Source organism: Lissotriton helveticus, chromosome 3_1 (genome assembly GCF_964261635.1).
Source record: "Lissotriton helveticus chromosome 3_1, aLisHel1.1, whole genome shotgun sequence".
NCBI lineage: Eukaryota > Metazoa > Chordata > Amphibia > Caudata > Salamandridae > Lissotriton > Lissotriton helveticus.
Genome location: NC_136061.1, coordinates 1,785,121,197 through 1,785,193,285, shown reverse-complemented (window position 1 = coordinate 1,785,193,285; position 72,089 = coordinate 1,785,121,197). Strand labels below are relative to the sequence as shown.

Below are 72,089 nucleotides of genomic sequence, written 5' to 3'. Positions count from 1 at the left end.
TGCGCATAAACGAACTGACTAACCTGTGATCTGACTTTCCTCGTCTCTCCCCTCTCTCACTTTGTAGCTTCTGCCCAAGCCCCTCCGTGCGCCACAGACGAGTTGTTAAATAGCACTTCCACCACCTGTTACTGCGACCCTTCCAAGTACACAGTTCAAGGTAAGCAGAGAATACGCGACTAGCGCCCATGACACCTGCTACTGACACTAGAAGCGAGAAGAGCCTCAGTGGGGCTAATCAGGAGATGGCCACAGAGCCCAGATGGACACCACACATCTACCCTTACATGCAGGGGAATTACAAATATATGCTGGACTGCAGCCTAAAGCGGCTACAGGCTTCTCAATTCCGAATCTTTCTTAATGCAGATTAAAATGGCCGGTGCAGATCTGACATCTTCCAGGAATTTGAGGTGCAAATCTTTGCGAATCCAGAGAAGGAAGCTGGAATCGATCTGAGAAAATCTAGGAGTCTAGCTTGGCAAATCCTTGTGATTATGACCTGAGGTGGCGGCGTGTGTGAGCTTGAAATGCTCCTAGTATTTACGAATCCTTGTGTCTATGGCATAAGGCACAGGCGTGAGTTTGAAATGCTGGAAGTATATCCAAATCCTTGTGAATATATATAGGACACAGGCGTGAGTTTGAGGTGCTGGAAGTATAAGCAAATCGTTGTGACCATAACATAAAGTGGTCGGTGTGAGTTGGATGTGTTTGAGGAATGTACAAATCCTTCTGGTTATGACATAAGGTCGGTGTGAGTTTGGCTTGCACGTAGTATACGCAGTATTAAAGTTGGTGAATCTGAGGTACTTATGGAACTGCGGTGCAAATCTTTGAAAGTACAGAAAAAGCAGCTGCTATGAATTTGAGACGCTCTAAGTATATGCAGTCCAACTCTTTGGCAAACTGGCAGCATGTGTGCATCTGAAATGATCCATATGTAGGTATGGCCTGCTGTTCCTTACAGAGCAGCCAGTGTGAATCTAAGATGCTTTAGGGACATCCGGTGCAAATCTTTGGCAATATGGCAACTGTCGCGGTGCTCGGATCGTCTAGGTATGGGCAGTGGAGAACTTGGGATTGCAGAAAAGACGACAACTGTGAATCTGTGATGCTCTATGTATTTCCAATGTAAACATTATGTGAATGTTGGAACGTGTTACGATGCAGTACATATCCTTGTCAGTAAACTAGCAGGTGTTACAGGAAGTAGATGCTCCAGAGGACTCCAGTGTACAACTGTGTGACTGCGGCGGGTGGTGTGTATCTGAGATGGTCTAGGTAGCTCCAGTGTGAATCATTTTGAATACAGTACCTGTTTTGAATCTGTGATGCTCTAAAATGTTTACTGCAAATTATTGTGTATAGGGTGCAAGGCAGCTGGCGTGACACTGTGATGCTCTGGAGTCTGCAGTGCAAATCTTTATGAATTCTTTGTAAACAGAGTGAATCTGAGATGCTCTATGAATCTATGGTGATGATGATTGTGAATATGGTGCAAGGCGGCCAGTGTGAATACGAGATACTCTCGGTATAGCCAGGGTAAACATGTTTTGTATGGGGCAGCTGGTGTGAATTTGAGAAGCTCTGGAAACTTATGGTGCAGATCATTGTTAAAATAGTAGAAGTTGGTCTGTGTGAATCTGAAACAGTTTCGTCACTAGGGTTGGTATCACCCAGTGCGGGTAACCCATGGTGTCATTCTGAGATATTCTAGCAAATTTTGAATAGATCCTATACTGTACAGGACTAAATAGGAGGGCTCACCACATACCAGAGGCTAGAAAAACGGGGATTTTTCAAGGAGTAGACCCATTCCCTAGCAGCCGCTCTCTGTAGAAATGTTAATTGTACAACCTACACAGATTTCACATGGGAAAGATGGCAGTTCAATCGGCTTATGTCTATAAGGGATGGATTTTCTAGAAGCAAAGGTTTTTTGGGGGAATAACGGACAGCGTTCCACAGGATTGTGAAGTGCAGGCCCTGCATACTCTGTACCCAAGAGTGCCAAAGCCAGACTTCAAATGGACTCCATCTTACCCTTTCAAAGCTTCATTTGTACAAAAGAGCACATACCTAGGTGCAAGGTTCTTGTTAGCCACGGGTGCTGTGGAATGCCCAGGTTGCTTGATTGCAAGATTATATAACCTTGATTCCACCTCATGCTTCTTTCTTCCTTCCCTACATTTCCTGTCTCTTTAGGTCACTCTTGCACGTTCTTACATATCCCTGTTCCTCTCTTTGTCACTGTTTTACCATCTTTCTCTTTTTTGCTTAATGTTTCCTTTTCTATCGTTATCTGTTACTCTGGGCCAAATTTTAGCAATGTAAAATAAATCCCGGTACCCAAAAATGAAGTCAGTACCCACCCCCTGCAACCAGCAGCAGAAATAAAGCACAGCACTCTGCCTTGCCTAAGAGAATACTACAATAATTACCAGGACCTACTGACGAAGTTTTTGTATTGATGTCAAAGGTAACCAAGAACAATTAGTTCTATTTCAATTTGATTTTCTTTGTTGTACATATTTTGATCCTCTGTGCTACTACCTGCAGTGATTAACTAAGATATGTATTTTAAATGTAAGTCTTGGGTTACTCTAGTCCTATGCTGGTTCTGCTTTCCCAGAGTGTTGCGAATTTGCAGAAAATTCTAATGCTGTAAAGATGATTATCAGTAGTGGGAGATATGCATTTTACCACTGGCAATAATACCACTGACCCTGTATAGGGCTCAGAATAGGTCTCAGAAAATTATTCCCATGCTCAACCCTTGGCAGCTTGGCTGCGAGCAGGCAGGTTTAACTTCAAAGGCAGGTATTTAAAGCATTTAAAAACACCAATTCAGTAAATATTTAGGGAACAATACTCAATAAAAATCCAACACCAATTTATAAAAATGGGAAATATTTTTATCCTTTAAATGACACTAAAACAAAATAAATCCACTAAAGGAAACCAGCAATATGATTTTTTAAAGATTAGTCACTTTCTAGTGCTTAGAAACCAACATTGCCACTTTTGGACATTTGGTTGCCTCTGACAGGGACAGATTCAAATTTTAGCAATAGTTCTGGAGGATCTTCCACCAGACTTGTGCAGCTTCCTCCAGCAGGCTTAATTCCAAAAGGCACAATCTTCAGAGTCTAGTGAATGCACACCAAACTCTTCAGCATGGGCCTTTCTGTTTCTCTTAGGTTTCAAAAAGCAGATCTGAGAGGCACTGACCCTCTCAGATGCTTATTCAGTGTTCTCTGGGGTCAAGCAGGAGGGCACTGTCCAATGAGGTGCAGGGCAACACCCTAGAGCATGATCACTTCCTCCAAAGTGTGGCACAATGCTAACCCAGAAACCACTACTCTTCCAAAATTCAATATGTCAGAATTTTCAGCAGAGGTAGAAGAACTGGCTAAGCATACCCCTAGCATGGCTAATATCCCTAGTCTCTCCCCCTTTCATCTGTTCATTTATTTCTTAAACCTAGCATTTGGCTTTGTTCAAAGAGGAGAGATGTAAATAAACTGATATCTTTAGCTGGACTCTCCCTTCCCTTGAAGAGCATTATTTACTACCCCTCTACCTGGCTCTGGCATTCCTGTGCCCAGCAACCTCTCCTCCCCGAGAGTCTTCGTAAACCCAGGGGTCATTTATCACCTCTTCAGAGCAGACAGGATAACCCACTTATCTCTGACCAATCAGGGCAGAGCACAATACAGTGTTGAATTTTGGATGAAAGACAGATAAGTCTTATAACTTCGTGTCTGTATGTTTTAAAAATAATACAACAATACCATATTGGTGTATTTATCATGACCATTCTTCTGAGTCCTTTAATCCTAGTTTTAGGGCTTTTCTTTCTCCAGTTAATAACTAATAACCTCTTCCAGTGTTACCTACGGGCCTGGTATCTGCAATGGAAAAAGGAACTGGGCAATGTCTCCAATACCAGGGCCTTGAAACAGGCCCCTGTTTATATCTACAACCCCCCCCCCCCCCTGGAACGCATTAGAAAGACTTCAGGGGTTCTGAATATATCAAAAGATTGCAGATCCTCATTTCACAGTGATCCTAACACAAAAGCACTTTACAACAATATGGGGAGTGGAATGTGCAATTTCACTAACCCCAGGGCATATAAAAACATTTTTCTAAGGATTCTTTTATAAGTACCTGACCCCCCCACCCCCCACCCCTTGAACACATAGGGGAGACCCTGGGGGTACCTACTTTGCCCAAACATTGTAGTTTATTCATTTTTAAGTGCCCCAAACAGAAAAGTCGAGTTTGGGCACAATTTGCATTCTAAAATCAGTCCTGCAACACTGGGCTGCTTTTATCCGTTGCGTGCTCATGAGCACAGGGCCACCGTGCTGCATGGCGAGCCGAGCTTGTCATGAGCACCGCGGCGCTGCATGCGTGCCCCTTCTCCCCCCAGCACAGCAGGGGAATTAGCCCCGCAGGAGAGGGGTTAAACCGACCTCAGGCTCCAGCAGTGCACACATGCGAGTGCAGAAAAGGCTGCTGGCCTCAAAACTGCCCTGCCCTATTCTATACTAGGGACTTAAAGGTAGTTACAATCCTCCTGCCCTATATGTACTGGGGCCTTATAGGGGAGGTCATGCCAATCACAGGGGTACCCTAACCCATAGTTTTCCTTAGTGTATGTAGGTGTTTTCACTGTATTCTACATGTGTCTTCAGGATAGCAATGGCCCTGGGCCTTGTTAGGCAGAGCCCAGGGTTGGCCAGAGTCAGTTACCACCAGTAACAGTCAGCAAAAAGTTGGGGGGCGCCCAGGGCACAGGATGACTTTGCAACATATAGACAATCATAAAAGGTATAAAGACGTTTTCTATGTGTTGAAACATAACATAGAGGATAAACTGTAGCTAGCAAGAGAGAATAGTTTAAGCAAAAAACGTATCAATTACACATTTTCTGCTCGAACCATTGTCTTCAGAGAAAAAATCATGCAATATTTCAATTTATGCAAAATGGCAAACATTTGCACATTTTGGAGAAAGTGAGAAGAATTCACAAATTAACTGAGATCATGTCGACATAATGAAAATCACAAATGGAGTCAATGTACACAATCTGAATTGATTGCTGTGATGCTGTATTACACTGAATCTCATACCACCAGAACTACCTTCGTACAGGTTGACTTTGTCATTCAACAGCCAATACCAGGGAAGTGTAGGAGCCCTTTCGTGCCTTTACCAGTGATGTACATATTCCAGCATGGCTAGCAAATTTGTTACCGTTGGGCGTAGCTAGCTCTTCCTGGGTGTGGAAAAACGATGGATTTGGGCCCAGATCTTTGGACTGGGGTGAATGTGTGACATTGATCCACATTCTGTCCATCACTGTCGTGTTTGCAATTACAGCTCTTCCTGGGTAGCAGGGCACTTTTACATCCTTTGACATCACAGACTGCATTTCCTGAGGACAAGAACACTCTTTGGAGTTTGAGGAGGCAGCAGAGACACATGGCGTGTGAAGAATTGCGGCCTTGTGACTAGAGGTACAGGACCAGGGAGCTGCTTTATAAGAAATATAAAGATATGCTTAGAATGCCCAATAACACACACCCAAAGAACCAAATCTGAACCCAATACCATAAAACCTCACTTGATTGGGAACATCACCTGTCCTCGGAGCTCATTTTGGATGTGTTGTGATAAAGGAAGAGTTTAGGCCTCACAGAACCTATCCAATACCTCACATAGAGTGAGGTGACAACTGCAGAGTGACTAGTTTCCCCTGGGGTGCTTCTGACCAAAGTGGGGCATAGCGCCACACGCTACACATGATGGGGCTTGGATTTACCATTTTTTATAGCATAGCCAAACACATGTAAAATGTGTCTGGCCCTCCAGGGATATCTTAAGGATCTGGGGGGGCCTGGGACAAACATATTTTGGGGGTCCTTGTGCAGAACAGCTTTTAATTTATGATTCAATTTAGGCCTTTTAATGCCTTCTTCGGCCAGGTTGCTGACACTAGCCAGGCACCCTGGTCCAAATTCAAAATGCGTTTCCATTATTATTCAGGGATAATGTTATGTGCATTCAATATTGTAATAGAGCAGCAGCTCAGTAATATTATTGAAAATATTTTATTCGACCCACTGCCATTTCTCATATGTGAGGTCCTGTTTTGATCTAAATGGAACTTCTTTTATGGGTGTTACATGATTTTGAAAAACAAACAAAATGTCTCTGCAAAATCTCTGTAATAGACTTCCACACATCACCTGTATTAAAAATGAATTAAAGTGAAAGGCTATTTAATACAATCTATGTTTAGGAATCATTCATTGTCATCAGATGAGGACTGTGTGGAGAATTGAACTGTAACTATTAGGGGGCCCTCTTAAAGAGTAGGGCCCTGGCCCTGAGCCCACTTTGCTCATGCCTTAAAACATCTCTGTGGCCCTCAGTTCTTTGTCTCTTGAGTTCTCCTTCTCCAAAAATCTGGAGTAACAGGTTGAATCCCCCTCACATCGGGTCCAAAACCCAATAGGTCTTTGCTGCCCCCTAGGATCCTACGCCTGCGTTTACTGGATAACTTTGCAGCCTGCCTTTAAGGTTCTAGTAAGCCTACAATAAGTTAAATAAACTGATGAAGATATTTACAACTCATGAAAACTCCCCTCAATTGATGCCAAACAATACAGCAGCTGCTTTTAATATACCTGTAGCTTTAACAAGATCCAACGCTGTTTCTCCTCCACAGGACTCCCTGTGTGAGAACGGCTCACATGTGTGATCACAGTGCAGGTGGAATCCTGGTGTGCTCCTTTCAAGTCTTTTAGCTGGGATCATATCCTCGGAAAACGTCGCCAATATACGATTACTCTAGTTCTGAGGTTTTATGTACCAGTCTGATGCCTTTTAGGAGTTGCTCTCGTGTTTTGTTTCAAAGGAATCATGTGAATTGAGCAAGGCCTATCACCTTCTTCTCAGGGAACCTGTTCTTCCCTTGCACAGCTCCGTCTTTGCGTCTCTGCCCACAGAATCTCTCTGGTTCAGATAGGTGTTCGAGGCCCACCTCCACCAGCAGGCTCCGGCCTGCGCCTCATTCCTTGTGGTACAGTGAGAGAGCCCTGCTCTTCTGCTGGTCTGGTCCGCTGTACCAGTCTTTCTGTTTTCATCTGTCTGTGCCTAACTGTCTGTCTGTGCCCAGTTGACTATTTGTGCCCTGTTGTCTGTCTCAGCCTTGCTGACTATTTGTGCCCCATTTTTTTTCTGTCTGGGCCTTGTTGACTATTTGTGCCCCGATTTTCTGTCTGTACCTTATTGACTGTTGGTGCCCTGTTTTTCTGTTTGTGCCTATTTGACTATTTGTGCCCTGTTGTCTGCCTATGCCTTGTTGACAGTTTGTGCCCTGTTTTTCTGTCTGTTTGTTGTTGACTGTTTTGTCCCTCTTTTGTTTGTCTGTGCCATTTTCAGTTCTCTGTTTCCGCAGTTTTTCCTGCTGGCTTTTTTTCATTCCCTTTCCTGCTGCTGCTGCCCCCGTTGTTCCTCCCCTATGTGTTTCCCCACTTCCGCCTCCCAGCTGCTCTCCCACCACCTGCCCCTACTTAACGGCGTCTGCTGTGAACAAGAACTCTGACCTCCTGGTCAGGGAAACTGCTCTCCACTCATGCAGCAATGCCATTGCATCTTTGCCCCCAGCACCTTTCTGGTTCAGGTAGGTGTTTGAGGAACTCCTTGCCAGGGAACCTGCTCTTCCCCTGCGCAGCTCCGTCTTTGCGTATCTGCCTCCAGCACCTCTCTGGTTTAGATAGGTGTTTGAGGCCCTCCTCCACCGCAGGCTCCTGCCTGCACCTCATCCCTGGTGGTCCAGTGGGGGAGCCTTGTTCTTCTGCTGGTCTGCTCTGCCAGCATTTCGGTTTTTATCTGTCTGTGCCTTGTTGTCTGTCTGTGTCTTGTTGACTATTTGTGCCCTGTTGCTGTCTGTGCCTTGTTGACTCTTTGTGCCCCGTTTTTTCTGTCTGTGCCTTGTTGACTATTTGTGCTCTGTTTTTCTGTATGTGCCTTGTTGACTGCTTGTGCTCCATTTTTCTGTCTGTGCCTTGTTGACTATGTGTGCCCTGGTGTCTGTCTGTGCCTTGTTGACTATTTGTGCCCCATTTTTTCTGTCTGTGCTTCGTTTTTCTGTTTGTGCCTTGTTGACTGTTTTGCACCCCTTTTGTCTGTCTGCGCCATTTTCCATTCGCTGTGTCCACTGTTTTTCCCACAGCCCTTTTCTTTATATCCTTTCCTGCAACTGCTGCCCCGTGGCCCCTCATCCCTCCGCGTGTCCCACCTCCTACCTCTCAGCTGCTCTTCCTCCCCTGGCCCCTACTTAATGGTTGCTGCTGAGCGGCCACACTGCTGGTGCGCCAAAGGGGCACCAAAGGCAAGACCGTCTGCTACAATCCTTCCCTGGTCTTCCGACTCCCCGCCTCTAAGATTCAGCAACTCTCCACACACTCAACCCTGGATGCAACAACAACTGGCACTTCTTGACGCCAAGCATCACCCAATGTCCGTTCTCCTGCAGACACTGCTTTTGCACTTTTACCACCTTCGGACCCCGACAGCTACTGCAATCCTCCTCAAAGTACGTTCCCTGCACAGATACACAATAGAAATCTGGGACCTCCTCAACACCTTCTCGCCCAACGTCGCCCTACTCACAGAGACCTGGACCAATGCCAGCTCCGGACCCTACATCGTAACCACCATCCCCAATGGGTACAAGATCCAGAGGAAAGACCGCCCCAACCACCCTGGAGGAGGCCTCCCCATCGTCCACAAAAGCTCTCACCAACTGACAACCTCCATCTCTAACGACTCCTTGCCCCCTATGGAACACATCCACTTCCAGATCCAGGTCAACCCCAGAAAAACTCTAGACGACATGAGAAAGCGTGGAGGAACAGAAAAACCACAGAAGCATGCACTGCTTACAGGACTGCCCCTACAGCACACCATCAACTCATCAGATCTATGAAGAGGAACTTCATCCAGGACAGAATCCTCTCCAACTCCCGCAACTTCAAGGAACTCTTCAACATCATACAAGAATTCACCAGACCCCCAGTGAAACCTTTAACGTCCCTCCCTCCTCGCATTGTTGCAGCAAACGTGGCTCCTTCTTCCACCACAAGACCAGGACTCTCTTTGACAACTTTGATGAACAGCAACAAGGCACCGACCCAACACCTCCCAGCAGCAACTCCACCCAGCCGACCATCCTCGCCTGGACCTCTGTCACCACAGAAGACATCAAAGGCCATGAGCATAATATACTCAAGAGCACCCACTGACTCCTGCCCTCTTTCACTAGGCTACCTTCATCATCGCACTAGAGCTACAACAGTCTATCAACTGCCCCCTCAAAACAGGCATGTTCCCCGATGACTGGAAACGCGCTGAAGTAAAATCCTTCCTCAATATGTCCTCCGCAGACCTAACGGACCTTAAAAAACTACAGGCCCAACTCCCTCATCCCCTTCGCCGCAAAAGTCACAGAGAAGATCGTCAACATCCAGCTAAAAAAAGTCATAGAACCCAACGACATCCTTGACCCAGCCCAATCCGGCTTCCGCAGCAACCACAGCACAGAGACCACCCTCCTAGCTGCCACGGACGACATCCTCACACTCCTCAACCAAGGCCACACTGCAGCCCTTATTCTACTAGATCTCTCAGCAGCCTTCAACACCGTCTCCCAACGCACACTAGCTACCAGACTCCATGACGCTGGCATATAAGGAACTGCCCTGGACTGAATCTGCTCCATCCTCGACAGCAGAACTCAAAGAATCAGACTCCCACCCTTCCTCTTCGAACCCACAGAGATCAGATGCGGAGTACCCCAAGGATCCTCCCTCAGCCCTATGCTCTTCAACATCTACATGATCCCCCTCGCGAACGTCGTCAGAGAACACGGACTCAGCATAGTATCCTACGCGGATGACACCCAGCTCACCCTCTCCCTCACCAAGGAACCTGACATCACCAGGTACAACTTCCAGAAAGGAATGAAGGAAGTCGCAACCTTGATGAGCAGCAGCTGCCTGAAACGCAGCTCGGAGAAAACGGAGGTCCTCATCCTCGGATCCACCTGCTCCGTGTGGTACAACACCTTCTAGGCAACCTCCCCAATCCCACAGAGCACGCCGGCATCATACTCAACTCCTCCCTCACCATGAACCAACAGATCAATGCTGTATCCTCCACATGCTTCAACACCCTCTGCATAGTCCGCAAGGCCTCAAATGGACCCCCCCGAATCCAGGAAGACCGTCACCCACGCACTCATCACCAGCAGGCTGGACTACGGGAATGCCTTCTACAATGGAATCAACAAATCTCTACTCCACAAACTCCAGACCATGCAGAACGCTGCAGCCAGACTCGTCCTCAGCATCCCATGACAAGACCACATTACCCAGCACCTACGAGACCTCCACTTTCTCCCCGTTGAAAAAAGAGTGACCATTAAGCTGCTCACACACACCTACAAAGCCCTCCACAACATCAGACCCCAATACCTTAACAAAAGAATCTCCTTTTACACCCCCAAGAGAATCCACCTCTCCCATGACCTAGCCTTGGCCGAAATTCTCTGCCTCCAAAGACCCAGAACGGGAGGCACATCCTTCTCCTACATAGCCGAAAAGACCTCGGGGCATATGTAGGTAATTTTAATTTTGCGATTCTCAAATTGCGATTTTTAGGGAATCGCAATTAGGGAATCGCAAAATGAAATGTAGGTAGGATTAGCAATTTTTTTGCGAATCCCACTTATTCCCTATTTGCAAATCACAAATTGAGATTTGCAAATAAGGAATACCTTCTCATTCATTCCTAAGGCCCATAGGAATGAATGGGAAGACATTTTCAATTTGCGATTCTCAATTAGAGAATCGCAAATTGAGAATGCAATTTCAGGGTTGTAAGGGTGTCAATAGGACACCCTTTTGCACCCCTGAAATTAACATGTGTGCACATGTGTCCCAAATACATGCCCTGTGACCCACATGGCACTTTGAAAATGCCAAAAAGTGCATTTTTCAAAGAAATCGCAAAATACCACCATCTTGAAGTTGGTGGTATTTTGCGATTCCTTAAGCCAACATTCGCACAACTTGGGTGCTTCCTACATTGCATGTAAGGTATCGCAATTTGCGATTCCTTAAATGCTATAGCAAAATAAGGAATCGCAAATCTGCGAATTTTAGCATTTGCGAGCGCAAATAGGCTTCCTACATATGGCCCCTAGAACAAACTCCCCCTCAGCATCAGATGAAGCCCCACACTGCAAGCATTCAGGAAAAGCCTCAAGACCGGGTTTTTTGGATGACTGGAGCTGCCTGAATCACCCACCCCGCCAGCGCCTTGGGACCCTCACAGATGAGTAGTGTGCTCTATAAATCCCTGACTGATTGATTGAGACACCCACTTTTTCCCTTTGATTTCTCCACATTTCTTATACTTTCATTTCTATTCTTCAGTAGCGGCTCATGGAGGGAGTGCTGTGGGGCGGTGGGCGGGGTGGGGAGGAGAAGGGTGCGAGTAGTAAACTACGGAATACGGCCGAACAGAGGTAAGTAAACAAATAAATAAATAAAACAAATGTCATTCTGCGCGCTGCTTTGCCAAATATGATGCAGCGCGCGCAAGGAAATTCATTGTATTTATTTATTTGTTTACTTACTTACCTCTGTTGGGCCGTATTCAGTAGTTTACTACCCCCCACCCTGCTCCTCCCCCGCCCCACCCCACCGCCCGCAGCACTCCCTCCACGAGCCACTACTGCTATTCTTTTTATTTCTCTTTTTGTTTTTAGCAGTGAAATATATAGGGTCAGATGAGAGAATGGTCACAATAAAAGACATCTTTAAAAAACAATTAATGACAATAATTTTAAAGGGAAAGGCTCAGGGCTAGAACCATGGTGTCTTAAGAACTTGAATAAGGGTGACAACCCTACAGGGCTCTGGGTGCACACTCACATTGGTCTCACGGCCCTAAAGAAACATCTGCGCTGTACCCCTGTTACCTGTTCCACATTTACTCTCAGTGGCCTCACCTGAAGCGACCTTTCTCTATGTCACTGCGAAGAAGAGACTTTGTTAAATTAAAGTCAGATGATCTTCTATAGACGTTCCATGGCAGAAATAAATTAGTTTAGGAAATAGTCCCCAGTGAAGATATCAGAAAAGCAACCCCCCCAACCAGTGTCCGTCCTCCACATTTAGGCGGGGCCTGAAGCATGGGGGTAAGAAGTGTGGGGGACATAGGGGATATACCCCCCCATATTTTGGAGTGGGGGGACAGGAAGGACAAGGGTGGAGGGAGACAAAAAGAATGTCCCTGTCACTTCCATGATTCGCCGGGCCATTAGCGCACAAAAGCCTTCCTATTATGGCCCAGCACTTGACCTGCTGACTTGCCTCCAGTTGTCAGTGACCAATCTGGAGGACACAGAATGAAGGTGAGACAGGAGACCATCTACACCCTGAGCCCTTTGGTTTGTGCTAATTACTGCCGCCTTCCTTCTGCTTGTGGTAGGACAAAGGGAGAGTGGAGTTGAAAACAGTGCTTGTTTGATTGATCCCTGCATCCTGCTGCCCTTGGCAATACCCCCACCTGCTGCTTTGAAGACTAGCCCTGCAGGGCAATGAGAAAGATCTAACGAGGGAAGAGGCCCAGTCAGCTTGACACCTGCAGGCTAAAAAAGGAAGCTCCGTGAAATACAACGTTGTCTAGGATCACACCTTTTGGTGAAACAGGGAAGACAAGATTGGGCCCAGATTTTACATTTTCACTCGCACAATTCAGCTTCTAGAAGTGTTTCTCTTTCTGCCATATAATCTTAGGGGCAGATTTACAAGCCCCTTGCGCCTCTTTTGCGCCGCCATTGCGTCACTTTTGTGACGCAGCGGCGGCGTGAAAAATGCACCATGGTGCGGGGTATTAACAACGTGACGCATCTGGGAGATGTGTCACGTTGTAAAACCCTGCGCGATAAGGAGGCGTTCCTGCGCAGGGGGGGGGACGTTCCTGCGCAGGAGCGCCTCCTAAAAGTGGCTGAGTGAAATCTACAAGATTTCACTCAGTCACTTTTAGGCCAATGCTGCGTCAAAACCCTGCGCCTGCACGAGGGAAGAGGCCCAGTCAGCTTGACACCTGCAGGCTAAAAAAGGAAGCTCTATGAAATACAACGTTGTCTAGGATCACACCTTTTGGCGAAACAGGGAAGACAAGATTGGGCCCAGATTTTACATTTTCACTCGCACAATTCAGCTTCTAGAAGTGTTTCTCTTTCTGCCATATAATCTTAGGGGAAGATTTACAAGCCCCTTGCGCCTCTTTTGCGCTGCCATTGCGTCACTTTTGTGACACAACGGCGGCGCAAAAGATGCACCATGGTGCGGGGTATTAACAACGTGACGCATCTGGGAGATGTGTCACGTTGTAAAACCCTGCGCCATAAGGAGGCGTTCCTGCGCAGGGGGGGGGCGTTCCTGCGCAGGAGCGCCTCCTAAAAGTGGCTGAGTGAAATCTACAAGATTTCACTCAGTCACTTTTAGGCCAATGCTGCGTCAAAACCCTGCGCCTGCTTGAAGCAGGCGTAAGGATTGACGCAGCATTTGAAGGATAGGGCACCCTAGATCCTTGCTGGAGCTGCATCGCACTTGCGACGCAACTCCAGCAATGCGCCAGTTTTACGGCACAGATGCGTGACGCATCTGTGCCGTTTTTGCCTCATGGTGCGCCGCATTGTAAATGCGGCGCATCCATTGTGGCGGAGGCATCGCGCACAACAAGTGGCGCATCCCTGCTGATATGCAGGGATGCGCCACTTATTGTAAATATGCCCCTTAATGTTTTTCATCTAATTAGTGAATGGTTAGATTACAGTGTAGGTTTCAGGGAGAAGCCACTTTTTATTTTGTGTAGTTTTGCAAAGAATTATTATTAATGTTGTTGTTATTGTTACACACTTGAACATATTGAAGTATATTGTGATCTTTTCTGTTTTTAATATTCTTGTTTGACTTGTATTATCATTTGTTTCAATTTTTTTCAAATTTTAGGAGTAGAGACAGGAAAAAAAGTAGACAAATAAAAAATAATACCAGTTACATGTCAGGATACATTGTAATTGCATTTATATAGCACTTACTACCCCTCGCCAGGTGTCAAAGCACTTTTTTCAGTGAGTAGCATGATACTCTGAACTCCAAAAAGAATAGTGGTGAATCACTATAGTCAAATATGAGATTAATTTGAGCAGACGATATGTTAGTCTGCTATTTGGATTGAGAAGGATAGTAGAGGAATAAAGACGAAAAGATTTGCATTTACATAGTGCTTGCTACCCCTGATGAGGTTTTGAAGCCTTTTTCGATGAGTAGCCAGCTACTTTGGAACCAGAAAAGGATTAGTGGTGAATTTGTCTATGGAAATATGAAATTAATTTGAGCTGTGGACATGTTAGTCTGTTATTTGAATTGAGAGGATAGTGGAGGGATGGAGGAGGGAAGGGTTTGCATTTATATAGCTCTTGTTTCCTTGATGAGGTGTTGTAGCACTTCTTGGTGAGTAGCAGGGTACTCTGGAACCCAAAAAGGATTAGTGGTGAATTAGTGTAGGGAGATATGAAATTAATTCGATTTGAGCGGTGGATATTTGTCTGTTATTTTGATTGCAAAAGTAATAGTGGAGGGATAGAAGAAGGAAGGGTGAGAAATTATATATATTTGCTTACTTTTTTGGGGAGTTCATGGAAGTAGGAGGGGGTTTGGGGTGAGTAGAGGGGAGGTGGAGGGGGAAGAGTCAGAGGGAAGGGTTTAGAAATGCTTGTTTTGGAGATCTGAAGAGTAAATGATGTATGAGATGATGCAAGGAGGGATAGAGGAGGTAAGAGTATAGAAAAGGTTATTTGGGGGATCATAGTAGTGGTATGGGATTTGGGTTGAAAGGGAGAGTGGAGGAAGGAGGTATATTTAGAGAGGCATAGGGTGGGAAATAGGGTAGTGCATTGGAAACCTTGGCATGGTGTGTATCATTTGTATAGTCAGGAAGGTTGGAGTTTGAGTATGTTTGTAGTTTGAGACTAAAAATATTATGAGGTGTGGGTGAGAGATTTTGGTGTGCTGGTGTGTGTTATATTTTGTTTTTGAGAAGTTGTGAAAGGAGGTGTTGATAAGTCTGTTTTCTGAGAAGGTTTTGTATTTAATTATTGTTGGTGAATGAAAGTTGTAAGGTAAAGGGGGTGGTGGTGATGTGTTTGTGAATGAAGTATATGAAGTGCAAGAGGGGGTGAGCAAGAGTTAAGAGTGTTTGATTTGATTGCTAAGAGGTAATGTGTGGTGCAGTGGAGTGTAAATAAAAGAAGAAGGGTGGGGTCGATGAAAAGATGGAAGGCTGAGTATAGGTGTGCTAGTGACAAAGAGTGGTCTGTTAGGAGTAATTAGAGCAGGGAGTGTGTGTCTGGATGGGATATAGTTATGTATGGTGTGGATTTGGATTGTATTTGTGATGGGTGGATTAGTTATTGGTATAGTATAGAGTGGTGTGTTGTTAGTAAGTCATGGTTTAAATGTGTGGTAGCTGGGATAGAAGGTTGTATAGGTTTGGTTTACGGGGTTATCCGGTGGGTGTTGAGACATTGAACTTTGTGGAGGGTTAGCTTGTAGTAAATGGGTGGAGTACATTTGTTGTGAGTATGTTAATCTTGTTGTGGATGGGGTAGGGTGGTTGCTGGTGCAAGTCAATTTGGGCTGTATTTCTGTCCCTTGGTCTGACCAGTCTTGAACAGGCTTAAACAGGCTACTGCCCTTGTCCTCTCCCCCTTAGCCTTAATATCTGGTCTAAGACGCCCTGAACACTAAGCTTAAATAGTCCTAGTAATCAGGTGACCCCCTCAGCCAATGGGAACCCTAACCAGTCAAAACACTTGCCCTAAGCCCTAGAATCAAAAGGACACCAGCCACTTACAACCACTCACAGCCCTAGTCCCATTTCAATCATCATGAAACCCTAAGTCCTACGTCCAATAGAAACCCTAGACCAAGCCCTAGTCCCAGCAGCCAATCAGGCATGAAACCCTAAGCCCTAGGTCCAATAGAAACTCTAGCCCCAGCGGTAGCCCCAGCAGCCAATCAGGCACAAAACCCTAAGCCCTATGTCTAATAGAAACCCTAACCCCAACCCTAGTCCCAGCCTTAGTAACAGCAGCCAGTCAGGCACTAATCAGGACCCTAACCCTAAGTCCTACATCCAATAAAAACACTGACCCAGGGATCAATCAGGTCCCTAGACCTATCAGCAAATCAGAACAATAACCCTAAGCCCAATAAAATCAACAGACACAGCCACTAGTCAGGGAACAAATGGACCCTTTAATAGTTTCTTATATAAGGGGCGTGTGCCCTCAAGCACAGATGGCTGAGCAGCGGGCAGGGACCTACTCCTCTATTCAGAATCTCCTTTGAGACAGACAAGCTCAAACTACACTGTGCAGTGCTGCGGGTAAGGGCCTAAACCAGGCCTCTAACTATACTGCCTTTCCCAAACTTGAACAATCAATCAATCAAAACATTTGTAGAACGCGCTACTCACCTAGAGGGTCTCAAGGCGCTAGAGGGGAAGGGAAAGAAGAAGAAGCTACTGATCGAACAGCCAGGTCTTGAGAAGTCTCCTGAAAGTCAGCAGGTCCTGGGTCTGTCGCAAGTGGGTGGAGAGGGTGTTCCATGTCTTGGCGGCGAGGTGGTATAATGATCTGCTGCCGGTGGTTGTTCAGCGGATACGTGGGGCAGTGGCGAGGGCGAGGTCAGCGGAGCGAAGCTGGCGGTTCGGGGTGTAGAAGGTGAGTCGTTCGTTGAGGTATGCTGGTCTGGTGTTTTGTGCACGTAGGGGAGGAGCTTGAAGGTGATCCTCTTTTTTACTGGAAGCCAGTGCAGGTCTCTCAGGTGGGCGGTGATGTGGTTGTGGCGGGGGATTCCGAGGATGAGGCTTGCGGAGGCGTTTTGTATGCGTTTAAGTCTTTTCTGGGGCTTGGCCGTGGTTCCTGCATAGAGGGCGTTGCCACAGTCTAGCCGGCTGCTGACGAGGGCTTGGGTGACCGTCTTTCTGGTTTCGGTGGGGATCCATCTGTAGATCTTGTGGAGCATGCAGAGGGTGTTGAAGCAGGAGGAGGAGATGGCATTGACTTGCTGGGTCATTGAGAGCGATGAGTCCAGGATGAACCCCAGGTTGTGTGCGTGGTTGGTGGGTGTGGGCGCAGCTCCCAGGGTGGTTGACCACCAAGAGTCGTCCCATGCAGAGGGGGTGGAGCCGAGGATGAGGACCTCCATCTTGTCAGTGTTCAGTTTCAGGCAGCTGGTCTTCATCCATTCTGCAACGGCGTTCATACTCCCCAAGCCAAAGAAAGAGTGTTACATGCACTTTCTAAGCACAGTTTAAACTCTTGAGAGCAGATTACTGCAATATCAGAGCAAGGTGATACTCGAGCAAGGCATCAGCAATGTAGGATTCATATCAATGCATCTGCATAAAGCTGCACGCATTTCACAATGTTTCAGAGAAATACAGTGAGTGCAGTCCAAGCCCATAAGAGTGAGTGCAAAAGGCCATAACTAGCAAGATACAGTTTGACCAGCATAGTGGTTAGATTGCATCTTGTATTGTAGTTTGTCATATCTTTGTACTGACAGCACACATATCACAGGAATAGAGTGCTTGCTCTGATGCGTGGGTTTGGCTAGGGAAGGTTGATGGTTCAACATCATCGACTTAAGCAGCATAGAATAAAAAGGTATATAGTGGGCCTAAGATATCTTTGGGTCTCAAAGAAGGGGGTTTAGCTCCACATATATTCAACTTCTTGTGTTGCAGAGAACAAAATCTCTTAGCCAATCTTTTCCCTTGTATAATAACTGATTCATCATGAACAGGAAATCAATTAATATTCTATTTCACACAGCGCCCCTCCTTGTGATATAGGAGTGGCAGGTGTGCACAGGCCAGGGAAATGGGGTATGGAACCTCAGTGTGCTTTGCACGGGGAAATAAGCAGGGCCACTGGAATTATGCTACAGGAAAGGGCCACAGTATGTGTGAGGGTTGGGTAACTTATATGGCAAGAAAAAGCAAATTATGCTGCACAATATGTCACATTTAATAGTATTACTTCATTATTTTCTCGTTTTTAAACTTGGTAACAAGATCTGGACATTAGGTGCACCTCTTTGGTAGCAAGAACTACGACCTCCCGATCAGAGACCTAGCTCGCTGCCCGAGCAGCTCTGCTATTGTGCTGCTGCTCCCTTTACCTTTTTGTTAAAGTAGGAGTTCAAGGCCCTCCTCTACCCGCAGGCTCCTGCCTGCCTTTCATCCCTGGTGGTCCAGTGGGAGAGCCTTGCTCTTTCCTGGTCCGCTGGTGTCTGCCTTCTTGTCTGTGCCCATTCCTATCTGTTTCTTGTCCGTTTTTTTGCTCTGTTATTTGTTATTGTGGCTTTTAAATTCCTGTATTTCTGTATTTGTAGCTGTACTTGTCTCTGTACTTTGTCTGTGTACTTGCATCCTCTGTTTGTGGCCTCTGTGGCCATATTCTTGCCGTCCTTTTCCCGCTGCTGCTGTCCCCGTGGCCCCTCACCCCTGCTGGTTCCTGCTCCCAGCTGTGCTTTCCTGCCCTTCCCTATTTAATTGCAGCTCGGGCGTCTGAGCAAGACCTCTGACCTCCTGGTCAGAGACCTAGCTCCCCGCCATAGCAGCTCTGTTGTCGTGCCGCTGCCACTGCCCCCTTCACCTATCTGTTGAGGTAGGTGTTCGAGGTCCTCCTCCAACTGCAGGCTCCTTCCTGTGCCTCATCCCTGGTGGTGCCGTGAGAAAGCCTTGATTTTCTGTTGGTCCACTAATGGTCCACTGATGTCTGCCTTCTTGTCTGAGCCCATTATTTTCTGTTTCTTGTCTGTCTTTTTGCTCTGTTATTTGTTATTGTGCCTTTTAATTTCCTGTATTTCTGTATTTGTCTCTGTACTTGTCTCTGTACTTTGTCTCTACTTGTGTCCTTTGTTTGTGTTCTCTGTGCCCGTTTTCTCGCTGTCCTTTTCCCGCCGCTGCTACCCCGCGGCCCATCCCACCGCTGGTTCCCACTCCCTCCTCCCAGCTGTGCTTCCCTCCCCCTTCCCTATTTGAAGGCAAGCCCGTCTGTGCCTGTCCGTGACCCGTCCGAAACCCGACCGCAGCCAGGGACCCTGGCCCTACAACCACCCTCCGATGCGTTCCAGCTGCCCATCTCTCACTCAACCTCGGAAGGAACAACAACTGCCAGCTGTCTACGCCAAACTTCACCCATGGCCATTTGTCCTGCCGACACTGACGACAATCCTTCAACATCCTTCGCAACGCCCAGACACCGCACCCATGCCAAACACCAGCACAACTGAGGCCCTGAGATGCATACTCCTCAATGTAAGCTCCCTGCAGAGACATGGTATAGAGATCTGGGACCTCCTCAACACCCTCTCGTCAGATGTCGCCTTCTTCACGGAAACCTGAACCAATGCTACCTCTGCCCCAGACATTGCCACTGCCATCCCAGACGGATACAAGATCCAGAAGAAGGACCGCCCCAACCGCCCAGGAGGAAGACTCACCGTTGCGCACAAGAGAGCTCTTCGACTCTCCACCTCCAGCACAAGCAATTCCCCTTCCACCACCATACACTTCCATTTCCAGGTGCAGACCAGCCCCAAAATGACCCCTGTGGCACCCTCGCCTACAGACCCCCTGAACCTCGAACCGCATTCACCACCACCATCGCCAACCTCTTCGCACCGCAGGTCATCACCTCCATGGACTACATACTCATCAGGGACCTCAACTTCCACCTTGACAACCTCACTGACCCCAACTCCACCACCCTCCTGGACAACCTCGCCAACCTCGGACTGAAAAAGCTCATCCCCACCCCCAAGGCAGGACACACCCTAGACCCCATATTCGCACGATGGAACAACATTCACTTCATCCACAACACCCAACCCCCCTGGACAGACAGACACTGCGTACACTTCTCTGTAAAAAAGGCGACCGCTCACACAGTTAAAACAAGCCCTCCAAGAAAGATCTGGAGCAAGGTCACAGAGGAGCACCTCAACTCTACCCTCAACCCTGATCACCCTCCCGCCTCGACTGACGCCAACACTGCAGCCACCGGTAGATCACCAACTGCGCAGACAACCTTGACCTCCTCCTCTGCAACCCCAACAGACATACTGACACACCTGCAGGCACCTCGAGAAGCAATAGAGGAACAGCAAAACCACCGAAGACCAGACCACCTACAAGAACGCCATGACAGAATACCACAAACTCATCAGATCCACCAAAATAACCTTCATCTGAAACAAAATCATTGCTAACTCCAGCAACTTAAAGGAATTCTTCAGCATCATCCAGGAATTCACCAAAACCCCCAGCGAAGTCACGGATGTCCCAGTCTCCCAGGGTCTCTTCAACAAGCTTAGCTCCTACTTCCATCTGAAAAGCAAATCCCTCTATGACAAGTTCAGCGAACAGACTCCAGAAACCACCCCCTCCTCCAGCAGCGACAGCCGCATGGATCCCCGTCACCACTGAAAATACCGCCACAACCATGAAAAACACCCACTCAGGAGCCCCACAGACCCCTGCCCACCACACACCTTCTACAGAGCCGCTGCCGCCATAGCATTCGAATTACGACGCACCATCAAATCCAGCACTTTTCCCGATGACTGGAAATGCGCCGAAGTCAAGCCCCTCCTCAAGAAATCCTATACAGACCCGATGGACCTGAAAAACTACTGACCCATCTCTCTCCTTCCCTTCACGGCCAAAGTCACAGAGAAGATCCTCAACGCCCAGCTGACCAACTTCATTGAGGAGAATGTCATTCTGGACCCTTCCCAATCCGGATTCCACAGCAACCATAGCACCTACTCGCTTCCACAGATGATATACGCATGCCCCTTGACCAAGGCCACATTGCGGCCCTCATCCTTCTGGACCTCTCTGCAGCATTCAACACCATCCCCCACCGGACTCTGACCACCAGACTCACAATGCCGGCATCCAGGAAACCGCCCTCGATTGGATCCACTCCTTCCTCACAGGCAGAAACCAAATAATCAGACTCCAGACCTTTTTCTCTGAACCCACAGAGATCAATTGAGGAGTCCCCAAAGGATCATCTCTCAGTCCCACGCTCTTCAACATCTACATGGCCCCTCTTGCCGCCATCATCAACATGGACTCGGCATAGTATTCTACGCCAACGACACACAGCTCATCCTCTCCCTTATGAAGGAACTTGACGCCACCAGACTCAGCTTCCAGGAAGGAATGAAAGATGTTGCATCCTGGATGAGCAGCAGCTGTCTGAATCTCACCTCGTAGAAGACAGAAATCCTCATCCTCTGGCCCACCCCCTCAGCCTCGGACATCACCTGGTGGCCGACCGCCCTCAGCAACTCCTCCACCCCCACAGACCATGCCTGAAACCTCGACATCATACTGGACTCCTCCCTCACCATGAACCCCCAGATCAACGCCGTCGCCTTCACCTGCTTCAACACCCTTCGCATCCTTCGCAAGACCTTCAAATGGATTCCCCCCCCCCGAATCTAGAAAAAACGTCACCCATGCACTGATAACTAGCAGACTGGCCTACGAAAATGCACTCTATGTCGGAATCAACAAATCCCTGCTAAGCACACTCCAGAGCCTCCAGAACACCATGGCCAGACTTGTCCTCGACATCCCATGGCATGAACACATCACCCAACACCTGCGAGACCTCCACTGGCCCCCTGTCGGGAAGAGAGTAACCTTCAAGCTGCTCACCCAAGCCTACAAATCCTGCCACAACACCGGACCCAAATACCTCAATGACAGAGTCTCCTTCCACATACCCAACAGAAACCTCAGTTCATGTGAACTTGCCCTCCCCGAAACCCCACGCATCCGTAGAACTAGAGCGTGTGGAAGAGCCTTTTCCTATATCATGGCAAAGACCTGGAACGAACGCCTGATCCACATCAGGCGCTCCACGACCCTGCACACCTTCAGGAAGAACCTCAAGACCTGGTTCTTTGGCTGACTCGAAGCTGCAACCTCCCCCGCGCCGCTAGCGCCTTGAGACCCCCATGAGTGAGTAGCGCACTTCAACATCACCTGATTGATTAGTAACAGTTTAATACCCAACAATAGCACTAAGAAACAGAAAGGGGTCCAGTCCAGCTTTGCACATGGCCTTTTACTGTGCAGCAACACATGTCACTGCATGTTTACGAACTTTTGAACCGCTTGAGCTAGAAACAAATTGTTTTTGTGTTAAAATCTGCAGAATATGTGGCAAATCTATAATTATGCAAAAATTGCACTGTCCGCACAATCGCATAATTCGAGTAACCCTGGTTATAAGGCTGTCCCTGCCCCCCAGAAATGTATTGTCTCCTACGACCCTGACTTGTAACTTCCCTATTAGAATGCAGTGCCCCCCACATAGCAGTGAAAGAATGAGGTGCTGTAACGGGTTGACAGTGCCAACATGTGCGCATGCCTGGTACCACTACAGGAGTGAGAAGGCTACTCCGAGAAACAAAGTGCCTCATTGTGCTGATTTGGGTAGTTCTGTTAAATTCTCTGCTGTATAATATTTTTAAGGATCCCCAATCCAAATGTGCTCTTTCTGATGTTTCCATCCCATATCTTACTTTACAGCGAAACCACCGGACCCCAGCCTGCAGTGCCTGTCAGGCTCCATGAAACTGAGCGTGAGCAGATGCCAGCTTGAGAAGAGCAAGTTTGATTCGGCCAATCTGCACCTTCTGAAGCCGAGCTGCACAGGTGTACGAGAGGTTAACGGTACTGCTCTGGTGGTTGTCACCACCACCACCTCCTCAACAGCCTGTGGCAATATCCTGTCGTTTTCGGTGAGAACATGTACATCGGCTTCCGCACATATTAAAATAATGGGCGACAGAGAAAGGCACAGGCAGAAATTAACAACCTGGGGAACCAGTATCCCCACTCTCCAGTGGCCTTGCAAGGCTTCCATGGGCCATAATTCAAGAAGGGAGAAAGGGTACCGTCTCTGCCCCCACCCACGGATGTGAGACCATAATTGGGTTGCAGCAGGCCGTTAGGCCCCTGGCCCTCGGTGCCACTGTACCTGCTGTTCTATTGATAGCTACATTCTGCCACCATCCGGGCAAACACTCTTTCATGCCTTAGACGAGGCCCTGGCTGTAAAAATTCAACTTCTGGGTTTTTGTAAAATTATTTCCATTTAAAATGCTGTCATTTGATTGGAAAAAAACACTGGCTCATTTGCCCTATATGGACATTGGTGGGGCGGGGGGATGGATGAGGAAGACTCGACAGATGACAACGAGGGGAAATGAATCATTTATTTAATGTGCCCCCATCTCAAGTGTTTGGACTTGTTAGTCAATGTCTAGAAGCCCAGTTGATGCAAACTTGTAACATCCCATGCTTAGAAGGAGCCTTATCATCCTCGAATTCCAGCCCCCACTTTTCGTTCTTGCTCCCGACCCCATTCAGGCTCAAGTTACTCTGCCTCAGCTGATCAGAACTTGCTCTACCCCGTCCACACATCAGGGTTAGTGCTGCACAAAGGGCCCGTGCCTGCCCACCTTACAGCCCACACGCCCCTCCCTCTTCCTTCTCCCGGCCTCCCGCGCGCGCTCTCCGATCTTCTCGTGACCGACCCAGAAAGAGGGCAAAGTCACCACCTGTTGGAGATTTACTGCTCACTGTTATTGTCTCTTTTTCCCTTTGCAGGCAGACGGCTCCAGCGTGGTTTACTCCAATAATCTGACCATCCCGGGGATGGTGTCTCCGAGCGGAGTTATTGCAAGACAGAACTACGTTTATAACTTTTCCTGCTCATACCCCATCAAGAATATCCCAGCCTCCCTACTAACGGCAATACATCCTATTGTGGGGTGAGTGCCTCTTCAGACAGTCACACAGGCAGCGTGATAAGGTGTGTGCTCTTCCTAAGCTCTGTCACACAATTAGGCTCAATCATGGCCCCTGGCCACCTAAACACGATCACTGAAAATCATTTGTTTCCGTGATTTCCTTGGTCTGTTGCTCTTGTTGACTTCAGAAGCGCCCCTTGCGTCAGTGCTTGTGGTCGCTGTTACTGAGTGCTTCACTGAGAGAAGTCCTCTCGGTGACAGCCTCTGGCCACCGATGCTGAGGATAACGTGTTCAGTGAGTACCTTGTCCTCATTCACACCCGGGGTCTCAGTAATGGCCCTGAACTCAGTGCTAGGAGTTTTGGCCGATGTTTTAGCCCTAGTCAGTGACACCTCTTTCTCTATGGTAGCCGCTGACCTCAATGACATTGTTGGTCTCAGTGACAGCCCGGGTCTCAGTGACAGCCATGGCCTCACCCAGCGGCAGCTGCTGTTTTCAGTGATCACTAATACTTTAAATGACAGTGACGCCCCCGGCCCAGTGATAGTTTCGGTGTTAGCCCTGGTCTCAGTGACAGCCGCTGCTCTCACTGATTGCCTTGGTGCTCACAGGCAGCAGAGTTTGTAAGTCATATCCACAGGCGGTGTCAGGGCTGTAGCTAATGGTATACTAGGGTGTCTTTTGTGCCTCAGAACAGCCCCCCTACATCTCTCTTTCACGCAGAGGCCCCCTCGGGTCCCAGACTCTGCCACGGTAACAGGCCCGATTTCCTTTTCCTTTTCAGTTCCGCTTCAATCCCCCTGCCCGGCGGGGTTGGCTCCGTGTCTGTGCTCATCTATGCGTTCACAGACGCCAGCTTCACCACTGCTTACACCGAGTCTTCAACGCTGAAAGTCCAGGATCTTCTCTACCTCACCGTGATTGCACCCGAACTCAACGCTGATGACTTCTCATTGAGGGTGGATCGCTTGTTCGTCACTGGGACCAGCAGTGCCACCGATTTACCGCAATTCGACCTTATCACTTCCGGGTGAGTACCAGACAAGCCACAGAGGCCTGTCCATTGTGAAATGTAGACCTCTCAAGGTTGGGAACTGATCTTGAGTCCCAGGATACAGCGCAGGCCAGCATCTCAGTAGCTCACTCCCTGCAGACACTAAGGGCTATTTTTGCAAGTCAGAGATTTTAAGTGGAACCACATACATTTTGAGAATAATTGTTTAATTGTGACAGCCCAGGGTGACATTTACAGCCAAAGTGGGGCGGGGGTGGGGGGGGGGTGGGTGTCTTTGAAGTTAGGCACTAGACTTCTGATGTCTGAAGAGTTATCTAAGGGCTCAGGTTCTAACAATGCAACAAACGTTTGTCTTTTTTCTTTATTTAAAAATATTAACACTAATAATAATATCAGAAGTTAAACTGCACAAGGGAATCCGATTCTTGTTCCTCCAACCTAAAATGATGACTGCTGTTGCATTGTTTGCTTTAAATAAATAATTTGGCTCACTGGTAAACAGGGACATCTTAAAGATTTTAGGGGCCCTGGGCCAAACATATGTTGGTGGCCCTTGTTCGGAACAGCTTACATTTATGATCCAATTTCAGATGTTGCATGCTCTCTTTGGCCTGGTCCCTGACACTGCGCAGGCGTAATGGTTCAAATTTTAAATATTTACACCTAGTATTTAAGGATACTCATGTGAGATTTCAATATTGTAATATAGCAGCAGTCAACTAATATTATTGCAAATAATCTCTTCAACCCATTGCCATTTCTTATATGTAAGGTCCTAATCTAAAAGGAACTTTTTAACGATGTTGCTTGGTGTTGAAAAACAAACACAACATTTCTCTGCAAAATGTATGTAATAGACTGCCACACACCACCGGTATGAAAAATAAATTGAAGGAAAATGGTATTAAGAAAAATCTCTGTTGAAAAATCATTCAAGGTCATCAGGGCAGGACTGTGTGGAGAACAGAGCCATATCTACCAGGGGACCCTCTGAAAAGCTAAGGCCCTGGGCCAGAGCCCACTTAGCCAATGCCTTAAAACGCCTCTGCTGGTAAAACTAAGTCGAGAAACACAATGCACTTGGATTGTGCTGTCGGCAATGTTATTGTGTCGATGAGTTCTCAGTGGTCCTTTTTAAGAATATTTGGGGGGGGGGTGACTTGGCTCCAGATTTAATATGAGGGCTGTAAGGATTTTCTACAAGTTTAGCTTATTTAGGTTGGTAAAAGCTCAGAACCATGAGTACATTCCTGAACTGATGGTGGGTGCTATAGTGCTACACAGTGAGTCAGGGGGTTCCCCAGTTTGACTCAGGGAAGTTCGGGCCTGTGCTCAGGGCCACATCAGATGGAGGCTAGCTTGGACCAGGTCTGAGAAGTCTGACCTTGGAAGGTGTTGTTGAATGCTGAGTGTGCTCACCAGGCATGTCACCACTCAGCTCAGCCTCTCTTGCTGGGTTTGTTCTTATGGGGTAGAGAACGTTCTAGCCAGGGAGTCGCAGATGTCCCAGGAATGTGAATACTTACCATTACCCAAACAAAACCCCATGACACAACAATGCAACCAGACCCTTTCCTATTTCTTTGGGATAGGGGTCGTAAGATCCCTGAGCGAATATATTATAATTTCACACACAATAAAAAAAAACAAATTATAACCTTTTTTACACAGTAACCACATTATTTACATTTCAACTTACACGTGTGACCTAGCCTTAACAGAGGTTAAAGTTCATAGGAATCACCTAACCATAACTAGTCTGTTCCTCTGAAACCAACAAAAATATTCCATAACCGCTCCGAGAAAGACCAAGAATGGCTCTGCTCCTTCTTCCACCCCTTCTGGAGCCCTCCTTATGGGATGAGCCCACTTTCCCTCTCCTATCCCTACAGGGAGGTCACTAACCTCTAAAAATTCTTGTGCAGGCTCTTAGGATACCTATGGTAGGCACCCCCTGCACCCAGGCTTGCAGTCCTCTAAGGGACAGTGCTAGGTTGTGCCCAAAAGCGCCCGCAAGGGAGGTTGATAGATAAAGGACCGCATGTCAGTGAACCCCCCGGGCCCTTGCCTCTTCCTTCCGACCTGATGACAGCACACTTTGAGGGTCCATGGATGCAGATGTTAAATTTGGTAAAACAGGATGCCGTAAAGGGCCCGAAGTGTCCCCCCAATCTTAACCTCACCTGCCACAGGCCAGCATAGTTCACCGTCTATCTGCCCCCCCAACAAACAATACACAATGACCCAGCCAGGCAAGCACATTTTACAAAAACCTTGCAGTACCTTCCATAGACAGATGCACTCCATCCTGTAGTAGAAAATCTTCCCCTTGTATGCACCCATGAGGTATGACTAACAACCGATCCGTCCTGAAAACGTACCCACTTTCCACTTCAACCTTTTTACAGACTCATTTATGGCTCTTACTGACTTACCATCTCTCAACCTCGGGACAATGAACCCTGCAATTGTGACCTTTGGGAATTTCTACGCCAGCCAACATATTCCCAAAACAATCAATTCAAACAAGTCTCTCCGACCTAGCATTGTCAAATCATTGCCTACAATATGTACGATTATCACCCCTGGAAGCATAAGCCTCTGAGGCAACATTCTGTCCAATGCAGTTCTCCAGTGGGCCAAGCGCAGGCCCCCTGACCACAGAAAGTCAGCTGAGATCCTTCCTTCCTTGCAGGTGATGCGTAGTCACATGCTAAATAAAAACTCTTTGAGCCTCACATAGGAATGGCCCAAAACCAGCAAGTCTGTAACGTCTCTTGGTCCAACGTAGACCGGAGGCAAGAAAGGATCCAGCGTCTGGATCCCCCTAACCTCTCCACCACCTGCATTGATAGGAGAATAAGGTAAGGCATTAAAACAAACAGATGGTACTCACATGTTCAATCTCACATAGCACTTGTAGCAATCAGACTTCCTCCGGCCTAACCTTTGAAACCGTCTATCCTACCAACCCCATACTTGTGGCAGTTGTTGCTGCAGCAGTATGAAATGAATGGGGACCATATTCTGGAGAATCCAAACCTGCAGCCCCCATCGCCCCCTTGAGCAACCCGGTGAATTGGAACCAACAGAGGGCCTCCTGCTCCTTGTACCCGGTGAGCCAAAAAAGATTACAGATTCCCCAGCTGACAACAGTAGCTCTCCAGGGCTCAGTTTAGCAGTAGGTGATCCCACCTACCAACTTGGTCTGTCTTAGAATGGGTAATGGTGATCACTAGGGAGCCATTTGGCCACTGTATGTCCACATGCTTTAGGTCACCCTTTAAATCTTTTTCATTCTTTGCCACCAAATAGCTCACCCTTAATGCCCTATAAAATGCCAGAGAGAATGCCACCCTAAAAAGGCTAACTTCATCTGATGATCTACACACCACATCCAGAGAGGCCATGATCTTTGCCCTCATCAGCCAGGTTAGCTTGAAACCAGTGGCAAAGTGAGCAAGGGACCCATGTCTGGGCATACCCTGCCAACTTAGGGTGAACAAAGCAAACACAAGGAGATGATGGACGGAACGCTGAAACTTTTCAGACACTCACCCCCTGTCACAGATCTGGGTTGAATACATCATCATTCTTTAGCTCACTTCGCCACCTCAGTTCCGACCCAGCTATATGCAAATCAGTCTTGACCCTGTGCCTCATGGGAACAGTCCAGCCCGAACTGCCAAGCCAGGTCTTCCCTGAACCGGACACAAGCATCCTGGGACCGGTTTCTGGGTAACACCCTTCATCAGCCAGGCTAGCTTGAATCCAGTGTCAAAGTGAGCAAGGGACCCACGTCTGGGCATACCCTGCTAACTTAGGGTGAACAAAGCAAACATGAGGAGATAATGGACGGAGCGCTGAAACTTTTCAGACACTCACCCCTAGCCACAGATCTGGATTGAATCCATCATCGTTCTTTAGTTAACCGGGTGCGCCCTCTTGGCACCCTTCTTTGTTCCCCCAAGCATGCTTGTAAAAGTTCACAAATGCTAAGCTCTGCATGCTAATCTGCATACAAATGGAGCAATCAGCTCCTGTAAAACAAAAATGCTTCCAAAAAGCACTTCTACACCTCAATACCAATCCCCCATCTGTGGCTTATCTCTGGATAGGAATCAAAAGTATGTGGGGGGGGATAATTCCTCTACCCCCAAAAGGCAACACAGAAAATGAATACTCGTCTTAACAGAATCCTTGAATGGCCACTATTCAACACAAAAACAAACCCAGAGACGCGATCACAGCCGCAGCCCTCTTATGCTCCTTGAACACACAAAAACTAACCACAGGCCATAGACGCAATCATCGCAGTGACCCTCTTTACCTGTGTGGCCCCCTCATGCCTTCCAGAGCCGCCCCCGAGAGTCCTAAAACTCCCGGGCCAGGCGAGTAAAACTCAAGTCCACGCGGCTCCCGGTAAGGCAATGCGAGGGAAGGGGGCCCACAGCCTGCTGCTAACAGCACATGGGTTCCACTTCCTGGGGTGATGAAGGATTCCAGAAAAAAGGCGACCGCACCTTGTCACGAGCAGGATACAAGAGACCTGCTGAGCGGCCACTTAAATAGGTGCAGGATCAACACCACCCACCCTGGAAGCATTACGGAAGCACTTTAGACTCTTTAGAGCTTACGGGGCAGCGGGGGTTCAGACCAATCTGCACTATTCCCAACCAGAAGGACAGGAAAGCCACACCATATTGATGGCTCTCCCTAGGTGGGGAGAGTCTCAGTTAGTCTCAGCTTCCTCTCACCCCTTCCCTTCTAGGGCTTCCACACAGGCATGACACCTGCAACAGGGAAGGAGGACTTGGTAGGGATCTTTAGGGGTTGAATCTAAATCCAGGGAGGTGGGCAGCCCGCTGTTTGATAGTCATGATGCACCCAAAAGGATCCGCACAGGTCTTTGTCGGTTCAGCTCTTCAAGGCGCTGGAGTGTTGCTGTGACCTGTACACTATTCAGAGTCATTGGCAGCTGGAACTGAGCTTACCACCAATCAGAGAGGTGCATCTTTACTGTATGAAAATGCAGCCATTCATGATGGGACAGGAGTTCCACTACCCAGCAATGATGCTGCGTGCAGCAAACCTACACCGCTCCAAGGATGCAGTGTAAGGGCTGATACCTAGGAGATAACAAGAGGGGGTGCTTTCCAGGACACTGCTGCGGTGGGAAACCTTTGGTATCTCCATCCCACAGACAGACCCGGGAAACAAATAAACTACTACTATTACTACTTCTGCTATTACAACTATGACTATGACTACTACTAAAAAAAAATGATAACAGCAATTGAAATACTATATTAAACAGATAAGCAACTCTTTGAGTGTAGGGAAGACAGGAGCTGCAACAGTGCGCATCACTTCCTGCCTTTTCCATACAGGAATGAGGGTATGTGAGGCAATAGTCCACCCCCTTTTCCCAGCTCATTTGCTGACAAAAGATGTTTTACTGCAGCAAATGGAGTCTTATTCAGATTTCCTCCATGGCAAGCTGCAACCTGTCACTGGGAGTTAGAAGCAGCAGCTTCTTAAATATGCTTTTCATCTTCTTTTGGGAGCCATGGATACTTCTGCAGTGACAGCTGCAGTGTGAGTGGTAGGTAGTTCCTCCGCTTAATGCTCCTGCAGTGACACCCTCTGTGTCAGTCCCTCCTCTTACTGGTCCCTCCTCTTCCTGGAATACAATGTGAGAGGGCAGTGACAGGTGCAGTGAGACTGAATCCTCCATCCTTTGTCTCCCTCAGACATCTGCAGTGTGAGCAGAAGACCCCGATCTTGATGCTTTTGCAGTGATAGCTGCAGAATGAGTAGCAGCTGGGTTGCAGGGCATCATTTATGGTTCCTGGGGGTTCCCAAAAGATTTGTCCTGCAGGCTCCCTTAGCAACCTGTGCTGTCAACTCGCAAAGCCAATTAGGTGTTGCATTGGCAGCAACCTTTTTGACTTTGCCAATGCTTTTTTGCGAGTGGGTAGGTCTGGTGTTAGCCAAGCTCTTTTGAATATTAAAATAAATGCATAATATACTTATTGGCAGGGCCACTGGAATTCTGTTATTCTGTGCGTTTTTCACACCATTGAGGATTTTACGCATTTGACGCATGATCCATCACTTGCTGCATAATCTGCAGGTTTGAACAAAAACCTTTCCCAGCCAAATGGGACAAAGTTACTAAAAATGCAGCAACATATGTTGCCGGACAGTAGAAGACCCTTCACAAAGGTTGGCTTGCCACATTTAAGCTGCTAATTGAAGTGTTTGGGTGTTACACCATACTAAGGGAGTGAAACCTTTCCCTATATAATGAATGCAGATAACATAATAATGAAATAGTACAATCACAAAATATGCCTTTTTTTTTGCCACACAATTAGCTTTTTTTGCCTCATAAAAATATACCCCATCCTGCAGCATAATACGGTCCATCCCTGACACATCATTTCAGAAGCCCTACTTGTAGGAGCTTTCAGTCAGCACTCTATCTTCATTCATTGATTTTTTATTCTATCTATCTATCTATCTATCTATCTATCTATCTATCTATCTATCTATCTATCTATCTATCTATCTATCTATCTATCTATCTATCTATCTATCTATCTATCTATCTATCTATCTATCTATCTATCTATCTATCTATCTATCTATCTATCTATCTAGCTATCTATCTATCTATCTATATATCTATCTATATATATATTTATACATACATGCGCTCCATTTCTGTTAACTATAATGAGAATAGATAGAAAGATAGATAGATAGATAGAGAGATAGATAGATAGATAGATAGATAGATAGATAGATAGATAGATAGATAGATAGATAGATAGATAGATAGATAGATAGAAAGATAGATAGATAGATAGATAGATTTGCAGCTTCACTCTCCTTGCCCCAGGAACACGCACAGTCTGGTGCATTACAGATGTACTCAAGCTCAAGTGGAAAATTAGTTTTTCATCCAGTGTGATAATTACTGCCACAGAAACTATTACTCGTACCTCTAAGTAACTTTAGGCCGCAAGTTTTTGTTTCTTAACATTAGTATAACTATAACTGCTGAATTTTATGGTTTTGTGAGGGTAAAATCGGAACCTAACTATAATGTCCCTGTAACCTTTGTTTTTTAATTTTCGGCCGGACTCGCGGATCCACTGCGACTTCCACCGAAAAGAAAAATATATATATGCTTTTTTTGGCACTGGGGGTCAGGGTGTTTCTACCCTGTCCCCCTTTTTTTTGTTGGTTTAAACGTTTTTTCTTGTGACTCTGTTGGCAGCCAATCATATAGGGTTTGTGGATCCACCATGGCCACAGTTGTATATCTGAGAAATCTTTCAATTTCTATGGAACTACTGAACAGATTTACACCATTTGACAAAAATAGTGCTTTCTAGACCAAGAGCCACGTTTCTGCATAATTTGGTGTCATTCCGTTCATCAGTTTAGGCTGTAGCCACGTCAAAAGTTAACATAGAGAGAAAACGTTTTGGGATCCTCTCTTTTTCTTGACCCCTAATTGACAGATCACTCCGAAATATTCAAGTCAGCAGCTGACGCGACTGACCCATTAGTTTCGGAAATTTCAGGAAGATTCATCAATCGGTGCCAAAGTTATTTGCAAATCAATAAACGTTTTTCTAAAGAAACTAGCTCCTAACTATAGCTGGCGACCGTCAGTAAGTAGTAAATCAATTGTAAAAGGTAAATATATATATATATTCACTTGGTTTCACCAGAAAGTGTAATGCACAGGACAGCTGACATGAGCAAATGATTTATTATTGCCCGAAGTATGAGAACTGTTCTTCAAATATCAGCACTCACCTGCCCTATGGCATTCAGTGAAATAAGGGATTCACTGAATGCCATACTTGCAAGGCCTGCAAAATTGGAAGAAATCTGAAGAATCTGAGAGATCCATTTGGAAAAAACGTTATCATCAAAGATAACATCACCTGCGAAACCTCGTATGTGGTATATATGCTCCAATGTTGCTGTGGAAAAACATATATTGGCAGCACAACATGCCCTTTAAAAAAGCGAATCCTAGAACACACACGGGCAATACAAAATGGAGACTTTTCATATGCAATGGCCAAACATATTGTCGGTCACGCAAATAAAACTTGGACAGACATTCAATACTCAGGATGAGCCACAATACCACAACATGAACGAGGAGGCAACAGAAAACTCAAACTGAGAAGACTGGAATCCAAACTGATAATGAGATTCAAAACGAAACAACCAGCAGGACTGAATGGGGACGCAGAACTATATGTCCACTTATATTGAGAGAGGAGTATTGTCACAGTGAAATCAAAATGTTCTGAATCCAATTGAATACGTAAAAAAGACTTTGAATAACTAACGTAACAGTTTAAGTATGAAATCGAAGAAAGAAGTATTGTATGCAAGAATTACCGACTTAGTTGTAAGAAAAATGAATCATATGATTGGTTAAACATCAATGCATTACAGGCAGCTTATTGGCAGTGACAAGGGCACTCAGCCCTAGAATCACTTACACACTATACACATTAACTCAGATTTACTGCAAAACGTACAGTCACCAAACATAAATAAATAGGGCTCATTGTGTAGCCATATCAGTATAGTGACACACTGCCAAGCCTAATACCTGAATCACATATTACATCAAGCGCTGCATAAGGGACAACACATATACTAAGAACACGCAAGTGACAAATAAAGTTACAACAGAAGGGCACTTAGCCCCTAACAACCAAGCACCGCTCCTTAATTTAAGTGCGGTAACAATTCGCGATGCCTCAGAAAATCGGAGATCACTATGTACATAAACAGTGTTCTTAAATAATAGATTGACTGGCTTACACTTTGCACAAAGTTAAGCGCTGCGAAAAGAGTTTTATACAGCCGCGCTTACCAACAGCAGGCATTATTTTATATATATATATTTATATATATATATATATAACATAACCTTGCCAAATTGTTACTGAATAAAGTTACAAACTAAGCATTGTATAAACCACATATCCTAGAATGCATTGCAATTGTTAAATAATATAAATATGGAAAGCAAAAAGGGACAAACTGTATGACATTGCCGTGAGAAGGAACTATACGTTCGAAACGCGTAGGGCATCACAGTTGTGAAATAAATTAATGTGAATTACCAAGCGGAGTGCCAAGAGTAACTTTTTTCATGTGATATATATATTTATCTATATATATATATATATATTACATTTTTGGTGTTGTTATGGCACACACTTCAGTGGTGGAAAAGCCCATATTTTAGAGGGAACAAGGAAGAAGTGAAAAAATGTCATGGCTGCCTGTGAAAAATGGAATTAATCATCAGAATAGCAACCCCTCAAAGCACTCTGAAGAGCATTAATATTGTGAGGGCTACTGGGATTATGCCCAATAGAAGACAGACGTTTGTGGCACAGTTATTAAATATGCAGCTATAATGTAAATTATGGAGCACTTTCTGTGGCAGTATTTTCATTTATATGAAATAAAAACACTTTTGAGAGAAATCTGCCGACTTTGCAAATTATGTGGGAAATGCAGCAAATCTATTATTATTCAATATTCGCTTGTGATGTGACCAGGACCCCACAATGGAAATTTTAAACTATATTATCTATATTCAGCAAACCTGTTGCATTGCTATATGTATGTATCTATCTATCTATCTATCTATCTATCTATCTATCTATCTATCTATCTATCTATCTATCTATCTATCTATCTATCTATCTATCTTTTAAATTTGCAAGTTGTGTGGAAGTCAAATGTGAACAACACTGCAGTAGGCAAATAGGTAAAAACGGGTGATTGAAGGCGTCAGCAGCAATGTATAATATATATATAAATAAATTAAAAAAATTAAGGTCTTGACTCATGCCGGCAGAACGCACTAACCTTGCTGCTTCTGCTATGATGACCACAGTGTGAGTGGGCCCAGGCACGCAACGCCCAAAAGGTCTTCAGCCCCGCCCATCATGTGTCTCAGCCCGGGCTGCTGCAACTCGAGCTGCTGTGGGCTCAGCTGGGCAGTGTCTGGAGTCTTATCTCTGGCACGCCCGAGTTTTTCACAAGTCTTTGAAAGACAATTTTGCATATTTACATACTTTTTAAACTGGATATCGAGGATTCGTTTTTTTCTGGTTCCAGTACCACTTGGGCCCCACTTTGCTTATTCCTTACATTTGTATTTTACAATTACTGCTGTAGTTTAACAGTGCATTTCATGAAAAGGAATATAAAGTAGGGTTGCCAAAAAAAAATGCCAGCCATGTGTGGTTTAAACAGCCTGCAAAGAACTCGTCTTGACACTAAATTTTGTTATAAATAAAAAAGTATATATTCAATTGTAATATGACTTTTCTGTCTTTGTTCCCTTTAACCATCAGCCATGGATCATTCAGGCAGCCCCAGAACACAATTAAAAGTGCTTTCTAAATATATATTTGCTGTTCGAAGTATGCACAGATAAGTGCTGAAAATACAGCTTTAGGTTACTGCTTATTTTTGTACCGTCTGGCACAACGAAATAATGAGCTTGCAACCCTAATCATACCACTGGAAGTTTGTTGAAGGATCAGTACATTATTTATTTTCTCCACCCTAGATCCATGATTAGTGCTATAATAGCAATAGTTTCACTTGTATCTAAAACCCTACACCACCGTCAATAATAAGCGGAGTTACTTCAAGTGTCTGGGAATGCACCCAGCCTTCTGACAACTCACTCCTCATTCTCCTCCTTTACTTTTACGCTCACCCTGCACTCACTGCGATCACAATGCACTCACACTGATCACCATGCACTCATACCATTCACACGCTCACCATGCACTCACAGTGATCACTCTGTACTCACAAGAGGCTTGCGCTGTTCACCCTTTACCTCACCCTGCAGTCACACAAGCACGCTACTCACCCTACACTCATATGATACTTCACTCACCTGTCCCCCTCACTGCTCAATCTGGAATCTCATTCAAACAAGCCCATCACTAACCATGCATTCATTCGTCCTACTCTGCACTTACATCCGCACCCAAATTTATATGGTCACCTCACTCACCCTTCAGTCACCCCTCTTACCCTACTTTCACACTGTTGCATCGCTCACTCTGCACTCACATGGGAACTCCTGCCACCCATACAGTGCAGAGGGTTAATGTGGCTGCTACAAAGAACGTGTACGGTGCAAATATGTGACGTTACAATGCATGCGATACATCACATGCCATTACAATGCGTTTGTTACAATGACCACGTTGTTACATTGCATACCATTACAACGCAAGTCGTTATAACGACTTGTAGGGGTTGCTGGATGCTGGAATAGTATAATATACTATTCAAACTCCAGTTTGTGCAACATTAGGGAAGGTGTTGGATTCTAAATCCAACCCCTTCTGCCCCCCACAGCAAATCGATTTATCACATGCGATGTAAACAATATCTCCCGTACCATGCAGATCACAGAACTAAGTGTAAGTAAACTATGAGTAGCGCTACTAAAAAATGAAATGTTTGTCAGAATGGTGCTATAGAAAGATGATGTGCCTAGTTGGTGAGCGGTGGGGGAGAGTGTGCCAAAAAAGACTACCCAGCCCTGGATTTTAGTGTTAGCCCACGGACCACATCCCCCCGAAGTTCGAGTCTAGTTGAGCCCCTGGGTGGGCCCCACCACAGCTCCCCCGGAAACAGCTTAGGCGTCTGCCTGTTACTGCTTCAGCAGTGACAGCCACTTCCCTCACTTCTCCAGCACTGCATCCCATGCTGTGACTCAGTCTCTGCATCACTCGAGGCAGCTGCAGTGCCTCCCCTTCATACCTGTAGTGTTTGGTGCTGCGCTGCTGATGTAGTAATTGAAAGTCTGGCAGGGCTGCAGCATCCAGAGGCAGTGCAGTGCTCTGGATATCTGGTATAAGTTATACCAGATATCCAGAGCACTGCACTGCCTCTGGAAGCTAAGGAGACCAGGGTCAGTGCAGCGCCCTGGGACTGCTGCCGAATGTGAGGGAGCGGGTCACCAGTGCTTGGGGACAGCACTGAGGGTCAGGAGCTGGACGCCAGGGTCAGTGTAGCGCCCTGAGATGCTGCCAGATGTGTGGAAGCGGGGCACCAGTGTTTGGTTCTGATACTGAGGGTCAGGAACTGGACGCCAGGGTCAGTGCAGAGTCTGAGCACTTACAATCTGAAGGTGGGACATCAGGTGCAGTGCCTTAGAAAGGATACTGGAAGACTGGCCACTAGAAACAGTGCAGCACCAGGAGGCGGATTGATACTTGTATGGAGTTAACACAACACAAATGAACACACTGCCTGGGAGAGGGTTGTGGGTGTCAGGATGGAAACCTAACATTGTCCTTTCCACCTCCCTCGGCAGGTGCCCTGATTCACAAAACGGCGACTTAGCAACCATTGTCAAGAACGGCGACACCACTGAGGCTCAATTCACGGTTCAAGTCTTCAAGATCGCGACCTCAGACGTTCTTTACTTTCATGCCAGCGTGGAGATCTGTGAGGGGAAATGCACACCGGTAAGAATCCTGACTCTAGCGCTGCGCTGCCTTTCAGGGCGCTAACACATGGGTTCAACACAATGTCCCTCGCAGGACAACTTGTTGCCCTGGGCCATTTCAACGAAGCTGTAACCTGTGAGCTGGAGTTTACCCTAAGATTCCCTCAACAGGTACATTAGACTCGCCACAGTTATTTTATGGGTAACACATTTAAAACCAGGAGACAAGGGTTTACATTCATGCAGTATGGTACAATCACCGCCCCTTGCCTAAGACAACGCTTCCTGAGCCCAGTGTCTGAGCTACCTACTAGCATCCCACTCAAACTAGACGGACATTTTTTACTTTTCTAGGCCACCTTATGCTGTGATGATAGAATGGGCTTGCTGGTATTATTATTCTTTCAAAACTATGATGAACTGTTAAATGCAATACCGATTTACTAAATAGACAGGCAGCAGCGCCCTCTAGGCAACTGGCATAAATATGTGCCAGTGTTTACTTGTATGTATCAGCACAGAGAGAGAGTGCGTGCGTGCGAAGCTGTTACCTTGAGTGTACATTGTGCTTTCTAATCAGAATTTGTGAAGACATTTAATTGTTTGAATAGCTTCTTTTAGCCCAGTTCTATCGATGGTTTAGTATAAACTTGAGTCCTGGGACACATAGTGCCCACACCGCCAGTGCTCGTTACACAACACAATATGCCTTACCACTTACATACCAAGGAAACTCATGAGACATGTTTATGGGAAAGCAGTGGTGCAGGTTTTATTTCGTACAACAAGTAGCTATTAAGGTGGGTCATCTTACAGGCGATCCAATACGGCAGCCCCTCGCTGACCCGCATGCCTAACGAGCCATCTTGCAAGGCGAGTCGATGCTCTGACGGTGCAGTAACTTATCACATTATTTCTTTCACTCCCGCCCCCCCTGTCAGGGCGGAGCGATGAGGCACACCCCCGGTCGGTTCAGGCCCCCCGACCGCCCGAAGGACTAACGGGGCACCGACGCTGTTTCCTGGAACCCCCTCGGCTCCAGGTTCTTGGCTCATGCACCCCTACTGTGCCAGGCAGAGGTATTTGACTGTATCCTTCTGCCGCAGAGGTACCCCTACTGTCCATCTGCTTCCAGATCGCCCTGTGCTCCGCCACAGCTCTGGAGGAGGCCCCCGTCGATGACAGAGCCCCCCCACCCTCTGCTCACTGGCACCCTGCCGCTGCCAGGGTTTCCTGCAAGTCTAGGAGAAAGACATCCATACCAAGCCCAGCCAAGTGAACCCCGTCGCTTTCATAATATCCCTCAGTCCTTTCCTGTATCAGCGCATGCCTAATGGACCCCAGGCCCCTCTTTTCCATGAATTTTTGCATGGCCCTGTTGACCCTCTTCCTGCCTTGCTCTATGGCAACTGCTGATCGCGCTCCCTTCCAGGCCCTACGTGGGACAATCTCCGACCATATTAGTTCAGTGGCACCCAATTTGTTCGTTATAGCGGTTATGTCCCTCTGCATGGCATCTACTAAAGCTCTCCTCCCCATCGTCACTAGGTCATTCCCTCCCAGGTGGATGATGAGGATGTTGGGAGGCCCACCCTGCGCTGCTAAACATTGGTCAAGCCTGCGCCTCAGCTGGCCCCATCTCATTCCCGGGAAACCCAGCCACAAAATTTGTGTCCTTGCCAAGGCCAAATCCCATTTCTTGTATGACGCCCACTGTTCCAGCCTGGTAACATACGAATGGCCCATCACCCACACGCAACAGTCAGCTGCAAGAAAAGACACCGTTGGCATTAATCTTTTATTTATAACTGAACACTGCACAACAAGCAAAACTTAACTTAAACTGTACCACACACAATATCTACTTCGATAAAATGTGGCTTCGCAGAACTACGTCACACTACAACAATGAATCTTCTGAGAGCCCTGGCTTGCTGCACACTGGCTCGTTTCCCACATTATGCCATGGGCATGGCCTTTGCGGCCAGACATATTCATGGGCGGACATATCGCTGATAGCACGAGGACGACCACCTCCCCACTCTCTTGACACCTTCCTCGCCCATCCCAGCCCTATATGCCGCAGTAGCTGCCCCTATTCTAAAGGAATGGCTTGAAAATTTTCGACCTCCCTCTGTCTCTGACAAGCCTGCCTTGGCCATCACCTTTGCCATCACTCGCTCAAATTGGAATTGGGTTAATGGCGTGCCGTCAGCGTGAAGGCGCCCGCTAGCAGGGGCCTGATTTTCAGGTACTCCCTAACCAAGGTGACTGGGCAGTATCTAGGGTCCTCGAATGCACGCAATGTTATGGCCACCCCTTTGCCAGCCTGATCAGTTTTGGATTTGCGTAGCCACAGAACCAATGAATCCCTGGCACAAACGTCTATCATGTCTAGCGCTCTCCCTGACCTATCTGATTTGGATTTCGCCACCAGCTTGCTGGCCCGAAAGGCTCCAAAGAACGCCAAACAGAAGGCTGTCGCAAAGAGCTGCGCCTCAAAAGCTGAATTCGTGATAGACGGCACTGTGTCCACCATGCGCTGCAGGGCTGGAAACTCTATTCCTGCTCTTTTGTCTGGGAACCTGACTTCGTCCCGGGCCCACCCCTTGAGTGCCGCCGTGATCCTGAACTCTCCAGTTGAGTCCTGCTCGCCATTTAAACGTGTCTCGTGTTTGAGCGCTGCCAGGTGGCTGCACACCCAAGAGTGGGACTTGCCCGTTTCCCTAGCCCAAACTACAAAAACCTCCGCTTGTTCCCTTGAACTCGAAGTTGCTGCTCCCAGGGACTGTATCACTGCTCGGAAAGTGGTCAGTTGTGCCGCATATCTTCTCCTGGTTGACTGGGCCAGGGAACGTTGGCCCATCCTCTTCAACCGTTCCCCCACCGAAGTAGTCGCCATAGTGCTGCCGGGAACGGTGTCATCTCCTCCCCCGCCTGCGGCCATGCCTCCCGGAATCGTGACAGCTGAAAGTGAGAGAGAGCGTCAGCTGCCACATTCTTGACACCTTCGACATGTCTAGCCCTGAACTCAATGTTGTTACGCAGCCCAGCCCTGACCAGTTCTCTCAGCAGACTTAAAACTAAGGGGCAGTTAGCACTCAAACCATTGATTGCCTGGACCACAGCTAAGTTGTCAGACCAAAACACCACCTTCTTGTTGCCCAGTCCTTCTGGCCATAAATGCAGTGCCACCACAATGGGAAACAGCTCCAGGACCGTGATATTTGCCGTCACACCTTTCTTGCGCCACGCATCCGGCCACTTCATTGCACACCACTTCTCTCTAAAGATCACCCCGAAACCTACTCTACCGGAAGCATCAGAAAAGAGACATAGGCCTTGGCTGCTTTCCCAGGGGGCCCTCCATATCACTGTACCATTAAAATTCTTCAGGAACTCGTCCCACATGCACAGGTCTGATCTCAATCCCGGTCCCAGGCGTACTAGGTGATGCTTCTTCTTCACACTAGCCGTAGCCTTAGCCAACCTGCGGGAAAACACTTTACCAGCTGGAATGACCCTTGCAGCGAAGTTCAATTTACCCAACAGGCTCTGAACTACTTCCAGGGTTGCGCTGCCCTTTCCAATGATTGCACTAATGTCCCGTCGCAGTTAGAGCAGCCCAGGAAACAGACGTGGCAGGAAAGGCCGAGCAGCGTGGCTGGGCCTACTATAAACCCCCCGGGAACGCCCCCCCAACCCGCGCTCTCTACCCATAGGCTGATAGCGGGGGGGGGGTGGCTCTTGTGGGTTGGCGCGCACAGTTCCACTCTCGCGCCGTGTGGGACTAGGACGCTGGCTCGCCCATGCTCCCCTCTGTGTCGCGCGGCCAGCGACAAAGACATACTAGAACGCGTTACTGAGCTGCAGATTTGTTAGTATTAGTGAGCTATACATTTGAGGACTAGTTTACTTGTGCCAAGTGAAGACTATCACTTATTGTTCGTTCTGCAGTACAGAACAGGTGTTCAGGTGAGAGCGCTGCACACCTCTTCCTACTGCTATATCAAAGTAGGCAGCTGTGCAGGACAAAGGTGCCTCATAAAAGCTCAGTGAAAGATTCATTACTTGAAGACTGACGCATGATGTAAGCCATGGTAGAGGCAGCTTGTCCGAGCTCTGAGGGTGTCTTTCTTACTGCTGTAATATCAGAACCTGTTCAAATCTGGATACAGGTGTGATGCCAGAGATCTGAGAGCGGGTCATCATACAGGCCAAGATGGAGGTGCACTGTATGAGCGGTCTGGATGTCTCAGTACGGGTACAGAAGGACATGGTGCAGAGCAGAATAGAGGTGCACTGTACGAGCAGTCTGGATGTCTCAGTACGGGTACAGAAGGATATGATGCAGGGCAGGGTATGGTGCACGGTCAGAGCTGTCAGGATGTCTTAGTACAGGTTCTGAAGGACATGGTGCAAGTCAGGATAGAGGTGCACTGTATGAGCGGTCTGGATATCTCAGTACGGGTACAGAAGGACTTGGTGCAGGGCGGGATAGATGTGCACCGTCAGAGCTGCCAGGATGTCTCAGTACTGGTACAGAAGGACATGGTACAAGTCAGGATAGAGGTTCACTGTACGAGCGGTCTGGATGCCTCAGTACGGGTTCAGAAGGACATGATGCAGGGCGGGATAGATGTGCACCGTCAGAGCTGTCAGGATGTCTTAGTACGGGTAAAGAATAAAATGGTGCAGTGCAGGATACGGTGCACTGTCAGAGCTGTTTGGATGTCTCAGTATAGGTTCTGAAGGACATGGTGCGGGTCAGGATAGAGGTGCACTGTACGAGCGGTGTGGATGCCTCAGTGCGGGTACAGAAGGACATGGTGCGGGTCAGGATAGAGGTGCACTGCACGAGCGGTCTGGATGCCTCAGTGCGGGTACAGAAGGACATGGTGCAGGTCAGGATAGGGTGCATCGTCAGAGCGGTCTAAATGCCTCAGTACAGGTACTGAAGGACATGGGGTAGAGCAGTATAGTGATGTACCGTTAGGTTGCCTACCTCGAGAGGAGCACATGGTACAGAGAAGTGTAAACAAGCACTGCCTGAGTGTCCACAATGTCTCAGTACGGGATAGCGCTTTGTTGTGCAGGTGATGATAGACATGCATCATCAGAGGCCCGTGGGTGCCTCCTTAATGAAACAGAACCTCTTGGCCAAACTAGATGTAATTTATCAGTGTTCTCAGGATATTTGCCTTGAGCTGACAGAGCATGGCAGGACTGGAGTACACAGCCAGAGCTCCCAGACTGATAGAGTGCACGGTCACGGTGCAGCTGCGAACTGAAGGGAAGGACAGAGAGGGAGCTCTAAATGCGGAACCATTGAGGTATTAGCGTGTTCTGTGAATGGCGTTGAGTGGATTTAATTATGCTGCTCGTATTTACAAGAAACCTAGCTTGTATTGCCCTTCTATCAGTGTCGGCTCCTCCCCTGAGGCGGAGGAGCATCACAGCACCGCTCTTAGAAGTAGAAATAAAGGAACAATAAAATAATTAAAAATGGACGCTATTATCATTTTTTTTCATCCTGCGTCTTTGCAGGGCAGGGCTGCCCTGCTCGCAGAGCAGGGAAAGGAGTGGTCGCACTCCGTAATGTGTGCACAAATGTTTGGCCTGCCCTCCTTGTCCGGCCAAACAGTCATATCCCCATTCCCTGAGTTCTCCACGCAGGCTGCATTACAGCCTGCATGGAGAACATACCCGGGCAACCATTTCCCGTCTGGGAGGCGAACCACGGTGCTCGGATCAAACACAATGCTGCATTGCAGTGTTGTAATTGGTCAGGGGAGCATGGGTACTTACCAATTACAACACTATGATGCAGCATTGTGATTAATCAGGGAAACCCGGCTCCATCCTCTTCCGGCTGGAGCGGAGGGATGAGGACGATGAGGGACGACGCAGGGAGACAAAAGGAGGTAAGCATTCTTTATTCAGCTTTACCCCCATCCGTCCCACCACCACCAATCCGTGTAAACTGCAACTGCCATCTTTGTTACAAGAGGTCGACTGCACTGCAACATTGCATTGACGTTGCGTTGCAAATAACCTTGTTTTCTTTTTTCTGTGCTCCCATAACACGTTATCTCAGTGATTTAGCAGGGTTGCCATAGATGGTAGTGCATGCCAGGGCTATGCACCACTGCCAGCCTATTAGGTAGGAAAATCATAAATAATCAAAGTTTAGTGAGCCCTACATGCATCTGGGCTGTGGTGTCGCTGCACCTGCTCCATCATTGACAGCTACAAGAGTAGTGCAAGGGTGCAGTGCAAAGAAGAGTATTCTTAAAAACAGGCAACCCCATAAAGGTCTAATTGGTACTATCCAAATTAAAGAAGGCCACTGTGTTGTCTTTACGCTGTCATGAGATTTACACACCATATACCCTTACTCTCCAGAAGGCATTATATCACATTACAGAAACATCACATCCACTGCATCGATCCACCAGTTACTTGGAATGCTAAGTATAGGTACATAGATGTGGGTTCAGAGCAGTAATGATAATGTAATGTCAAGAGATGTAGAGGATATGGTATTATCAGAGGTTGTTCTTGTTAACTTGGATATACTGCTAAAGAACCACGGGGCATATTTATGAGCCCCTTACACAGCAGAGGGTCACTTTAGTGATGCTCCGGCGGTGCAAATTACAAATTCATATCTATGAAGCCACACAAAGCCACTATGAATTACAAATTCATATCTATGAAGCCACACAAAGCCACTATGAATTAGAAATTCATATCTATGAAGCCACACAAATCCACTATGTATGGCTTTGGATGGCCTCATAGATATGGAGTAAGGAAAGGCAGTGCAAATCGCTGAGTTGCCTTACTCCGTGCTAGGGAAGCATTACATGAGCGATGCAGTGTTTTTTCCTGTTCAACACCTATGTATTTTGATGCTACCCCATATTCACATAATTATGTAAACCTGGGGAAGTGCCAAGTCCTTAGGCCTCCTGAGGTGAGGAGCAAGAAGAAGAAATATATTTATTTCTCATTTCTTCCTCTTTCTACGTGTGCTGCAATTTGCAGCACACATAGAAATAGGAAAACGTCTCTTATGATTGTTTCTGAGCAGAAAGATGCCCCTTCCTACACAAAAAAATTCCTGCCAACAACATAGGCCATATTGCTGCATCGTGCAAGGGTGCCTGCGTTGCCGGTAGGCTACTGCAATGGCTCCAATGCAGGGGGACAGTACAGAAATGCCCCTTATTGCATACAAATGGTGCATTCCTGCCTTTTCACTGACTTGCTGCGCTGCCCTATGCCAAATTCCCGTAAATGAGGGCCTATATAGCATTTCGTTCCTCAGTCTGTCCTTCCAAAGCACTGTAACTAACATGTTACAGTAGCCACATTTAATGACAATAAATGTAACTACCTTTGGAGGCCTTTCTGGGATTTCAACTTGTAAGATGGTAGATCACAGATATCAGGCAGCCGCTGTGATCACCAAAGCAGGTCAGCTGCAGAAGGTTCCTTTCCTGGGCAGAGGGAAGAAATACCCTACATTATTTGTCTACCCGGGAAGTTGCAGCGCTACAGTGCCACCGTAAGAGGTTTGCGACTCTGGCTGCCTGCTGAGGATCAGTGACAGAATACAGAAAACCAATTTCATGTAAAAAATATTGAGGACAAGAGTATTGAGTAGGTAAGTACAAATGGGTAAGCATACATTTACTATTCTTAACTCCAGATCTATGTACCTTGAAGATATATATAGTCAAGGTACATATATGTGGAGATATATATAGAAAAACTTTACTTACCCATAAAAAATGACCTACACAATATTCTTTTTTTTTTTTTTTAGTCCTCATTTTAATTTAGCCACTATATTTTGGAGATGCAAAACAGGGGAGAGAACGACAGGAGGGGAAGGTTTTAGCTTCCGAGTTTTAGCCACGGCATTATATGACGGAGTCCGATCACTCTTTTTACAGAGGGGATGTACTAGACAGCTCGGACCCTCAAATTAGCCCTAACCTTTTACCCATCACTTCCAATTCTCTTTCTCCATTATAACAGGACATACGGAAAATCCGCACCAGAGCTTTCAGTCCAAACCGTTTTGGACTTCCTAGCCTGTGTAGCTATCTATACTACTATTATAAAGTAAGAACTTTGAACCTTTGAGGCGGGTGAACTCGGGAACCACAGCGCCAATCCAAACACACGATACATCATTAGAATTGTCAGGGTCTGCAGAGTGACATAGGCTATATATACCCAAAAAATATACGTTCTATAAAAAATATACATTCATAAAAGAGTAGTCCTTTGGAAGTAGTGCCGGCCGTGTGTGCTAACGACGCGAACGTGCGTGCTGACATCATGGGGCGGGGAGGAGCGGCAGACAGGAGCGCATGGAGGTCGAGGAGCAGCGGACAGGAGCGAGGAACTCAGGCTGAGGTAGGTAAAGCGAGGGGAGGATCGTCCGTCCTAAAATCCTGCAGACAAGCGAGTACTTACAGCAAAATAAGAAATACAAAAAACTTCGAGTTTTTTTTTTTAAAGTATCTTGCTCTCCTGGAGAAAACCGATATGCCCAAAAAAACACAAGCTTACACACAAGTACCGCATGCATAAAAACCTGCTGCTGTTTTAACAACAATGAGGCCTAACAACAGACATGAAACTTTGCTAAACGTTTAATTTTACCTTACCGAAGAGCAAAGTGTGTGTTCTAGAAGCAGAAAGAGACCCCGGAGACAGCTGCTCCCCTGTCCATGTGCAGGCAGGCTACCAGCAACTGGTCCGTGTCAATCACTACCAGCCTCTTGCATTCCTGATAAAGAATGTCCGCCCCAATGGTTCTAAAGACCGTCTTTCTCCTCACATCTTTAGCAAATGAATGGGCCAGCAAACAGGCACATGAGAAGAAACTGGATGGGCAAAGGCCCGTTGGTGACACCAGTGAAGTTGTGCCCCTTTTTTGCCAAAGCTTATACCTCCCCACTCAAATGGCAGTTTCGATTTCAGACGCAGAGAAGACAAGAGTCCAAATCACAGCGTTCTAGCTTCAAACATAAGTAATCATAGGCAAATTAATTCATAACTCAGTTGCAGTATCGTCATGTGTGCCAACATGGGAATACTTAGGCTGAGGTGAAAGGTTGGCATCTAGCGTGTATGTTAAAAAGTGGACACTTGATTCTAAACAAATACCCCATCCAGCGTGGGGAGGAGCGGTGAACTGTGTGCAGCTAATTAGGGGCCCTGAAGGTGGCGGGTGCGCAAAGGGGGACCCCCGGACAACGTCGGGACGGGCTGCTAGTCACATAATAATAGGGCTAAAAACTTAACTAAAAAAAGAAAGGAATTACTACCTTAGATAATGATTTAGAGAAAACCATACTTTCGGTAGTAATTATTTATTTTTACGTTTGCCTACTTCTGCACCAATCATCCCATACATTCCAAAATTTAGTTTTTTTTATTTTGCACGTTGCACTATCCATTTTTGCGATCCTATGTATCGAATTAAGCCATTCACACTCCACCGGGGGAACAGGCAAAATTCACTTAATGCACATCTCCCTACGCACTAGTAAAATTAACAAGAATAAAATAATATTATGGTGTTTGGATATATTAATTCTTGCATCTTCAACTGGTATCACACCAAAAATTGCCTGTGGAAGACTCACCTTGATTTCATAGCCCATAATACTGGAAATCGTCTCACCCACTTTTGCCCAGAAGGTTTGTATGGAAGGACACTGCCAGAACATATGTACTTCGTCTGCTTCAACAGCCCCACACTTTAGGCACTTCGCTCCTTTAGAACCAATTTTGGATAGCCTTCGCGGGGTCTAGTACGCTTTGTGGATAGTTACACAATATTCTTGTTCTCAATATTTTTGACACAATATTCAGTTCCATGAAATTTGTTTTACCGATATTGTGTCCAAATACAGCCTTCCACCCACCATCCCCCCATGATCACTGATGGCAACGGCTCTCGGGTTCGTAGTTGGGTATGTCAGTCAATGCACAGCTCGTGCAGCACTGAGAAGTCTGGGATTTGGACACTGGACACTGGTCGGAATTCTGGTCAAATAAATATTTCAAATTCCCATGGCGTGCGCAGCTTCCCCCACCTGCAGTTCAACTCAATCATCAATACATGTCAGTCCTGGGTGAGCCAGGACATCAGCAAAGCAAAATGTACACAGGTGCTGGTAATGGTGAAGTAGTACTCGTGAAATATGAATCTGTTATTTAAGGCCTTCCCAGAGGCCCTGCGGAGCGAGGATGAGAACTTCCCCTAGTCTATTTCACTAAGAGGGGTAGGCTTCCACCAGCCATCCCCAAAGATGACTCTCATGCTAATGTTAATAGCTGCCTTAAATCAGTTAGTACTCCCATGCTGCCAGTTTCTAATTTGGAAATCATCCTAAAATTAGTTGAAACATATTTATACGTTTCAGTTTGTGGTAGTAATAAGGATATTTATTTATTTATTTATTTATTTTGAAAGTTTTATATAGCGCGAACAAGATCTTTGCAGATATCAGAGCGCTTTACAAAGCATGGATACCAACAGGAGAGTAGATAACAGTCCATTGCGCATAGCGTGATTGCAGGTAATAAGTGGGGTGAGGTAGGTACATGGGGGAGCATAGTAAAACAGGTACATCAATAGTGCTAATAGTACAAATAAGTGGGAGCAAAGATAGTCAGGTAAGACAATAGTACAAGTAATAAAACAATCACAGGAATCGAGCGGATAGTACAGGTCGGTGCAGAGTCTTTAACAAATCCACAGTAATAGTTCAAGTGTATTTAGCCATGAGGATAGCCTTTACTTCTTTCTTAAAAAGTGTAGTGGAGGAGATGAGCCTGGTTTCAGGAGGGAGTGAGTTCCAAATCCTGGGTGCCATTCCTGAGAAGGAGCATTTATAAGTTTTTTCCTTCCTGAATCTTCGAGGTTTTAGCAAAAGATTATTTGTGCCTCTAGTGTTTCTAGAGCCGGCAGAAATTGTCAGCTTCTGGTTGAGGTATCCGGGTGAGCTCAAGTGTACAGCCTTGTGTGTCATGCAGGCGATTTTCAGATGTATTCTGGCTTCAAAAGGCAGCCAATTCAGGGATTTCAGGTCAGGGGAAATATGCAAGTGTTTTTTTGACCCAGTGATGAGTCTCGCTGCAGCGTTTAGAGAAGCTCTTAGGGGTGCAGTAGTAGTTAGGGGGAGACCACAGAGAGCGGTGCTGCCGTATTCTATTCGCGGGATGACTAGTGCTTGTACTGCAGTTTGGAAGTCTTTGGCTGGGAGGAAGGGTTTAAGTTTCCTCAGGGTATTGATTTGGTAGTTCGCTCCCTTAGTTGCCTTGCTGATATGTTGCTGCATGTTGAGATTGGTGTCGAGTGTTATGCCTAAAGATTTTTCTGAATCCACGATGGTGGGTTGGACATTGAGTGCAGTTAGGTTTTTAAGCCAAATTTGAGTGGTAGCGATCTTCGCGGGAGGTGAGATCAGAAGGAACTCTGTTTTCAAAGCATTGAGTTTGAGGTGATTATCGGCAAGCCAGGATTGGGTGCTTCTGATCGTTGAGTTCAGGAGCAAAATGTCTTTGGGGGATTGTAATTTGAGATATAGTTGGGTGTCATCGGCGTACATGTGAAAGTGTACATTGGATGCTTGTAGCAAGGTGGTGAGAGGTTCCATAACTAGGTTGATCAAAGTTGGGGATAGGGAGGATCCTTTGGGGACGCCTAGCGAAACAGGTATTGGTGAGGACATCAAGTTGTTGCTCTTGAATTTCTGCGACCTGTTGTGTAGAAAGGAAGTGAACCATTTGAGAACAGTCCCAGATAGACCCTTTCTTGTGTTTAATAGTTCGAGTAAATTATCATGTTTGACGGTGTCGAATGCTGAAGAGAGATCAAGAAGGATGAGGAGGCAGGTATCGTTTTGATCTAGGATTTGAAGGGCGTCGTCAATTATGTGAGTCATAGCAGTTTCTGTACTGTGTCCTGCTCGGAAGCCTGATTGATCAGGGTTGAGGAGATCAAACTGATCAATGTGTTTAGTCAATTGTAGTTGTGCGCATTTTTCCAACAGTTTGGCGAGAGTGGGAATATTGGTAATGGGACGATAATTGTTTAGATCAGAGGGGTCAGCTGTAGGTTTCTTTAGTAAGGGCGTGACTTGTCCTACTTTGAGGGAGTCAGGGATGGTTCCTTGTTGAAGTGAGCTGTTGATAATTTTAGTCCAGAGTGGAAGGAGCAGAGGTGTGAAGACTTTGACGGCGTTAACAGGGAGGGGGTCCGTGAGGTGATTTGATGGTTTCAATGTGCTGAGCAATTTGCCAATTTCTACTTCAGTGTAGGTGCCAAAGGATGACCAAGTAGCATTGTTTTTTGGTTCAGTGTGTGCTATGCAATGAGGAGATCGCTCTTTATGTTGTCAGTTTTTTTAATAAAGAAAGCGGCAAAGTGTTCACAGGAGGGTGCTTCGCGCATAGTGCTGAGTGGTTGGGGTTGTTCCTTGGATTGTGTTCTGATTAGCTCAAACAGTTTTCTCAGACGGTTTTTTGCTTGGTCGAGCTGGAGGCTAAAGAAGACTGATTTTGAGCGTTTTATTTTCCTGAAGTAGGCGTTTCTCTTATTCTTCAGGATTTTTAGGTGTAGTGCAGAGGGAGCTGATCTCCAGGTGCGCTCGTCTATCCTCATTGAGACTCCCGTCGTACCATGGATTGGAGATTTTAGCGGGGATTCTTTTTAGCTGCATGGGTGCAGCCTCATTAATTATCGAGGTCATGGCGTTGAGATAGTGGTCAGTCAAGGATTGGACGTACGTAATGCCGGTAGGAGGAAGTAGGAGGTTGCAGCTGCCAGGGGGTAGGGAGCCTGGGTTGAGTTTTTTCAGGTCTCTTTTCCAGATTTTAGGCTTGGAGGATTGGACCGGGTTGAGTTTGAATTTTTCATTAATGAAGAATGTGACAATATGATGATCTGACCAGTCACAGGGTTGGATAGACTCGAGTTGGATAGAGTCCTCTTTGGATATGATAAGGTCGAGGATAGAGCCTATCTCGTGGGTCGGGCTGTTGCATATTTGAGTGAGGTCAAGGGCGTTGAGGAAGTTTTTAAGACTATTTACCACCGCGTCATTGTAATCATTCCAGTGGAGATTGAAGTCACTAAGGTATATTTGGGTGAGCTGTCGTCCGGAAATGGTTGAGATCATATCCATGATTTGCTGGGCGAAGGTGAGATTGTCCCCAGGTGGGTGGTAAATGCCGTGAAGAGAGCATATCGGTTTGCCCTCACTGATAATATCGAGGCAGATGTATTCAAAGGAAGTTGGGGAGGGTAAGGAAGGGGAGGTGACTTTCAGAACAGAGAGGTTGTTCCTGTATATGCATGCAATTCCACCACCTATTTTGCCAGACCTGTCAAGTCTAATGATGTGGTAGTTGGGGGGAACCAGAATGTCCATTATAGGTGTAGAGGACTCTTTTAGCCAGGTTTCAGTCATGATGATTAGGTCAAGGTCCAATGTCAAGATGAGATCAGCGATGGCGGAGGAGTGTCTAGAGGCCGATCTGCAGTTGAGGAGAGTGCATTTGAGATGGGGTGTGTCGAGGGAGGTAGAGGGTTCTAGAGAGAGGGGGACTTTTCTAAGGTTATTAGGGATTGAGATTCTGTTGTTTAGTGTGGGGGGTCTGCGGGGGTTTGAGTGTATCGTGGGAATGAAGAGGTGTGTGGTGGATGTGTGGATTAGGGGAGCCGGGTCGTAGGAGCGGAGGAGGGTGAGTATGTCTAGGTCCGAGAGAGGGTTGCATGGGCGACGGGGGCAAGTGTTGCGATTGTAGACAGGGATCTTGGTCCAGTGTGGGGGGTGTAGAGTGGGAGAGTGCGAGAGAGGGTTGCATGGGCGACGGGGGCGATTGTTGCGATTGTAGACAGGGATCTTGGTCCAGTGTGGGGGGTGTAGAGTGGGAGAGTGCGAGAGAGGGTTGCATGGGCGACAGGGGCGATTGTTGCGATTGTAGACAGGGATCTTGGTCCAGTGTGGGGGGTGTAGAGTGGGAGCGTCATCCGGAAGGGTGGGGAACATGCTGGGAGGGGGGGTTGTGGTGAGTGAGGAGTGTCTGGGGTGTGTGCAGAGTAGTTCTTTGATGGTGTGAATGTCTTCTTTGAGCTGGAGGAGGGTGGCCATAATCTTGTCCAGGGTGGGATGGGTGTTGGTGTTGGGGATGGTGGGTGTGGATGAAGTAGAGCGGAGGTTGGTAGTGTGGGTGAGGGCATTGGTGGTAGGCGGAGAGGGCCGGGTGGAGGTTGAGTTTATTTTAGTGGTGATGGGGGAACAGGTAAGGTAATGGGGGCTGAGAGTGGGGGGGGAGATGGGATTGGAGATGTTCCTGTTGTGGGGAGGGGGAGTTAAATTAATAGATGTGGTGTCCTCTGCGTGATTAGTTAGAAGGTGGTATTGGGGACTGAGAATGGGGGGGGATAAAGGGTGTGATTTGTCGTTGTGCGTGTCGTTCTGGATAATAAATTAATTTTGAGTTAGTATTTGATTAGATAGGCTATACACAATGTTAATTGCTTTATGTTTTCCTCAGTCCATTGGGACAGTAGCTTCATTCCTTTTCCTATTCCTCCTTCTTCGCTGGCTTCTCCTCTTTGTTCTTCAATTTTTCCTCAATTATTAGATAGTCCAGCTGCCAAACCTGAGAATGAACAGTTTTTTCTACATGTCTCAGCTGTTTGATTTCCTATATAGAAAATGATTTTTAAATGCATGAGGAGTGCCAGTTGAGGTTTCACTTTCACTAACTGTACACTTGAAAACACTGTTAATTCAATAATTACATTTTAAAGTACTTCATAGGTACCTTATTTCTATATCTGAATTGCATAGATAGATTCCACCACATTTGTAGACTCTTTACTCGTCTCTAATTCATTTTTTCATGATGCAATTATAGGATATCTTTCCCAAAAATATTTGTGTTCTATATCTTCCAGTCCCTTATCATCATTTTTTTGCAGTACTAACCGTAATCTTACTGTTTTAAAATTAATTCCTTAGCTGGATCAATAAGCATGTGTATTAAACATAACAAATAATTACTTTTTGGGTATGAATAACCGATATGAAGACCAATCTTCTTTCTAGCCTATGAGTTAGAGTGTGCCAAACACTCTATTAATTTTCCATAGAAGACCCATCGTGTAGTTTGAGGGTCTGGTACACTTCCAAGATGAAAGAATAATATAAACAAACGAGAAATTAAAAATGTCCATCCATTTGGAGATAAGAAAACGATTGACAGACTTCCTTTCTAATAAACTAGATACCTTTACTGGAGAATGGGATTGTACAAAATATGAAATAATTTTTGGGGAAACTAGAACATTCAAGTATTATTGGAAGTGACAATTTTATTGAAAAAAATTGTACCAGGGGGTCTCAAAATCACTCTTTCTTTAAGAGAGCGGAAAGTATTGCAATAAGCTGAAAGAAATATCATTTAAGCTGATGTGAATGCTTAATAATTAATATGAAAACATATTTGCAAAACTACAGATTGAGATTAGCGTTTTAGAAAGAAAATAGTAGTAATAAGACTGGAATAATTAGCTCAGAAGTTTTTTTTATTTTTGAAGATATCCTAGAAAACAATCAGGAAAAATGAGACATACACCCACCTATTAGAGAGAAATTAAAGTGACCTCAAATTTAGGAGAATCGATTCATGCACACAAAGGGGGTAATTAGTTTAGCGGGCGGATCGCTTAAACCTTCGCCCGCTTAGAATTCCCCCCCGCCACATTACCATGACGGGGGGAGTCCGGCGGACGGAAAAATAGTCCGGCAGTTTTCCGCCCGGTCGAAGAGTCATGGTGGCAATGTCTAGGAGACACGGCCATCCATATTGGCATGTAAGCAGGAACATGCCTTTCCGTGGCAGCAACGCCGCCACGGAAAGGCAGGCAGTTTTCACAATTGGGGGCCCGTAGCGGGCCCCCAGGGATCCTGTTGGGTGGGGGGTGCACATGGGGGGCTGCATTTCAATGTACAACATGGCAGGCACCGTGCGGTGCCTGTCACGTTGTGCATTGAAAGGCACAATTTGCTTTTGTAGCATTGCGGCGGGCGGTGCTTTAAGCACCAGCCGCCGCAATGTTACAAAAGCGGGATGCTCCCGCCAGTGTGGCAGGCGCATCCTAATGGAATGTGTGGGACCGCTGCACCCTCAGTGGGCGGTCCCATTTCCCAGGGGTATGGCGGGCAGACAAAGTCCGCCCGTCTTACTAATGACCCCCAAAGTGTGATGAGACAAAATAAAGAGGTAACAAAAATACACTGGAAATGCAAATAATGAATCATGCATCTTGTCATACCATATGGCTAAATAAAATGAAACCTCAACTAGTAAAATTTAGGTGTGTTAAAACTATAATTTTTAGAGGAAATAAAACATGTTGGGCTAGTAGAAAAACACAGTTCACACTAGGTGCAGTTATCAGCACTGGCAAATACCATAGACAGAAAAGAGGAGGACAGACAGGAAGTCTGAGTAGAAAAGCAAGGTGGACGAAAAAAAAGCCATGAGCCCTATGTACAGAGGAAAACAAGAAGAAGTACAAAAATGTATACAACCTTTCTGTTTGAATACTGACTCATGATGAATATAATAATATGAATGAAGGCATGAGCAGTGTACCATCTAAACATGCAGATTTCTTTGAATTACAATTGGTCTGATTCATTCATAAGATATTTATAGCTGAACATATTCTTTGACATAAATCTGCTGAGACCATAACCAAACCTCCTCTCTTAGAAACATCATGACTTAATAAACATTCTGACCATCAAGCCTATTGTGGAATCAAGTGGCAAACAGTTATACAGTAATGGAGGAGGAGTGATCCTCTTAGAATGTAAAGATTATAACTCAAATGCTTTGGACCCTTTAAATGATAAACATAGTGTGTCGGAACCCATTTAAAAGTGTTGAAACTTTCTCACACAAATCTAGATGTGATGATAAAAAGTGACAGATCTGGGAATCGTTGGTGAACGTGAGTGCTGTTATCTGAATATTTTCCTCTATGAAAACCAATGATTAATTTTATTTCCATAAAAATTGCGAAGCTATTAAGAACTCACCAGGCATACTGATTATATTCAGGGTAGGATCTTTGACAGGGAGGGTGTCCGAATTTGTAGACTTCTTTCTTGCCCCACTTCTAAAATCTCTAATGTATGACTTTACACGAGCAGGCTAGTAACAGTGCTACTAACAATGGATTTCAAATTACTATACAATTGTATCGGGCATCATAATGGTCTCTTTGCAATGAGGAAATACTTGGATACAAGCCAAAATGATTGCTTGCACTTGCACAGACTTCTATTATTATTGAGTTACCTGAATATATTAGCTGAATGTGCTAACAAGGGAACAGCAAAGCATTATTGGTTCACTCCCTCCCAGGGCTCTTTTTTAATGAGGCGTATGGACCTTGATGAAAGATGTGCAACATTATGAGGACAACGTATTTTTGTGATTGTGTTTTAATGGTGATATTTGGCTTGAACTGACTTTAGAGTAAGGACAGCTATGAGTCTTCAGAAATCCCTTGATGCTTTTAGTGATTATATGACATTACATGACTTAAAAGTCAATTTTAAGAGATTTTTGAACATTGGAATGGTGGGAGCTCCATTGAAAACAATGGAGTGCTCCGGGCTTCTAATGGCTGGTATAAGCCTGGAGCTCCAACATTCCATTGTTTCATTGTTCATAGCTCTCGCTGTGAACAAAGGCTTCAGGGAGCCTGAGGGGATTCCAATCCCCGCACGCTCCCATACGGCTTTGTATTTTTTGTTATAACATTCTGCCCTCCAGTGACAGAATGTTCTAATAGCCTTATAGCCCTTCGTAGCTGAGCTATACCGGCTATTAAAGTCCCTCTCACTTGTTTAACGCTGGAGAGGGCCTTTAATAGCCAGTATAGCCCTCTACGGCAAGTTATAAGGCTATAATATATCATGGTATGTGGCCCCAAGTCCACAAAATCAAAAACGTTTATGATGCAGGCAAAATAGATGGAAAAAGTTACAGGTTTTTAATATTTGGGTGACCTTTTTATTACAGAAATCTGTAAAAGAAGTATTAATTCTATGTAAAGCAAAATGCCTTCCCATTGCCACTTATGGGGCAGCAGTATGGCTGTATATGAGGAATAATAAGCTTTAACTCTTAGAGAATAGTTTTATCAAAATATTTCTGACGGTACCCGAAAGCATCACAATAACAATCCACTACACTGAGTTAGGGCTGGATTATACGGAGGACCACATTGGCCCTGCACCTCTGTTATTATGGGCAAAGATATGGCTATCTGAGGACTTAGCCTTTTCGAGAGATGTCATCAGGGACTGTCTGGCAGTCTCTACTTTGAATAAGATTCCTTGGTTTCATTATTTGAAATAAATCTTACTTGAGATTGGCTTACAGGACTTCTTTGAAAATCCTCAGAATATGACATCAAAAGCCAAAGATAGCATTAAAATGGCCTTCTTTATTAGGGCTAATAGTCATCATCAGCAGGGACATTTTGGAATACAGTCTGTTGCAGGGAAGTCCCTTGACCAATCATTTACAATTTTATCTAGTCTTTAGTATTAATTTGTTGTATAGATTTTACTTTACAAGCTTTCGGTTAGGCATAATGCACCTTTGGCAGCATTTCCACATGAAGGAGGTTTGTCCAACCATCTCATGCCATGTCCTTGTGACAGTTTGTCTAAACAAAGCAATTTGCACTTTCTATGATTATTAGCACTCTATAAATCAACAAGAGTAAAATCTTTGCTCCCACTATTGATAAATCAACGTTCTTGTACCTATAGAGAAGGCTTCATAAATGTGTATTTACTGGCCACTATTGACATCTGTACTGCCGTTATGAACTTTATCTGAGGTGCTCTTGTTACTAAAAAGTGCTATTGGCAAGATTAAGAGGGTAATGATGATATAATTGATTGTTTAACAATGTTATGAATAGGATATACAATTAGGTCTGTTTTATATAACTCTCTTAGGTTTGCATCACCCTTTTAAATGGTCGTGTAGGTGAACTGTTTGAAGATTGAATCAAATCTTTGTAATGATGACCTGAATTCTTTGAAGATTTAACCAAATCATTGTTATGATAATCTGAATTGTTGGGAGACATGCAACCCAGTTAGGTTTTATAGAGTGTTGAGCTGTCCCTACCCGAAAACATAGTTGACGGTTGACATAGCGGACCCCTTAGGAGCCCTTATATAAGATTTATCTTGTTGAGGTTTTTGTCTATATTGTTTTGATCTTAGTTTTGGGGTAGCATCTTGTTAATTGGTGTGTTAAGACTGGAGTTTTATATCTCTGAATTTGAATGTATTTATAATGTTTTTGCACTGTGCACATTTATGGTTCATTGAACCAAATATTTATTTATTTATTTAGAGAGCTTGTAGAGCACGCAGCTACCCCAAGGGGTCTCCCGGCGCAATTGTGGGACAGTAGCAAGACAGCAGGGACTAAGGAGGCAGGATTTATTCAGGGCTGCTATAAAGTAAGGTATTTAGGTTTTTGTAGAACTGAAGCAGTGAGTTACATGATCTAAGAGAGAGCAACAGCGCGTTTAAGACTTTCGGGCGCAACACAGAAAAGGAGCACCCTTAATCACGAGCTATGAGGAACCTAGGCATCAAAACAGAGCTAGGTTGGCTGATCTAAGCTCACGGGTTGGGACATAAGGAGACACCAGAGCTTGGATGTAGGAAGGAGCGAGACAGTGTCTAGTGCAAAACATGTAGCACAGGGCCTTGAACTTGATTCGTTTGTCAACTCTTAGCCAGTGCATTCTCTGCAACAGGGAAGAGATGGATGAGAATCTCTGCAGCTGAAAGAGCAGGTGGGAAGCCGTATTTTGAATTATCTACAGGCGACGAATCACAGCTTTGTCAGCACCCAGATAGAGGACATTTCCATAATCCAGTCTGGATGTGACCAAGGCTTGCAGCCTTATAATAAAGTTAATATGACTGATGACAGACTTTAAAGTACATCTTTACAATTATTTGCTTTTTAGTTCATGTAATTTTCATGTCTTATCATAAAATACAGAGTCAACTATAAAGAGAGAGCACTACATCAACTAGTATATTATATGCAATGTCTGTTAATGCAAAACAATGAATATTTCGTATGGAGAATTTGTGAGTGCTAAAATACTTTGTAGCTAAAATTGTGACAGCGAAAATAGGGTTGTAACCATTAGTCAAAGATGTATTCAGAGGAGGTGTAGAAGCAAGCCTCAGCAAGGCCCACAAGTGCAAGGGGTTCGCCCTTCTCTGCACAAAGTCCTCAGACCAATAGGAAGAAGTTGGCATGGAAACTGGAATAGAAAAGATACAATTTATTACACCTCATGAGGTGGTGCTACGATTCAGACAGTACCTTTCGGTATTACAAGAAGTAGCACCAGGAACAAAAAGAGCATGGTCCATTTATACCCACACAGGGGCTCAAAAGAAGGCGGTACAAACACAGAAGCAAGTTTTCTGTACATATAAGTTAATATAGAAATGCATAATCGATCAGTGGGAGGAGCTAATGGTTTTGGGAACTGGTAAACACATTCCTGTCTGGTACTAATCACTAACAGCAGTAGACCCTACTGGGCATTCGCGAAAGTGGGGGATGCTAAATATAACTCGTTGCCGGGCAGATTTCAAGGGCAGTTAACAGGAAGATAGGACAAAGCACATGGTTGACACGCGGCAGTATGTAGCAAACAAAATGGCTGCCATGAATACAAAATGGAGTCCACTGAATGTCACGATAATAGCTAATACTGAGATGTCTTCTGCTAATGCTTAATCTAATCGCTGTTAAATTACAACAAAGGTGTCATAATGACATGAGTGGATCAAAAGCATACTCCATTTAGCAAAAGCGCTTTGCATATAAAATGATAAAGGCTGAAAAAGTTGAAGTCTTTGATTGCAATAAAAACACATTTTATACTAATATATAACAGCAAAAGTACACACGTGTAGTCTATTGTAGAAGATTCATCATTTACTGATGTTGAGTAAAGATATCAGTCAATGCATTTGAGCAAAGCCAGGTTGACTTTTAAACTGGATTTTGCACTAAAATATACTTTGTCTGAGAGTTATCTTCGGAAACTCAAATGAAGTTGCAAGTGAAGCAAAACTGATAAATGTGGAACTTGAGAATTTCAAAATTAAATGGATCTATGAATTCAAACAGTTTTAGTTTTTTCTTTAAAGCAATATTTGTATATTTAAAAGGAAATGTTGGTTCAATGATCTGACCAGTGAAGGACTTTTGGAAGGAACATTTGTCGGTCTTTAAGAAACGTGATCCAAAATACCATATATCTGTGTATCTAAGTAAAATAAACCGCCAATAAAAACATTGGAAAATTTAATTAACAACCAATAACAAAAATTGGATTGTATGGAAAGGAGAAGATAGAGATCAAACGTTACAAGAAATATATGGTTACTTAATTTACAAGTTTGGAACAGTCAAACTTTTTCTCATAAAAATAAAGAAATGCGCATCTTGGTAAAACACAAGTATTACAGTTAATATTGTGATAAATGAGCCTCTTGTTATACTGATGAATATTAGAATGTATTGCATAGGTAGTCCACACAGCTAATTGATACTCTTACATCATGCACTTTGTTCAGGGCCACAATGTCAAATACCTATTTAAAACAAGCACAGAAAATTAGTTGTCAATATATACCTGTAAAATGCAAAGATTCACCTTTAACATGCAAGTCACATAATCATTGACATTTTTTTTATTATCCTGAATCTAGGTGTAAATAAGCTAAACGTTTGTCCCGGGTTCTAACCTAAAATGATGATTTACATTAAAACTATGAAACAAAATAAAGCAGGTACATTTAATTTGTTATTCAGTACAGGGAATACAGAAATCAATATCTATATACCAAATTTGACTTCTGTTATGAACTGTGAATCAAAATAAAAACAATGAGGCGTTGATCCTTATTTGAACACATAAGAAGAATCCTGCTTTGGAATAATTTTTCAGAGGTTAATCACTTTTGGAGGTTATGGATATGTCCTATAAAATATAGTTTAATAAATAAGTTGAGCAACAAAAATATTACCTGGAACCTTATTAGTTGAGACGGTTGACTTTCAAGCTATGTAAGGTTTGTTTTATTTAAAAATATCTATGTTGCAGTATACATTTTCAAAGATAAACATAATGTATACGAATGATTTAATTTAAATCCGGGACTTAAAAACATCTGTCTGTTAATGGATGTCACAATCTGTAAAGGATTTTTGGGGGTCTTAAGTTTCGGCCCAATCCAAATCCACCAATCTCCACCATAAGAGAGCTACAGGTAGTGAGATGAATTATCATAAGCCCAGAGGATCTCCTGAGGGGAAATTGGCACTGGGAGGAGTAAGAGGAAGCATACTGTAGATGTTGGTTTCATGTCTGGGATGTTTCTTTCTCATGTTTGTGATTTGAATAAGAAGAAGTAGCAGCAGGTTTAATAATCATGAAAGCAGTACATTGGATGTGTCAAGGAAAGCAAGCACAGCACACACAAAGTGAAGATATATAGAAATTCTCCTTGACTGTAATTCAAATGCAGGCCCATTAACCCTTGCAATTCACCTGATGCTCTGATTGGAGATGCTATTAACGTACACTAGAAGCATTGTGAACTCTTCAGGCTCCACTGTAGTAGAGAGAGTAGCTTTGGGAGGAATGATGCTGCTAATAGCCTTATACTGCCACAGGAGCCATCATTAAGGTAAGCACTGTTGAGAGGAGGAAGACACTAAAGAGACATGAAAAACAAACGAGGGTGCAGGAAATCACAACCTTTTGAGTGAACTGAATGAAAGGGAACCATACAATTAAGTGGTTGCAAGCAATTTGTTTCCACTTCTCTGCTGCTTAGATTTTCTTGGATGCACTCTTTTAATTACTCTGATTGGTCCTTCATTTCTTCCTGAATTGGAATACCCTTCCCCTGTATCTCAGGCCAACAGTGTTTTATTTTCCATAGCCTCTAGATATTGCAACCGGGGCTGGTCTAGAGGATCAAAGCAGACCTTCCAAAAATGCTCAAACAAGTGCAGCACATTTGATCTCTTTGCACAGTATCTCTCTTTCCATCCATTCATTCTCACTCTGTCCTCACTGCTCTCTCTTCTCCCTCGCTGATCCCTTCCTATCATACCCTCCCACCCTCTCTCACTTTTTTTCTCTATTAAAGTCTCCGAGTCCCTGTTGCAATTACCCCAGTGGATCTGGGGAAGTGACAAAGGAGTCAGGCCTGCAGATGCTCGAGTCTACTAGGGAAATGCCTGGTCGAAGAAAAGGTCTGTCTGCTCCTTAAAACAACTGTGAATTTTTTATCACACCTTTGCTGCCTTCCTATATACTTCAATCTTATGATTCCAGCCTGAATCTGGTATTCTACGGGTCATGACAATGGTGAACCACTCTTGAAATCTATATCAATTAAATGCTACAGTTAGGTAAATTGTGAATAATAGTGCTCGCTTAATTATCACTATTATATCTCTCTTTACCACTTTGTTCTCTATCTTATTTAATTATTCTCTCTTGATCTGAAATAGTATTCTACAGCGAGTGTGACAATTAATAGCAGTAACCACTTAAATACTTACCAAAAGAAAAAGGCATTTGTGGATAAGGCAACCTCACCCACTCTTTAGTGCCATCCTTCATCAGTGGTAACCTTACCCTTTCCTGGTGAGATAGTACCACCAGGATGGACTCAACCTCTTTTTAAGGGAGTTCTTTATACAAGGCTGGGGGACATGGAATTGATCCAGGTTATTACAGTTATTTCAAGGTAGACCCAAAGACATTTCTTCCTATTAAGTGTTCCATGAGTTGAAAAACAAAGAAGGAATGTGTCATTAATACTTTTGACTCATACATCAATATAGGTGCTGTAATGTTTCAGCTTGTATTCATGTCAAAACGGGTCAAAGGCTTTCATTAGGACTAATTAAGATCCCTACTCAAATGATATGTACTAACTCAAACATATCAATTCTAAAGAATAGATTGTTTCATAGCTTTTTAGGCTGAATCAAAAAACCTGAGCGGATGCATAAATTGGGTTGGAATTAGGATATCTTGCTTCCACATGCACCACTTGTGTACTGGTATAAAGATGGTAGTGAAGTTTCCAAAGTGAAGCAAGTGCAAACACTAACTAGGAGAGATCAAGCATTCATAGTAGTGATGGGGGGCAGCCTATGTAGTCATACAGTTATATGGCATAAAACATAATTGATCCGTTCAATTTCAGATATTTTAATCACAGTTTCACTCGTATGTCTGCATTACCATTATCATATGTAACCCTTTTGTACATGCTCCACCATTGGTGGCAGTGGGATGGGTTTCCCTTTAGTGTGTTCAATGCCATCGGATATCATCATTCAAACCCACTATCATTGTCTGCATACAACTTGTGAAACTCATTTAAAAACACACTACCTATCAATACCGCAAGGTAGCATCCTTCACATTCTCTGTAAATACCTAAACAAAGCTTGTAAAGTCCATTTTAAATACAGGGTGAAAGAATGAGTGTAGTAAAGAATGCAATTGTCTCTTAAAAGTGCACAACTATATTGCAAATGTTATTGAGGTTACACAAGGCTAAGCCTAGTTATAACATGCACTTAATCGTGGTCATCTATTGTCCGTTATTGCCCAGTTCATCGGGCCATTGCAGTATTGTCACACATCCTCAACATTCACACGACTTACTTTGTCAATAAGTTGTCTCCAGATTTAAAACTTTAGGCCTGAGATAAAACTGTATAGATGCAATATACTAATGTCGAAGAAGGTAAAAAGCATGTGATGTTCAAATTTAGGAATATTCCATAGTTTAGTGTATTGGCAATTTTTCTCATACAGTGCATTTCTGTAGAATAAAATGCACTTGAAATAGTAAAAGTTGCTATTTAATTTAATTTAATCATTTCACATACAAAACTTGCGGATAATAGTCTCTTGTAATGGTGCAAGGAGCTACAAAATGATGTCTGCAATGCTGTCAAAAGTAACTACCATTGATTCAGGACGATTCCATCAGACTCCCCAATCGATGAGTATATTCTATAAAAAAGGTTTCTTTCAGTCTTGGGAGTGTATAATTGAGGTAGATAGTTAATGCCTTTAGGGGCGATTGAGACAAATATATACCTACAAGTGATTTGATTTAATATTTTGTAAAGCGCTCATATGCCCGGAGGCGTCATGGCGCTTGCCTCTGACATGAAGTCGGACCCTGGTTGATTGCTGTATTGCTCTGTCTTTAGGGATTTCTTAAAAGCCAGAAGAGTCGGAGCAGATTTGATACTGTGGGGAAGTGTGTTCCAGTGTAAGGCAGCGCCCCTAATGAAACTGCCACCCCCCATGAGACGGATTTGTGGGAGGGGACCACCAGTTTCTGGCGGTACTTCAGCGGAGAACTCTTCTTGGGGTGTACCACCTAGAGTTCTTTTTAAGGTTGTCTGGACCTGTCCCGTTCAAGGATTTGAATGCTATGCATAACGCTTTAAAATAGAACGTTGTTTCACGGGGAGACAGAGTAATTCCTCGAGTCACAGATTGGAATTTATGGAAGTTCAGCAACATTTGTGCTGAATAAGTGATAAGGTAGAGAAAAGAAAAAGGCACTGTGCCTCGCAAAGACAGACAACTGAGGACGCTTTACAGAGTAAAAGCAAGGACACCTTTGCGAGTGCATGAAGAGAGGGGATCAGCAACTTTGTAGGGAGCAGGAGAGCGAGGGATTGTAGGAGAAACCCTGCAGGGAAGACACACAAAGGACAAAGGTGAAGAAGAGCAGCTATGTTCTGAGGTCAAGGGTCATGAGTACGCAGGTGGATTGCCCTGGGCTAAGGAGTAATTGACAAGCTTGCTGTAGTCTTGATGTCTGGTGGGTGAGCGAGCGCAGTTCTATATTGGCGACTGCTGGATTAGTGTGTGCCTCCACTGATGATTGATTGTTAAACATATGTCCCCCATCAAAGGATGATGCATAGATGCACCATTCCTCTGTTGATTGATAATAGACAGATGTGCTTCCCTTCACTTGTTTGCTGTATAATAAATATGCAGCCCTCTCCTGATTCGCTCTTGATTGATGTGTTTACTCTTTTTATTGTTGTTTGATACAGGTGTTATCCTATATTAACTGCTGACCTTTTAATAATTCTGTGCTCTATTGATTATTCACAAGCATAAGACACCATCTATCCACCACTGATTGTTAATAGCACTCTATTGGTTGCCAAATTTGACATGTTTTTTTCATCCATTGATTGTTTATTGGTATATGTTTTCTGCTACTTTCTAATTTCTCCTACTTTCTAATTTCTAATTGATAGCTACATGCCCTTTATAGATAACTGATTGAAAGATCGGATGGCTGTCCTTAATTGGCTAGTGATAGATGTACTGTAAGCTATTGATTGCTGATTGATCAATGTTATATCCTCTAATTATATTTATATTGACACAACTTATTCATTCATGGGCTGCCCCTTGTTGATTTTTGATGGATAGAAGTCTGCTTTAATTTATTTTTAGCTGTTTGATAGACATGTTTTGCCCAATACCGATTGCTAGTTAACAGAAGTGCAGTTTTATGTTAATTTCAGAATGATAGAAGCAGAATTCTTTATTGGTTGCTAATAGATTAGCCACTCTTTCTCAATAGCTCATTGGCCGGCATGTTGCCCAGTTTAGATGTATTTAAACCTTGAGGATAACCTCAAATTGAGGGTTTACAAATTAAATAGTCCTGCATAAAACAATCATTGAGATATAATCAATGCAAACATGATCTAATAAAGTGCATGTAACTATTCATAAACATCCTCTTCTATCAAAGCATCCACCTAAAAAATGTAAACAATCTTGAACAAGTGATTTAGAGATGGTGGAGCCAAAATCACATCTAGTGCCTCTGGTTTTATTCCATTAATACAAAACTTTGCCTTTAAAAATATGTTACTGTCCACTCTCAAAACTGAACACGCAGTATTTGTTGTGCATCGTGTACCCCTGCATTAGAGGGTCTGCAAATGCAATCGTCATTTCCAGGACCCCTTTCCTACTTCTACAGACTATGACTGTCAAGATCGAAGAAACATTTCCTTATTTGATGTTCAACTAAAAATCGTGGTTGTATTCTCTTTTGCAAAGCCACAGAACTCACATATTTGAATCTACAAAGTGCTGCACGTTGCTCATTATCTATTGGAAAACAGGAGGATATTGCTGTTTAACAAAATATTCATTCATAGTATTATATGAGTCACGATTTAAAGCAGGGGTGAACAGAAGATTAGAAGTGCTTAGCGTAGACATTAATTTGCTGTCAGGGGTAATGGAACCCCAGCAACTAAGTCCAAATTGAGTTAATGTGGGAGTTAGAATTCACTATGATGTGCCCAACACACAGCTGCTACATGATCTCTATGATGAACGCTTCTAACACTCAAGTCGAATTGCCTAGAATTATTTTCCTAATAGTAAACACAATTTATATCATTTTCTCCTACACCAAATATAGGGTCCTCATCATGTACAAAACCCAACTGTTGTTGTAAACCTAAGGGTCTATTTATGTGGTGCAAGAGCGATGCAAACCTGTGTTGTGTTATGAAGCCACACAAGACCACTTTGCATGGCTTTGAGTGGCTCCATGCATCTGGAGTAAGGCAACGCACCACAATTTGCTGTGTTGCCGTACTATGCCCTGGGAGCATGTTCCATGGGCATTGTGTGGTTATTCCCGCGCAACTCCCTTGGTTTTTGATGCATTCCTAGAATTACCAGAATGAAAGACCTAGGAATACACCAAAAAATACGCCTTCTCAGTTGATGGTTAACAAGTAGAATTATCTTTATTTCACCTCCTTACTTCCTCTTCCAGGCACCCTTACAAAATGGTGCAAGGGTGCCTACATTGCCGCTAGGCTGCCAAAAGGGTGCCAGCGCAGGGAAAAGTCAGGAATGTTCTTTATTGCCTTAAAAACAGCACATTTCTGCCCTTTCCCTGTGATGCAGTGCAGCACAGTAAAGTGACTTGTTATGCGCACTGCGTGACATTCTCATAATAAGGCCCTCTAGTGATTTGTAAAATCACAGGGTTTGTGAATGCAAATGATCTTTTCAAAAATTATAAAACTATTATCTGACTTACAAAAGGGGTTCTCCAATTCATTATGAATTGCAGGTAGCAGCTGCCATGAAGCAGCATTCTGCCCTTCTAATTGTGGTTCGTAATTAAAGGCATTAATAATTTTTTAACACAGTTACAGTTGCAAAAACTTGAAAAGTTTTCAACTCCGCGGATGTAGGTCATAGCAGATGTGCTCTGGGCACGCTGTCTGCGTGCTACAGCTGCCCCTTCGGAGGCTGGCCTCTCTGGGATCAGACAGAGGTCCAGTGGACACAGTCTGCTTCACCCATCCCCATGTCATCCCTGATGTGAAATATTTTTTAAAGCAGCACATGTCTCTATAAGGAATATGGATAGCTTTAAATAAAATCCAGTTTTGTAATGCAAATGCGGGGACACCATCTACTGTTACTTGCTGGCCCCATACCAGCATTAAGCACCAATTGCAGGGCATAACAATTAGCATTCTTACATGTTACCATTCATTTGACAGGTCATTTTACACCCTCTATGAATGTCATGTTGTAAAGCAACTTTTTAGTACACAGCTCACTGTAAAATGACATGCATTTCACAAAAAGATGTCACACAAAAAGCACCTGCTATTTGCGAACCGCCTTTGCATACATCAGGACCATCGACTAAATAAAACATATTCGATGCCGTAGGTCAAAGTTGCTGATCCTTCAATTTTTCTATATTTTCAACATATGTTTTTGATGTATTCATTATTTGCTTTATATATGTTGTTAATTCAACATACATGTCCAACAGCTCTCCTATATTGTTGCGCAAAAAAAACGTCGTTTGCTTGGCTGTGCCCGGGCATAGCAGACTTTTGAAACTTGATCTTTCAGGAACTCGGCAGTATTGTTGAAATCCCTATAGCATCAGACCCTCTCCCAGCTCTACTGGGCGGATGTATGACATTACAACGCATGCTTTTACCACGCATGCCTTTACATCGCAGTTTTTACAACGCATGCTGTTACAACGCATAGCACTTAGGGGTGCTGGATAGTGAATAGTTTAATTTACTATTCCAACTCCAGTCCCTGTGGATAGTAGGGAAGGTGTTGGATAGTAAATTAAAACTATTCCCTATCCTAGAGCGCCCCCCAGCGCAATGCGTTGTAATGGTTTTTGTTGTAAAACCTGCGTTGTAAAAGCACTGCGTGGTAAAAGATGCGTGGTAAAGGATGTTTACCCTACTGGGCTATTGAAAAAGATCAAGAAAGGTATTCGCCGTATGGTAGAGATGGGGTTGGCTGTTGTTTATCGCAGTGCAGTGGGGGCGCAGGCCACTTCCTACGCTGACCGAATGGGCTAGAGATATGCTCTATTTCAACACACAAACAGAGGTATACAGCAAACTATTCCCTCTTCAGAGTCATCCCAAAAACTTCTGGGGTCTTTATCGTAGCTAAATATCGTGAAAAGTGCCCAATACCCCTGCCTAGATGATAGACATAGAGTGTACTTTATATGTTACAGAAAATTGTTGGTGTGCATGACAAACTGAATCTATCGATATGAATATGCTTCTGCTATATCTGTACTGGTAGGCACATAGTGATACTTGAGTCCATCCTGTTGTACTGTGCTGTCAGAACCTAGCTTGCCCCTGAAAAGAGGGTATTTGGAATCATTATGTGTCCTGACACGATTAAGATCGTTTGTAGGTGTTTATTCGTGATGTATGCAATACGGGTTGGCACAGTCACTGATGTGTTTTTTAAATTTTTTGTTGTTGTTTCTTTTCTTTTTGATTTTATTATCTCCTTCTTCAACGTTATTGCCTCAAGAATTATTGTCTTGTTCCACATGATGAAGACTTGGAAAGCTCAAATCATAATTGTAAAATAAATATTGTTGTGGAATCAAATTATTTTAAAAGCAAATGTCAAGTACTGTGCAAAAGCGACCAGTATGTAGACAAAACTTGTTACTTGCGTTCTCGATCTTAAAATAATGTTTTTGTGACCACTACAGCATTTTGTAAAACTTGATTTGCATTTAATAAATTTATAAAGTGCATAAGAGAGGATGGATTTCCCGACCCCCAACCTTATGTGGATGCTTGCCTATCTTTTTGAAGGCCGATATGTCCCCTGCTGCAATCTACCTCAAGCAGTGTGAAGCTGTCTTATGTTGATGTTCAGTTAATAGATGTGGGTTCTTCTCCGTGCAGACACTGCCACCCTTTAACCTCCTCCTTTGTTTTCCAGATCTGCCCTGGTAACGGCAGAAGCAGTGCTGCAGCTGGAGACAGTGCCACATTGACAATGGGACCCATCTATGCAGGTGCGTCATCATGTTTCTGCTTTTCCTCTTGGCATAGATTGAATGGAAGTTCTTAAAACCAACTAGTCCCAGAAAGAAGTAACCCATGTAAGAGCAACCTCAAAATGCATCTTGACGGTATTACCCACACAGCAACTCACTGTTTAATCCTAGTGCAGCCCACAGTGTAATTAAAGTGAAGCCCACACCCTCACTGAGGAGTTATCCTCGCTACATGAACAAAGCCAGGTTTGTAAAGAATCAGCACTCATGTGCCAGATGAATCACTGCAATCTTTTTCCAAGGGTTGTGCTACCTTTGAAAAGGACTCCTCTGCAGCACTAACATTCATGATGTCACAGAGGAGCTTTGCTTGTTAAGTACCGCCATCTTTGGAAAGGTGTCTCATTCTGCATTGTGATCCCTGATAGGACGGTAATGGTACAGGACTTCCCTCTAGTACCTCCGACTTGGTAAAGGAGTCCACGTTCACCCTGTGAACCCTGATGGTACAGTACATTTCACTGGCAGTGCCATCTTGGTACAGGAGTCCACGTCTGCCCTTTGATTCCTGATGCTACAGGACCTTTACATCTCGCTGTCTGAGCCATCTTGGTAAAGGAGTCCCAGACTGCACTTGAGCTCTTACTACAGCATTCTGATGCGACGCCCCTCGCTGCAACCAATAGTTAGTGATGTGAGGATGTTTTGGCGTGCAATCTGCTTAGTATTGGACACACTTTCATTTGTTTGTTTGCCAGATAGGTCTCTCTGTAAGTGGTGGTACCACCTGGTTCCATGTCGTTGGACACCATGGGCTTTATTTATAAAGGTCTTGTGCCGCCAGTTCGTCACTTTTAAAATGGGAAAAAGTGACGCACTAGTAGCGCAGTGCCTTCCTAAATGAGGCCCCATGTTTCCAGTCCTGCGCTTTTATGCTGGAAATCATTACCATGAGGTGCATCATTGAAATTCTTTCACTGAAAGCAACACATGACAACTACTCTCAGAAAACATTTGGTTTTCGTGGGAAAAGCCTAAAACTTGAATTGTGGTATCTACTCTAAGTGAAGAGGCAATGTTGTAATATTAGCAAGATGGGTTAGTATGTGAAGCACTCACGGCTGACATCTGGTGTGAACTGAAAGCCACAAGTTTAAATCACAGGTCACTGTTCATCCTGAACTGGTAAAAAATGGAGCACCATTAGGTAGGGTAGTGTTATCACATAGAAATTATCTTGCATGGACCACAGTGCTGTAAAAGCAGGTAGGTGTTTTTCCGAAGGACATCCTATGAACTGGGCCAGACTGGCCATTCTACTATTCTGTTTGTATTCCAGGTGGGGTGTAGGCTAGGGTGCTGCTTTCAGAGTTACATTGGCTGTCATGACCCAACCATCAAAGCCCCCATCCCCATAATGGTCCCAGCCTCCTGCAGTATGTGAATGGTTTGAACATTTTTTTGTTTAATGTCTGTTTAATAAAGACAAAGCGAGAAATAAAACAGAGGCCAAGCAAATACATGGTTAATGGCACAGCAAGAACAGCTGTGAGCTGGCATCATAGGCCAAGCTGTACATTGAAATAGCAATACAAAATCATCCCATCAAATCCGATTATACCATGGAAGAATGTCGTAGCACCACAGCTGGGCATACATTAGGGTTATGGTAGGCTTAGCCCAAGCGACAGAAAAGCCTTCACATCGCGTAGAGAAAATACCTCGCACTGTGACAATACTAAACAGTCATTGTCATATTTAATAGGAACGAAAACACACAACAAGAGAAAGAAGTCGAAAGGGGTGAGGAGAGAATGAGAGGAGAAAAGCTATCGAAGGGGGCGTCTCTCACGGGGGAGGGGAGGTTTGAAGCTGAAGGCGCTGTGGGAAGCCCAGAGTGGGGATCGGGGGTGGTAGGGTGGGAGTACCAGGGGGTAGAGACATCTGCCTATTAATTCAAGTGGGTCATTCCGGGGAGTCTGGTTTCCAACCCTGAGAGAAAGGCTCCAAGGGATCTTCAAACAGCTGTAGGGCGCACAGCCTGGGGTGCACTAGGCGGGAGTGATCAGTCTTTTTTTTGCTGCATATTTATATAGCGCGAACTCGACCCGAAGGTATTGGAGCGCTTTACATGAGCACTGTATTTACATTACACATTCAGGCACAGGGAGATTAAGTGATTTGCCCAGAATCATAGGATGTGGACGCAACCCCGAGGCTCGAACCCTGGTCTCCAGCACCAGGGTCGGCAGTCTAGCCGACGGACCACATCCTTGGTGAGGTGGCGTATAAGTGGCTGCCAAATGCGTTCGAATCGTGCGTCTGTGTGATTAAGACGTGCTATGTGTAGGTTTGAACATTTTTGGTGGGTCTGATACTGCTTCCCAGTCTGGTCACTCATCTGAAGAGGGGAGGAACCTGCAGCCAGGGCCGGACTGGCCATAGCGGGCACCGGGCAATCCCCAGGTGAGCCACACGGGTGGAGGCTGGTTTAGGGTCCCTGGGGGCCGTTTTTGTTACAGTGCTGTTTTTGCAGCATAGCTGCAAAATCGGCCCTGTACCAAAATCGGCCGAAAACAGTCCCCGGCAAAGAGCTCGGCGGCACCTCCAACCCACCGAGTGGGGTGGGGGGGAGCAGCTGAGCACTTTGCCAGGGCCGGTTGTGGTTCCCAGTCCGAACCTAGCTGCAGCTTGCCTGGAGGGGAGGCTAACTCTGCTTTACCCTTACATACCCCCCCCCCCCCCCTCAGGCCACACGGGTTCCTCCTGGCCAGACCTATGTAAGGACATATGACTGAATTAAAAGTAGTTAGGTGAAAAGGAAGAATGACTTGCAGATAAAATATCCTCATGCGCCTTCTCGGATGAAGATTACACACTCAAACACATTTCATGTCAGTGATGAAAGCTTGTTTTTTCTCTTCTAGATACGGCTTATTTCTCTGCTGGGTCTTGCGACCGTAAGTATGATTGTGTGTCTCACACTTTTCACGTTCTGTAAACCTATCATTCAGCTGTATTTCATACCCACCAATGAAACTCCACAGGAGTCTGAACACCAGGAACACAGCAGAGAGCTCACCGGCAGACCCATCGGCTGTCACCATACAAAGATGGCTTACACATTTCACCTGTTGTTGAGGGGCCATGACCCCTCCTGCCCACGGTCACCTTTTGACCTGCATGCAATTTTTTACTAGATGGATTTTCCACCAGCAGCGTTGGGCCCAGTGTTCCTATTTTCAGGACATCTGGGTGCAGTAATGCTTAATTTGTGCCGGTGGTTGCCGGTGTGGCTCACCAGCACTCATTTATGCAAATCAGCAATTATATTCTGCATCAGACATTTTGCGAGGGAAAGAGAGGAAAATTAAACAAAATGGAAAGACAAAGACATAAAAAGACAGAAAAACTTCATAAAGGGGGAAATCAGGAGTCTGCAAGAGTGAGATAGAGGGGAAGCGAGTGTCTGGTAGTAGATTAAAGAGGAAGACTACGCAGCCTTCATATTCAGTGTGCCGACATTTTATTTCACTGGCCACAAGCTTCTGAGCAGAGCTTTGGGCTCCGGCATTCATTCTTTTATAAATTAAACACTCAGTGCTGGAAAACCATGCAAGTTGTGATAAGGGAACCATCATCGTGCCCGGGTGACACCACCCAGCCCAAACCATAATTGAGACTGTGAGTCCCCTCTTTAGATTTTCGGTGATGTAAACCCATTGACAATCATTTGGCAGTCATTGAAGTTCTGTTGCCTCCCTTGGTCTTTTGGCACTCTTCTGGCAAAAGGAGAGTTAGGATTGCCAATGCTCTTAATTTGTGAAATTCAATGGAAGGAGCAAATAGCTGATGTAAAGAAGGAGGAAATAGCTGCAGTAGGTGTTAAGAAAGTAGAAATGGAACAGG

The 72,089-nt window shown here is 45.0% G+C and overlaps 1 protein-coding gene and 2 long non-coding RNA genes across 3 annotated transcripts in view; all 3 read left to right on the top strand.

The window, feature by feature from the left end:
* The window catches only part of LOC144825149 (uncharacterized), a 17,020-nt gene extending 16,860 nt beyond the window's left edge, over positions 1-160 (top strand). Inside the window, exon 3 of the long non-coding RNA XR_013609299.1 lies at positions 68-160. This is a non-coding gene — a long non-coding RNA (uncharacterized LOC144825149). The remainder of the gene's footprint in view (positions 1-67) is intronic.
* Positions 161-18,050: 17,890 nt separating this feature from the next.
* On the top strand, positions 18,051-54,567 carry LOC144824316 (uromodulin-like). Its single transcript, XM_078683433.1, has 6 exons — positions 18,051-18,129; positions 22,787-22,998; positions 23,870-24,033; positions 24,798-25,043; positions 37,441-37,594; positions 54,400-54,567. The coding sequence occupies exons 1-6, from the start codon at positions 18,051-18,053 to the stop codon at positions 54,565-54,567; spliced, it is 1,023 nt and encodes a 340-aa protein (XP_078539559.1).
* Positions 54,568-68,124: 13,557 nt separating this feature from the next.
* Positions 68,125-72,089, top strand: part of LOC144825148 (uncharacterized) — a 4,933-nt gene continuing 968 nt past the window's right edge. Inside the window, exons 1-2 of the long non-coding RNA XR_013609298.1 lie at positions 68,125-68,198; positions 71,108-71,140. This is a non-coding gene — a long non-coding RNA (uncharacterized LOC144825148). The remainder of the gene's footprint in view (positions 68,199-71,107; positions 71,141-72,089) is intronic.

What these genes read in the sequence shown, in the direction of transcription:
- LOC144824316 (XM_078683433.1), top strand. Translation starts at nt 18,051, where the DNA reads ATGGGGTATGGAACCTCAGTGTGCTTTGCACGGGGAAATAAGCAGGGC. An exon ending in TGCTACAGGAAAGGGCCACA is followed by an intron (nt 18,130 to 22,786) that starts GTATGTGTGAGG and finishes CTTACTTTACAG; the next exon opens with CGAAACCACCGGACCCCAGC. An exon ending in GTGAGGGGAAATGCACACCG is followed by an intron (nt 37,595 to 54,399) that starts GTAAGAATCCTG and finishes CTCCTCTCTTAG; the next exon opens with AAACATCATGACTTAATAAA.